The 72,089-nt window shown below is 39.4% G+C and overlaps 4 protein-coding genes across 6 annotated transcripts in view; 1 reads left to right on the forward strand and 3 right to left on the reverse strand.

The window, feature by feature from the left end:
• Window positions 1–4,811, reverse strand: part of LOC113434835 (alcohol dehydrogenase 1B-like) — a 12,636-nt gene extending 7,825 nt beyond the window's left edge. Inside the window, exons 1-4 of one of the 3 annotated variants that reach the window (XM_087935932.1) lie at window positions 4,785–4,811; window positions 3,656–3,738; window positions 2,515–2,616; window positions 430–568 (exon numbers count right to left, since the gene is read on the reverse strand). In XM_087935932.1, coding sequence (XP_087792058.1) covers window positions 430–568; window positions 2,515–2,616; window positions 3,656–3,673 — 259 coding nt within the window. In that variant the 5' untranslated portion in view covers window positions 3,674–3,738; window positions 4,785–4,811. Of the gene's footprint in view, window positions 1–429; window positions 569–2,514; window positions 2,617–3,655; window positions 4,078–4,784 lie in introns of those variants that run through there. The other 2 variants (XM_026698295.2, XM_087935933.1) reach the window with 2 other exon arrangements.
• Window positions 4,812–10,161: 5,350 nt separating this feature from the next.
• Window positions 10,162–24,595, reverse strand: LOC113434833 (alcohol dehydrogenase 1). Its single transcript, XM_026698293.2, has 9 exons — window positions 24,490–24,595; window positions 23,090–23,191; window positions 22,047–22,185; window positions 20,317–20,404; window positions 18,034–18,253; window positions 16,925–17,188; window positions 15,865–16,000; window positions 14,127–14,265; window positions 10,162–10,562 (listed from the first exon to the last, which is right to left on the reverse strand). Exons 1-9 carry the CDS (start codon window positions 24,505–24,507, stop codon window positions 10,538–10,540), a joined length of 1,131 nt encoding a protein of 376 aa, XP_026554078.1. The 5' UTR covers window positions 24,508–24,595; the 3' UTR covers window positions 10,162–10,537.
• A 22,187-nt stretch (window positions 24,596–46,782) lies between these two features.
• C6H4orf17 (chromosome 6 C4orf17 homolog) lies at window positions 46,783–56,276 on the forward strand. The gene is made up of 8 exons (XM_087936738.1): window positions 46,783–46,930; window positions 49,367–49,546; window positions 50,000–50,067; window positions 51,173–51,322; window positions 52,948–53,029; window positions 54,088–54,241; window positions 55,282–55,325; window positions 56,011–56,276. The coding sequence occupies exons 1-8, from the start codon at window positions 46,783–46,785 to the stop codon at window positions 56,169–56,171; spliced, it is 987 nt and encodes a 328-aa protein (XP_087792864.1). The 3' UTR covers window positions 56,172–56,276.
• A 4,859-nt stretch (window positions 56,277–61,135) lies between these two features.
• Window positions 61,136–72,089, reverse strand: part of TRMT10A (tRNA methyltransferase 10A) — a 12,041-nt gene continuing 1,087 nt past the window's right edge. Inside the window, exons 2-8 of the mRNA XM_026698292.2 lie at window positions 70,621–70,823; window positions 69,904–70,066; window positions 68,206–68,277; window positions 66,801–66,875; window positions 65,864–66,013; window positions 63,476–63,581; window positions 61,136–62,452 (exon numbers count right to left, since the gene is read on the reverse strand). Coding sequence (XP_026554077.1) covers window positions 62,274–62,452; window positions 63,476–63,581; window positions 65,864–66,013; window positions 66,801–66,875; window positions 68,206–68,277; window positions 69,904–70,066; window positions 70,621–70,820 — 945 coding nt within the window. The 5' untranslated portion in view covers window positions 70,821–70,823 and the 3' untranslated portion in view covers window positions 61,136–62,273. The remainder of the gene's footprint in view (window positions 62,453–63,475; window positions 63,582–65,863; window positions 66,014–66,800; window positions 66,876–68,205; window positions 68,278–69,903; window positions 70,067–70,620; window positions 70,824–72,089) is intronic.

A 72,089-nucleotide genomic window follows, 5' to 3' on the forward strand; every position in this document is an offset into this window, starting at 1 on the left:
TAAGTCAATCACTGCAGTTGTTAAGTTAGTAACACGGTTAAGTGAATCTGGCTTCCCCATTGACTTTGCTTGTCAGAAGACCACAAAAGGTGATTACATAGCAATAGCAATAACACTTAGACTTATATACTGCTTCACAGTGCTTTACAGCCCTCTCTAAGCAGTTTATAGAGTCAGCATATTGGCCCCAACAATCTAAGTCCTCACTTTACCCACCTCGGAAGGATAAAAGGTTGAGTCACCCTGGGGCCTGGTGAGATTGGAATAGGCAAATTGCAGTCAGCCAGCAGTCAGCAGAAGCAGCCTGTAGTACTACTCTCTAACCACTGTGCCTCCATGACTCATATGATCCTGGAACATGGCAACCGTCATAAATTACCTAACTGATTTTAATTTTACTGAGAAAGGTTTTGCACTGAATTTCCATACCTGGTTTCATACTGGTAATACCTTCCCCCACACTCTCAACCACGCCAACTGCTTCATGTCCAAGAATAATAGGTAAGTTTGCCTTTACTGCACCCGTTACAATGTGCACATCTGAACCACAGATTCCAGAAGCCAAAATCTACAACAAAGGTAGAAGATAACTCATTGGAGTACACAATTTTAGACTTAACTTATAATAATTTGATTTCTCTGTTAAACCCCTCAATTTTCAGGAAGAGCTATAAGTACAATGATTAAAATTGGTAACTTCCCATAGAAAAATGCAGTTAAAGTTTTTTTTTTAAAGAAACAAGTGTTGGAATTATTTAAATCAGGTTGTCAAATTCGATTTAATTGAGGGCCGCATCAGGGTTATGTTTGACCTTGGGGGGCCAAGGTGGGCACGGCCAGGGTGGGCACGGCCAGCATGACATCACTCGTGTCAGGGTGGCCTGAGTGCTCTGCCAGCTAAAACGGGCTCCCAAGCTCCATTTTCAGCTGCAATGGCCTCCTGCAACCCTCTGCCAGTGAAAATGGAGCTTACTGTATATTGCAGTGGTGGCTAACCTTTTGGGGCTCTTGTGTCAAAAATCGCATGCACACTTGCATGCATGCACTTGCGTGCCAGCACCCAGAAGACAATGCGCACTCCCCACGCCCCCTGCGCACGTGTGCACAATCCTCCCGCTGCCCCCTTATCTGCACTGTGCCTCCCAACTGATTTTCGGCCTCTTCTTTTAAGAAAATATAGCACCTATTTCCTTTGGAAGTAACACCGTTCACATAGCATTCTATATACAAAAGGGGTTCTAGAGTAGATCCTTCCTAACATGAAAATATGGGTCTGCAACTATAAAGGGACGCACCTCTTGCAAGCCCATTTCAACTGTTCAATTGCCCAACTTGTGACACATGTTGCTGCAGCAGCTAATCATACTTGTTTACCAGATAATTCTTTAGACTTTGAAGAGACCAACTCACCCATATTTATATTAACCCCACAGCAAAGCAAAGACATTCAGAGACAGGATGGTGAAATTGTTATGGTACTCTCATCTTCCCAATGAGAGGCAGATTTGTGTTACACAGCACAGCACTCGGATTGGTCGAGTGTGCAGCACTGATTGACCGTTACGAAGCAACCGCGATTGGCCGAGCTGATCGCGGGTGATTCGAATGGCTGTCATTGGCCACAGCACCTGTACCAGTTCAATATAAGCCGCCGCGCTCAAAGCCGGTGGCCAGAACTAACTTGAAATAAAAAGAGCTTTAAATCAGTCACTGCCTCGCGTCTCTTCTTGGGACTGATCGACTTAACAATTGTGATCCCATATGTTATGGTATCTGGTGGGTGAGACCAAATTGACAACTGCTTGTTATTTAGGTCTTCTCCAAACTTGAAACTGGTTCTATTGATTGCCAGGACTCCCTCATTCCCAAGAATGATTGTTTAGCAAGATTCTTTAAAAAAATTCCTAGATATTGCGGGATCACTACCACAAATTTCAAGTCGGCAAAGAGAGGGAATTGCTGCATCATCCAATCATTTTAAGTCTGTGGTGCAGATACAGTATGTTTAAAAATCTTGCATAAGCTTTGATCAAAGACCAAAGACTGTGGATTATGAATCTGGACATTTGTCATGTGTACAGACATACCAGATCCTAGATTTGATTGCAGTGAATGCAATCTAAAAGTGAGCAGAATTCTATTGGAAGAGCCATACAATGCATGGAAGTAAAAGTTACTATGAAGAGTACAAGTTTTGTTCTTTAATTAATCAAAACATATCATAGCTTTTGATCACGCTTAATGAGAAAAGCTTTGTTTGAACAATATTTAGTCTTTCTTCCAGGCAGTGTCCCCTGTGGGCTCTGATACCCATGTAGACTTCCTGAAGGACTGTGGTTCCAGGGTAATCCTTAAGGGATTCTGTCTGTCTCATTTTGATTCCAGGTCTTGTCCCTCATTCCCAAGAAAGAAGAAATCATTCTAGGTGGTACGCCTCAATATATCCCATTTGAGATTGTTGCACATAGATAAGAATAACTTGCATTAACGTCGATTTCGGTTTATTTCCTTTACCTTGATGCGAACTTCATGTGCTTTTGGTGGAGCTACTTCTATTTCCACAATACTAAATGGTTCTTTAGGCTTCCAGATTACTGCTGCCTTGCATTTGATTACCTAAGAAAATGGAAGCAAGAGATGGTTTATTCTAAGAGAAGACACTCATTAATTCGTTGATTAATTACGCATTTATAGGAAAGCCTACTCTTCTGGCATCCAAAATTCCTTCCTTCCTACTTGACTATTGAGCTCAGTTTTGACCAACCAGAACAACTAGACACAAGGACAGTTTCCCCCCCACCCTCGAATGCCATTACTCTGCTAAACAACTAACTCCCACAACACTATCAAATTACTTAGTAAGACTGTATTACTATTATTCTTCTCATCCTTCCTATTACCTATCTCTTCCCACTTATGACTATAACTGTGTTGCTTGTATCTTTGCAATTTATATTGTTTTATTTGTTTTCCTAGTATGTTTTGATTGCGTATTAGTAACCTATGTATGATTTAATTGCTTATAGTAACCTATGACTAGTAACCTAAGTGTTGTATCTTATGATTCTTGATGAATGTATTTTATTTTTTCTTTATGTACACTGAGAGCATATGCACCAAAGACAAATTCCTTGTGTGTCCAATCACACTTGGCCAATAAAGAATTCTATTCTATTCTCTGACAACCCCTTTCCCTAGAATCAGACATTCTACAGAATAATCCCTGTTAACATTTTATAATTCCTCAGCTTCTTTCCTGTTCCATGGGTTGGCAAGCCATTGAAATGTTTCTTGTTTAATTAATTAGAATGGGTTCGATCTACTTTAAAAGAAAAGCCAGGAATCAAAGCATTGGGCTTAAGTCCACCAAATGTAAATGGGAATGTGAGATTTGTATTTGTTGAGAAGACTCTCACCTCCAACGCTACCTCTGTGCTGTGGATGGAATGAACTTTTGGAATTAAGAATGGTTTTAAATGCAGTAAGAGTTTTTCAGAGTGTTACTGACAAGAAAAGTGCCAAGGGTGAATAGGGAATACAGGAAAACTTTGGGATCAGTCTCGGGCAATTTGCCAACCACAGCGGAAATAATTCTATACTGTGGTATAGCTCAGAAATGAATAATCACCATTAAAAGAAATAATAGTTTACTTACTTTCCCTGCAGTGCTCATGGTCCTTGATTCTGTAATACACTTCACCTCTTCTAGGCTATTCTACTTGGTGCAAAACAGTTTGCCTTCAAAATATGGATTGCAAAAAGCTTACTTCTTTTTTAGCTAACAATTGTACTTTCCCAGCTCCACCCCAAAAAACTTAACCACTCCTTTAATTTGACTAATTTAATCAGGGTGTTTTGTAATATCTAACAATTAGGCAACTAAGTTCATAGGTTACCAGGGATTTTTAGTTTTAATGTAGATATTATTAACAGGACAAGTAATGTATCAAGAGTTGTGTTACGTAAGTCCAAGAAACAGCAGTTTGCACAGGCACTTGTGAAAAATGCAAACACATTGGCAAGCTCAAGAAAAAGCACAGAAAAGCTCCATTTTCAGCTGCAATGGCCTCCTGCAGCGCTCTGCCAGCGAAAACGGAGCTCCATTTTTGCTGGCAGAGCACTGCAGGAGCTCAGTTTTCACTGGCACAGGCACTGTGGAATGGTTCTTTGCTGTTTCCAAGGTGGCCCTCGTGGGCCAGATCTAAGCACCCTACAGGCTGGATCTGACCCACGGGCCTTGAGTTTGACACCCCTGGTGTGGAGTGACAGTGACTGAGGGGATACAAAGCAAAGGGGGAAAAAATCTGCCTCTTTTATAATATTAGACCTCAGAGTCATTTGATGAAATTAAATCTTAGGAGTATCAAGACATAGTAAAGTAAATGCTACTTCCTATATAATTAAGCTCTGGAATGACTCCAGAAAAAGTGATGGCCATAAAATGGAAAACCTGAAAGCAATATTTATGCTTTATGGACCTACAAAAAGAGTTTAGACTTTGCATTGTTGTTTTATAGAGCAGAACACTTTTCTCAATACTTCTATTTGAATTCCAGTTGATGATGGACAAAGACCGCAGGGCACAATTGCCCTTGTGAGTTTCAGAGGGTATTCAGTAGTGGTGGGATTATAATTTTTTTACTACCAGTTCTGTGGGCGTAGCTTGGTGGGTATGGTGTGGCTTGGTGGGCGGGGCAGGGGAAGAGTACTATAAAAACTCTATTCCCTCCCCACTCCTGGGAGAAGATTATTGCAAAATTCCATACCTTCCCCATCCCACTAACCTGCTTTCCAGCTCCGTTCTCCTGTGTAGGGCAACAAAAGAAGACCAGCTAATCAGCTGGGACTCAAGAGGCAGAGAATAAATGGGGGTGGGGCCAGTCAGAGGTGGTATTTGCTGGTTCTCCAAACTACTCAAAATTTCCGCTATTGGTTCTCCAGAACTGGTCAGAACCTGCTGAATGCCACCTCTGGAATCCAATTTGGTTGGCTGCTGTGGCGATCAAAGGTTATACCTTTGAACCTTTGCTCTTAAATAATATGATAAAAGGTAGGAATTGTAAAGAGGTGTTTAAAAGCAAAGTTTGTATCCAATATATTGAAATGGCTTACATGGTTGCAGGATAAATGGCATCTGTAAAGAGGCCCTAAAATGCAATGTTCCTCTTTAATAAAGGAAAGGAGAGCGACATCACAATTGCAATTACATTCTAGTTTTCTTGTTTGTTTTATTTTTACAGATGCACCTATATCCCAAATGTTTCCAACCTCAGTTTAAAACCCTGGTCCCCTGCTTTAAGCCTCACCTATTTGCTATTAGAAAATCATCTCTAAGTTCCATGACTTTATTTTTACCTTAAATGGGGAATGGCTTTTCTTTTCTGCATGTTGACTCATTTTGTGAAAGTGGCAGAAAAGTTTCAATTTTAATTAGTTTTTTTGTTCTCTGATATTCCACAGCAAGAAAGATTTGCTGGATGACTGAGACAACAAAGGAAGAATCTTTAATACGTTGTTCATATTTCTGCAGCATCTCCTTTGTTTTCACTCTGGTTTAAATAGAAGACATAGATAGAAAGAAGCTCAGCTATTTTTGAGCCTTCACAGAGAACCCATTGAGAAATAAGGATTAAAGAGCAAGAAGCAGAATAAATGTTGTGTCATCCTATTAATATTTCAACGTTTCTGGAAATTAGATGAAATTAGACATTAACTGAAGACTTTTGACCACATTGTGTAACATATTGACTCTGGAGTAAAACTGATGATTAAGCCAGGCGAGCTGACATTGCTGGTAGGTTACTTATGAATTGTCTATCTAAATTCCAAGTGCAGTTGGTATATAATTATACATTTTTCTTCACTGTTCATCAAGTAAAGGAAAATCTATTTGGAAGACTTTGATAATAATATGCTATTTGGAAATGATCCACTGTCAATGTACCATATTTTTCATTTTGTGTAAGTTATCAGGGATGACACTTCTTTAAAGCAAAGATGAAGTCTTGCCTCACAAGTAACATGGAGTGGGTAGGAATATCTGCAACAGTCTGAAAGTAAATACTGATCTAAGTTCTTTTTCAATAGGCAACCAAGAAGCATTTGTGACTTATGAGAATCTTCAATGATTTCTTGCTGGTGAACCTCATACTTAGCATTACTAAAAGGGAAAGCATTCAGAAGGGAAATAGGATGTTTTGGGAGAAGAAGCATGAAGGAATTCCTAAGAACATACTCACGTGAGCATAGCTGGAACTGAATGGAAGTCATAATTCCAACCAGCATTTTCACCAAGACAAATTCCTTGTGTGTCCAATCACACTTGGCCAATAAAGAATTCTATTCTATTCTATTCAGCGGTGGATTCAAACATTTTTACTACCGGTTCTGTGGACGTGGCTTGCTGGGCATGGCATGGCTTGGTGGGTGTGGCTTGGTGGGCATGGCAGGGGAAGGATACTGTAAAATCTCCATTCCCTCCCCACTCCTGGGGGAAGCTTACTGCAAAATCCCATTCCCTCCCCAACCCACTAACCTGCTTTACAGCTCTGTTCTCCTGTGCAGGGCAACAAAAGAACACCCAGCCAATCAGCTGGGACTCGGGAGGCAGAGAATAGATGGGGGCGGAGCCAGTCAGAGGTGGTATTTGCCCGTTCTCCAAACTACTCAAAATTTCCACTACTGGTTCTCCAGAATTGGTCAGAACGTGCTGAATATCCCCTCTGATTCCAACCTGATGGTCAAGCGCTATTAGGAATTCTCATCATGATGATTTCAACAGCTACTGGGAATGTACTTCCCGAGATTCCCACACAGCCTGGCTGTGTTGAAAAAGCTACACTAGTTGAAAGCCTGGCTATAAAATTTCTTTTAAGAAAATCATAATGGATATCCCTTCTACAGAACTTATTTGTGCTAATCCAGAATTGGAACTGTGACTGCTCTGTGGCTCCTAGTCAGTTCAACTTCTTTCTTGCAGCTGAATTGAGCAAAAGCTCATTTCACATGGATGGGAATTACTGGTTCACCCTGACTTCCAGAGTTTGTTCTCTATCTGCAGGTAACTTGCAATGATCGGGCTTGTATTTTTGTTGCAAAAACAATTGTAGCAAGATAATGTCAAGAATAGGCAACTGTGGCCTAGAACCGATTTTGCTATCTGCCATTTACAATAGTCAGCTGAAAAAAGTCCTGGTTGATTCATGGGGAGTTCTGAGCACTGTTTTTTTAACATATTTTTTTATTGAATTAAGAAGGTAAAAACTAACATAAACTAATATGTAGGAAGGAAGAAAAAAGAAAGAAATAAATAAAAGAAAAAGGAAAAAAGTACAGGAAAAGGGAAAAAAATTAAGAAAAACAGAAAGGAAAGAAAATGACTTTTTAGTGCAGGAAAACCTAACAACAATTACTCATGAATGTTGTTATTACTTGATTGAGCTATTGCAATATACTTTCCTAATGCAGGAAAACCTAACAATGACTCATGCTGTTGTTATTACTTGGTTGGGCTATTGCAATATTCTCTACAATGGAGACGGCTTTGAAGATCACAGGGAAATTCTGGTCCAGAAGACGCGATCTGTGGGATAAATGGTGCCTGCTTTTGAGAGCAACAGCTGTGCTTTAAGCTCTGCATTGGCTTTCTAAAGTCTTCTGGCTGGATTCTAAAGTACTAGTTTTTACTTATAATGCCTTTTATGGCTTGACACTTTGCCAGCACCTGGACTGCACATTTTAACAGGAATCAGATCAACCAGTAAGGACATGTGAGGAGAAACAGTTATAGTCCATCACTTCCATGAAGTAAAAGGGGTCAAGCTAGGAGATACTACGTTTCAGGAGCAGCATTTGCTTTCCAAACAGTCTTCCAAAGGAAATTAAATTTCATTTAGGGAAATTTTAAAAACTGAGCTCCTTAAGTAGAGAGTTTACAGCTTAGAATAGGCCATCAATATATATCTGATTATAGGGACGTGGTGGCTCAGTGGCTAAGACGCTGAGCTGGTCAATCAGAAAGGTTGGCAGTTCAGCAGTTCGAATCCCTAGCACTGTGTAACAGAGTGAGCTCCCGTTACTTGTCCCAGCTTCTGCCAACCTAGCAGTTCCAAAGAATGTAGAAATGCAAGTAGGAAAATAGGGACCACTTTGGTGGGAAGGTAACAGCGTTCTGTTTAGTCATGCTGGCCACATGACCACGGAGACGTCTTTGGACAGCGTTGGCTCTTCGGCTTGGTAATGGACATGAGCACTGTCCCCTAAAACTGGAAATGACTAGCATGTATGTGCGAGGGGAACCTTTACCTTACTGTTATATATCTAATTCACTTTGTGCCTTTATGGGCTTTATAAAAAAATTTCAGTTTTACTAGGAAGATCAATCCATCCATCCATCCATTATCATCTCTTATGGACTGAGGACACACACTAGTTAACACAAGTAGTCCTTGACTTAATGACCACAACTGAGCCCAGAATTTCCATTGCTAAACAGGACAATTGTTAAGTGAACTTTGCTCCATTTTATGAACTTTGTTGCCATAGTTGTTAAGTGAATACTACAATTGTTAAGTGATTCATGTGATCATTAAGCAAATCTGGCTTCCTCCATTGACTTTGCTTCTTGGAAGCCGGGTGGGAAGGTTACACATGGTAATCACCATGGCTCCAGGACAATGCAACTGTTATAAATACATGCCAGTTGCCAAGGGCCTGAATTTAGATCACATGACTCCAGGAATCTGCAATGGTTGTAAATGTGAACACAGATCATGTCCCTTTTTTTTAGAGCTAGACTAGTGCAACTTTGAACAGTCATTAAACAAATGGTTGTAAGTTGAGGAATACCTGTATAGCAGTTAATTCCATTTGTCCCCAACCTAATTTATGTTGATATACTGTATATCCAGAAGACTTATAGCCAATACCAATGGAAATTTCAAAATTGACAGGCTACAAGTGTAGTTGGCTTTGGGTCTTTTTTGGGGGGTAATTTATTAGATTTTGATAGAAATATATATATCAGAGATCTTTCCTAACTAATAATTCTGGTGTGTCTTCCATTCCTCTGTGAACATTGTAAGTGGCCCCAAAGCATCTTATAAATCTACTATAAAATAGTTTTATCTTAACTCAATTATAATGAATTTTTGGAAAACATACTTAAATCTTACAAATAAAGCCTTCATAGAGTTCTAGATGTAGCTTAATTAGTTTATGCAAGCTCTGAACAGATTAAAGCTACTAAAAAAACTTGAATACAACAGTTGTTCCAATCAAACTCACACAAAGCTATCTACTATAGCTAGCTGGTACTGGTCTTATTTATACAAGACATTTGCACATCTATCCCTGTGTATACATGCAGAGTTTATCTAGAGACAATTACAGCGAACAGATTAACAGGTTAACAGAGGTGGAAGGGACCTTGTAGGTCTTCTAGTCCAACCTCCTGCCCAAGCAGAAGACCATACACCATTTCTGACAAATGGCAGTCCAGTCTCTTCTTGGAACCTTCCAGTGATGAAACTTCCACAACTTCCAAAGGCAAGCTGTTCCATTGGTTGATTGTTCTGTCAGCTTGACCCCCTCCTTTCTGTGGTAGCCCCTTAAATATTGGAAGACTGCTATTATGTCTACCCTGGTCCTTCTCTTCACTAGACTAGCCATGCCAAGTCTTTGCAACCATTCATCGTATGTTTTGGCCTCCAGTCCCCTAATCATCTTGGTTGCTCTTCTCTGCATTCTTTCTAGAGTCTCAACATCTTTTTTTATAGTGTGACGACCAAAATTGGATGCAGTATTCTAGGTGTGATCTTACTAAGGCTTTATAGAGTGGTATTAGTACCACACATGATCTTGATTAGATCCCTGTGTTAATGCAACTTAGGATTGGATTGGCTTTTTTGGCTGCTGCCACACACTATTAGTTCATATTTAATTGATTGTCCACTAAGACTCCAAGAACCGTCTCATAGTTACTGCTATTAAGCCTGGTTTCACTCAATCTAAGTGTAAGACTTTACTTTTCTCTACATTGCATTTCATTTTGTTAGATAAAATATACTCTTGAGCATCTCAGGGCTCTTTATTTGCAATTTTGGGGATCAAAATAATTAATTAATTGAAATACAAGATGAACAGCAGATGAATAAGTCAATATATTATTCAAAATTTCTTTATTTGAAAAAAACATCTACATAACAAGAAAATGTTAAAGATCTCAAACCATGTTTGTAGCATTTATTTATTTAGAGGACAGAGAAATCCATGATTAGAAAATAAGAAGGCAGTATTCCTACACTGGGAGACAGTAACCTAGTTAGCCAAATATGAATATATGTTTTAAACTTTGTGCTTATAACACTTCCCGCCACCCTAAAATGAGATTCTTCCACATCCATTTGGGCGGCATCCATGAAGATAAAGCAGAAGGACAAAATACTATCACATGTTGTTGTTATTATACAATCTGCAGACAGGGTACATCAGCAATTTCAGAAAATATTCTGTAATTGGTTTTCTTCACCTCAGCGACTTAAAATATTAAGACAGCCCGGATGCTGAAACAGAGAAATAAGATAAATATGAGTTTTGTTCTTAACATTAAAGAGTACTGCTAGCATTTCACGAACTCCAGTGATGATTCAACCTGTTCTAGGGAAGTTTCATTTGTGTATTTAATAGTAACTATATACAATCAGGGGTGGGCTGCTGGGAGTTCACAGGGGTTTGGGAGAGCCCCCTGCTAAGATTTTGTGTAGTTCAGAGAACCCCCAAATCCCACTCCTGGCTGGCCCAGCCCGGCCCACCCTGCCCTGCCCCTCTCAGGAGTCCCCACACTGCCCATTTTGGATGCAGGTAAGTTCAGGGCACATGTGGAGGCTCAGTGAAGGCGAAAAATGGGCCTGTTTCCTGGAAGTTTGGGAAGGCCAGAAATGGGCCTGTTTCCAGCTTCTAGAGAACCTCTGGAGCCCGGGGAGGCCATTTTCACCCTTCCAGAAGCTCAAGGAAAGCCTCCAGAGCCCAGGGTGGACAGAAACATCCCCCCTTGCCATGGTGCAGGAGGCTGACTAGGCCATGCCTACCATGCCTATGCCCACCTAGCAACCAGGCAAATAACCTGTTGCTAATATTTTTGAAGCTCACCCCTGTATACAATCATTCTGGGAATGAGATGGGCAGGTCCTTAGGTTCCATGGAAATTTCTCCAGATATTGCCAAGTATTTTCTGTTTTGAGTAATCTCAGAAGATTGGCATTTATCAGATTACACAATTTATTCACCTAGGCTTTGTTCATCCTTGCTTGACAGATATTATCCATGGGATTGGTGTTTCTTATCATTTCCTTCCGGGACATATTTTTTTAATGTCAAGATTAAATCTGAGATTCTATGTGCAAATCTCATCCCTGAATTTAGGTGTGTCCAGTGACTAATTACCTAATTGTTTCCTTTTACCATCCTCAACAGAACTTCCTCTCTTGCAAAGGGAGAGATTGTTGAAACAAACTATCGCTTTCCAAATTGTTTTACTATGCAGGGCAATGCTTCCCCTAAAAAGAGCTAAACCAAATGAACAAGCTCAGCGTTGTGACCTCAATTAGTTAATTAGCATCTTCCAGCAAATGTCTGTGGAAATTCTCAGTCATGCAGGTCATGGTTGCCTCAAAGATGTTTCCCCATCCCCAAAAGACAACTGGACTATGTTTTTTCTCTGAGGAAGATGAAGATGTTTCGCTTCTCATCTAAGAAGCACCATCATTTCTGACTACATAGTGGAGAGGATGGAAGGATTAGTTCTGTCCCTCAGAACTAATCATTTCAACCCCTTTCCTCAACATCTAGTCAGAAGCTTCTTAGATCAGAAGCGACACATATTCTTCTTCCTCAGAGAAAAAACATAGTCCCGTTGTCTTTTGAAAAAGCACATTTGAAACACCTTCCAGCAACTTGCCCTGGTGTCAGAAACTGGCAAGACCCTAATTAATGCCACCCTGAAGTCTTTCTTTTGCCAAGACATTCCTTTCAATAGATTAGCGGGCAATTGGGATAGGTAATTTCCATTACTAAGCAACGTGATCATAAAGTAAAACATCACGTGACTGCAACATTTAGTGATATCCACAGTTGCCACTGTGTCATTAAGCAAGATTTTCAGGTCATTAAATGAGAACCTCCTGGCAATTTCCTGCCAGCTTCCAATAACAAAAGTCAGTGGGGAAGCTGGCAAGAAATTACAAATCCCAGGTGGCTTCCAAGCAATTGGGCAGGCTGGTCAGTGTCTTTTGCAGGGTGAGGGACAATACACAAAGTGCATGAGTGGCTGGTACAGCAGTGGCTGCTGGCAAGTGCAGGAGACTTACCAAAGCAACTTGCTCTCACTGTCAAAAGTGGGAGTTAGTTGTCTGCACTAGAATTTAGACTTATATACAACTTCACAGTGCTTTACAGCCCTCTCTAAGAGGTTTCCAGAGTCAGCCAATTGTCCCCAACAATCTGGGACCTCATTTTACCCAGCTTGGAAGGATGGAGGGCTGAGTCAACCTTGAGCCTGGTGAGATTTGCCAAATTGCAGTCAGCTGGCAGGCAGCAGAAGTAGCCTGCAATACTGCCCTGCAATACTGTGGTGGGATTCAAATTCTTTTACTACCGGTTCTGTGGGCGTGGTTTGGTGGGCGTGGCAGGGGAAGGATACTTAAAATCTCCAGTCAGAGGTGGTATTTGCCGGTTCTCTGAACTGCTCAAATTTTCACCTACTGGTTCTCCAGAACTGGTCAGAACCTGCTGAATACCACCTCTGCACCACCATGGCTCAAACCACTAGATGGTTTGCTTAGGATGTTTTGAAGGGCTTTAGTGCTTAGCTTGTGTGCTAAGCTGATTCTATGTGTTTGTAATAGCCTGTTAGTGGTTTCTAATTTCCTAATTTCCTCTCAAACCTTTTGCTAGATCCTCAAACGCCTTGCTAGTTATCGTCAAACCAAGGTGAGGAATTCAGAGGTTGGGGAATTGGGGAAAGGAGACGTTTATCTCTTTTTCTCAGCTTCTGGAATCTTCCCCTGCCATTGTCTGTTGTGGGTTGTATCCTTCTGATGCTGCCTGTTCAGGGACAATTCTTAATCAACCTTTCTCAAGATTTATTACAATCCTGGCATCTGACCGAAACCTAGGAAACAGGGCCCCTTGTCAGTCAACAAGAATGCTGATTTACCACCAGCTTATCATATATTTCGGAGCCAAGGGTGCAGCACCACAAGGAAACAACAATTAATTAACAATTAATGACTGAATAACAGGCCATCAACACCCCAATTAACAATGAAATGCCACGCACAGCCAGGCACCATATAAATACAATATTTAGAACAGCCCGGTGCATACATTCTAGAGAGAGAATTTCCCGGAGGATGGGCTCCAGCACAAGCCTGAAAGCTTGGAAGAATAAACTTCTGCTTCCAGTCACCAACTCAAATTGGATCATTCAGTCCTGGCTAGAGGTGACATGATAGCAGTGTTTCAATACCCAAGGGACTGCCACAAAAGAAGAGGGAGTCAACCTATTCTCCAAAGCACCTGAAAGCAGGAAAAGAAGCAATGGATGGAAACTAATCAAGGAGAGGAGCAACCTAGAGCCAAGGAGGAATTTCCTGATAGTTAGAACAGTTAATCAGCAGAATGACTTGTCTCCAGAAGTTGGGAATGCTGTAACACTGGAGGTTTTTAAGAAGAGGTTGGATAATCATTTGTCTGAAATGGTATAGGTATAGATTCAAAGTCCCTTCCAACTCTGTTATTTTCTCCTTGTTCTTTAGTATCCATCCTACAGCAAGTATGAGTAATTGTAAATGACAGAAAGAATGACCTGGAGGAAGAGCTGTTGGCAAGGAAACTGTCAGATAAGGGAAACCAGAGTCCAGGCCACGAATGTAACACACATAAATGTTTTAGGGCAGGTGAGTTCCTGAGTCACGTGAAAATAAAAGGAAGGAAGCACGTTCAGACTTGCAAGATTCTGTCAGTATTCTCCTTCATGACTTTGATTTTCTATTCTGGTCCAGCATAAAAGGCCGATAGTAATAAATAGCAAAAGTAAGGCAAAGAAAGAAACAGAAGAGTATCATTACCTTTTTCCTGACCGAAGCAGATCAAACCCTTCATTGATTTTCTCAAAAGGTAATGTATGAGTGATCAATGGATCCAAAACGAATTTCTTTTGCATGAAATCTGAAACCAACTTGGGGACAGAATCTTTGCTCTTCCACCCTAGGAAAAAAAAAGATTGATCAGAATGCATTATTGAAAGAAGCCCAGTAAAAAATCTGAAAAGTTGGATGAAAGTTTAGTCTTTCTGCAGATTTATAAACTAATGCAAAATGGGATCCATGCTAGGTTGTAGTTTTTGTTGTCATGGAAAGAGGCTTCTACCTTGGAAAGGAAGATAGTAACCAAAGGGAGAAAATGAGAATAAAACTTTGCTTTACATTTCAATAATGTGATTGGCCTTAGACATCACACTTTTTACAGCCAGGAGTGCACTGTGGCTTGAGTGATGATGCAAAGTAGGTGGAATACTCCATAAACCTAGTTTCTCCCCCTGCTGCTTCCTACCTTGTTGTAATTGTATTAAGCCCTCTCAGAATTTATTCAATAGCTGTTTTAACTTCCTAATGTGTTATTGTATAATTGCTGCTTCTTTTTTGTATTTCTAGTTTCTAATTAGTAGAAAACATTTAGATAAAGGTAAAGGTTCCCCTTGCACATACGTGCAAGACGTCTCCAGCTCTGGGGGGCAGTGCTAATCTCCCTTACAAAGCTGAAGAGCTAATGTTGTCCAAAGACGTCTCCATGGTCATGGGGCTGGTATGACTAAACACTGAAGGTGCATGGAACGCTGTTACCTTCCCACCAAAATGGTCCCTATTTCTCTACTTGCATTTTTACATGCTTTCGAACTGCTAGGTTGGCAGAAGCTGGGACAAGTAATGGGAGCTCACTCCATTATGGGGTGCTAGGGATTCGAACCGCCGAACTGCCAACTTTTCTGATAGACAAGCTCAGCATCATAGCCACTGAGCCACCACATCCCTAGAAAACATTTACTATTTATTATCTTTGTGGACTTGGGGAGCCTAAATCATCATTCTTGGTGTCTGCACGTAGTCTACAAATGCTAGTCTGTTTAATCCTTGCTTATTCAGCCCATGTACTAAACCATTAAAAAACTTGAATCAGTAATGAAATGGATTATTTTAATAGCTTTGATATCTGACAATCTTTTGTATGTTTTTGTATTGAGTGACCAGTTCCATCCTGCTTCTTCTTTATGTTAGTTTTGCTAATCTGGTCAGGATTGGTTTGGAATTCAGTAACACGAAAGTCAAAGTGAATAAATATCTATAGTTCCCTGAATTTGAGTTATATGTTATTGTCTGGAAATATATCCACAGAAATCATTAATATCTCCAAATACACAATGAAAATAATTATGTCTTAGGGAGTCAAGCTATTCTCCAAATCACCTGAGGGCAGGACAAGAAGCAATGGGTGGAAATTAATCAAGGAGAGAAACAACCTAGAACTAAGGAGGGATTTCCTGACAGTTAGAACAATTAATCAATAGAACAACCTGCCTCCAGAAGTTTTAAATGCTCCAACACTGGAAGTTTAAAAAAAAGACATTGGATGACCATTTATCTGAAGTGGTGTAGGGTTTCCTGCTGAGGCAGGGGTTTGGACTAGAAGACCTCCAACGTCCCTTTCAACTCTGTTATTCTATTCTATTCTATCATGGAGGAATATTCTCATATAATAAATTGCATAATGAAAGATAATTTTTTTACATTTGTTGTTCACACTTTTTACCTCCAAAGACACATCCTTTCCAGGTGCGGCCAGTGAAAAGCATCAGTGGATTATAAGTGACCATAGCTGCATTTGGGGGCACCCCCACAACAACGCTGGTCCCCAAATTCTGATGGCAGGAAGCGAAGGCAGATATCTGAGAGCAAACAAACAAACCAAAGATACACACTTTATCTATTAATTTTTATTTTTACTTTTATATATTGTTCTTCAATGCCCTCCACTTTTTATATACTTTTTATACATCCACTTTTTATTTGGTATATTTATTTTATATCAAATAAAGGATAGAGAAATAACTTGTGGGCAATTAAACTCAAGTTTACTTCCTTTTTGTTTGTGGTACTTTGCATGTGAGAGCCAATTATGAGGAAGAGTTGTGATTTTGGGGGCCTTTTAGCCCACAGAGAAGGTAAATGACAAGGGACATGATTGAGGTGTATAAAATTATCCATGACATGTAGAAAATGGACAATAAACTTTTTACTCCTCAAAACATTACAACCAGAGAACATCCTAAGAAACTGAATCTTGGAGGAATCAAGATAGAGACAGATATTTTTTTTCTATACAACACATCATTCAACTTGTAATGCATTCCACCTAGTGCCAAACTGGTTGCTTTGGCCAGGTTCTGTCTGGAACACATACACAATGTTAGTTATAGGATGCCAGAACTAACAATTGATTGTTGCTATTTGTGGTGTACTATAGTTGGAATGCAGCGATATACCTTACTGAATTTTGATAGTATGTTCCTTCAGAAAATTCAAGGTAATACATATGATTGTCCCCCCCAACCTTCAATCTAACATTAACTTTACAATATCCCTTCATAATTTATTGGGATTGGCCCAAGTTCATTTATTTGATCTTGTAATCACTATGCAACATTAGAAAGAATGCTCTACCACAATTTACAGAAAGCATTACGGCTATGAGGCTTTAGATTACAACACCCAATCTCTGTCATAAGACATTTCACACCGAATATGACTACACAATAGGATATTTTGCCTCTGTGTTATCAGAATGATTTGTTATGACAATTTTCACCTACCATGGTTTCAATACGCCCAATCACTTCAAAAGAATAGTCTACTCCTTCACCCCCAGTCAAGTCAAAGAGCACTTCATTGATGGGCTTCTTGAAATCCAAGGGGTTGATACATTCTGTGGCTCCCATTTCTTTAGCCTTAGCAAATTTATCCTTGTTGATGTCAACTCCAATGATTCGGGAAGCTCCCGCTGCTTTACAGCCCATGACCACTGAGAGTCCAACTCCACCCAAGCCAAAGACAGCACAGATAGAACCAGGCTCTACCTAGAAAATCACAAGGTCAATACACATTGAACAGGTTTTTAAAAATTATCTTAACAAGACTTACGTAGGTAAAAATACTAGTTGAAAATACAAAAAGGAAAAAACAAAACAAAAGGAAAATAAATACAATAGAAATATAATAGAAAACTACAGTTTGATTTGGTTTTCAAAAGTTAGGTGATCTATTCAGGACAAATTACCCTGATGTGGAAAAAAATCGTAAGCAAAAAAAGCAAAAACATTTTGGAGTATGATTTATATTTTAGTACAAATTTTTGGGAAAATGGGAGATAAAAATGAAAGCAGAACTTTTCCTTTTGGGTTTAATGGAAAAAGAGCTAGAGAAAAAAATTTGGAACTTTTTTATTATATAGACAGCAGCAAAGACTATTGTATGTGCAAAATTGGAAGGACCCTTCGATTCCTACCATGGATGAATGGTTGAAGAAGTTGATGGAGTTGGCTAAAATGGCAAAACTGACCACTTTGACTAAAGAAACGAATATAAGTAGTTTTGGTATAGGGTTTCTTGCCTAGGCAGGGGATTGGACTAGAAGACCTCCAAGGTCCCTTCCAACTCTCTTATTCTATTCTAGGACAAAGGCCCCCTGAATCCAATCCCAAAAGTGGCACGCAAAGACGTCATCCACTGAAACATGCATGATTATAGCTGGACTTAAATAAAATCAATTCTTCTCAAAATCAATGCTCTAATCTAGGACTTAGATAGATAGAATACTTTGTTGGCCAAGTATGATTGGACACACAAGGAATTTGTCTTGGTATAAATACTCTCAGTATACATAAAAGAAAAGATACATTCGTCAAGAGTCAAGAATCATTACCTTAGCTGTCTGTATGGCTGCCCCATAACCGGTTGAAAACCCACAGCCAATCAGACACACTTTTTCCAGAGGGGCTGAAGGATCAATTTTGACCACTGAGTTCTCATGCACCACAGTGTACTCAGTGAAGGTGCTGGTGCTAATGAAATGGTGGATGCTCTTTCCTTTGCATGTGAATCGGCTGGTGCCATCAGGCATTAAGCCACTGCCTGAATTAAGGCTGTAAAAAAAAAACACATAAACACAGAGAAAAATTACAGCTGACAAAAGAGGGAGTTTGCTGAGACTGAAGGTCAAAGTCTGCCAGGTGTTAAATGTTCTTTGCATTTGGCATTTGGGGTTTTAACTGAGTGCATGTTGACAAGGGAGGGAGAGCATGAATGGCTCTGCTGAACATACTAGCCTAAAACCAGATTAAATAATTTATGGTCTAGTGCAGGGGTCTCTAACCCTGGCAATTTTAAGCCTGGAGGACTTCAACTCCCAGAATTCCCCAGCCAACTTTGGGAATTAAAAATTAAACTCCTTTCTCCTTTGCTGAGGAAGATCTGCCAGTAAACTGTCCTTTTTTATTGAAAAAAATATTTGGAGTTCCATGAACTTCCATTTAGAAAAGAATGAAAACAATACAATACAGTATTCCCAATTCCCAGTCCTTAGAGGCACCCCAGAGGGGTTATCATGGTCAGAAGGCATTAGTTAATAGGACAAGGAGTGGTCTCTCTTAGGATCTGCCCATGATGGCCCTTGTGACCAAGATTTCCTGAGCCACTAGTGACCCTGTTTCAAGGGCATAAAGTTCCTCAGCTTTAATAATCTCCAACAAGATGAATTAAAAAAACTCAGATACTCGATGTTGCTAAGGAGCTAAATGGTGAGTCTGCCATCAGAATCCCTACCATGTTTCCAAAGCCCAATCTAAGGTATAGATACTTGCCTGCAGCATAGCAGTAGCATTTAGACATATACTGGTTCACAGTGGTTTACAGCCCTCTCTAAGCAGTTTACAGAGTCAGCATATTGCACTCCTCTGAACAATCTGGGTTCTCATTTTACCCGCCTCGGAAGGATGGAAGGCTGAGTCAACCTGGTGAGATTTGAACTGCCAAATTGCAGTCAGCCAACAGTCAGCAGAAATAGCCTGCAGTACTTCACACTAACCACTGTGCCACTACGGCTCTTAATTTACCTCTAAGTAAAATTCTGCTGTCAGGTTCTCATGGAATACGATTAGAACCCCACCTTTAAGATTAATACATCCCTGAACCCCTGGAGGGCAGATATCAGAGAAGGGGATTAGGGGATACTCCCATTTTTGTCCAACCAGGTTTCATGATAGGTACCCAATGTTGTATACTAAATGCAGAGGTGCTATTCAGTGTTGAGGATGGCTGGCCCTACAGAACAGTAGTGGGAAGAATGTTGCTTTTTAGTGGGAAAGCCAAGTTCAGAGCTCAAAAAATTTAGTCAGCTGGTGCTCTTCAGCCTCTCCCCAGGAGATTAATTCTCCATGGCTCTAAGTGAAATTAGAGGAATGTTATGAAATAGATCAGAATTGCGAAAGTTAGTAGATGAGTTCTGACTTGGGGAGACTTGCAACACCCTTTTAAAACCTTTTGCCTGTTGTACATGCTGTTGTTGAAAAAGTTAATTTACACATACAGTATGTTAATTGCTTTGATTTCCTTTTGTATATTTGGTGTTGAACATGTTGAATAAGAGACAAAAGAAAGACAATTTGGGTAACATTCTAGAACAATTTGAGGATTGCCCTGGACTGATTCAGAAGCCACAGTTGATGTGCTCTTGAAAGTCATAAGGCCTCCCTTAAATCTCTACTAAAAGCAATTGAGCTATCATAGACTGTATGTCTTGTTCAAAGTTCAGTTAGAGCAATGGTCCCCAAACTTGGCAACTTTAAGCCTTGTGGAATTCTGGGAGTTGAAGTCCACAAGTCCTAAAGTTGCCAAGTTTGGAGACCCCTGAGTTAGAGGTAAATGAAAAATGTATCCATGTAACAAAGATTAAATCCAGAGTTTAGATTAGACCCACCAAAATTACTGAAGCCTGATGTAAATTAATAACTAAAGCTCCACTGATTATGATGAATCTTTCCAAGAAATTTGATCGGGAGCCATCCCAGAGACAAAATATTGGTTCCACTTAAAGTTAATTTGAACTGGATCCTTTAATGTGATTTCAATCATAATAATAATAATAAAAAGAATATATTAAAATACGGTTTTTGATAAAGAAAGAGGAAAAAAAGAAATTGTAGCTCACTCATTTGAAGTACACAAGTTGCCTTTGGGACTCTGACAAGCTCTGCATTTTCCACATTGTGGAGCAAAAAGTGGAATTACTTTATCTCCTAGAAACAAAAACAAATAGTTATAGCTAGCATGATTCAAACCCACTGCAAGCAAGTACAGAGTTATATAAATGAAACAAAATACTCCTGAATGGTGGTGGTGTTTTCAGTTGATTTGGGATCCATGTATAAAATAGTTTGAAAACAAGATTTTGATTGTCTATATTTTATGCATTCAGTAATATATCTCCTCTAGTTAAAAATGGATGCCAAGGATTAGGAGATAAATCAAATGCTCATTTATTTTAAAATAAATGCTAGGATAAGTGTGGATCCCATGTCTTATATTCACATCCACTGCTTTTTAAATTCAAATAAAGTTTCTGTCATTCCTGGAACTACTGCCTGATTCTGCTTAAAGTACAAAATGTCTTGTAGTTAGGACCTTCGAATGATTGATCCCAAAGATATATCTCCTTTGAATCAAGCTTGATTGCTAATGACTTCATAAAACATTCATGTAATTTTTCTTGACAATAGCACGTAATAGTTTGTCATTGTCTCAGTCCAGTATATTTTCCCCCAAGTTTAGCCTATAGCTGTGGCATTCCTTATGGCACCAGATTACTTTCTAAATTTATTACAGATACAGTCCTTTCATGTTATGTTAGTCCTTGCATTACTTCAGGCTCAGTAAGTACAGGTACTCCTTGACTTAAAACCATTCAATTAGTGACCGTTTGAAATTATGATGGCACTGAAAAAAAAGGGATTTATGGCTTTTTTTTCATACTTAACAACCATTGCAGCATCCCCGTGGTCACATAATCAAAATGTGGATGCTTGACAACTGGTTCATACTTATGATGGTTGCAGTGTGCCGGAGTCACGAGATCCCCTTTTGAGACCTTCGGACAAGCAAAGTCAGTGGGGAAGCCAGATTCACTTAGCAACCAGGTCACTAACTTATCAACTGCAGTGGTTCATTTAACAACTCTGCCAAGAAAGGTGGAGCAAAATCCACTTAACAACTGACTCACTTAGCAACAAAGTTTGGGCTGTAAGTTGAGGACCACCTGGGTAGCATGCTGCAAATCCTGTTGGTCAAGGAATTCTGGCTGACTGGGTTCAGGAAAAGAGCCTTCTCTGCCATGGCTCCACCCTTTGAAACATCTTTTAAAAAAGATGTTGGATAACCATTTGTCTGAAATGGTATAGGGTTTCCTGCCTAGGCAGGGGGTTGGATTTGAAGACTTCCAAGGTCTCTTCCAACTCTGTTAATCTATTTCTATTCTATCTTGCCCTGTCCCCAGGGTGAAATCTACTTCCTGACCATCTATAAAGGCCTGAAGGCCTGACTCTGCCAGTTGGCCTGGGGCCTCAATGGAGAAGTATCACACTTGTGGTGGTTAATGGATCCCACCTCCCCCAATAACTATCATCATATAGAAATCAAAAGGAATGCAGTCAATGCAAATGTATCTTATTTGATATAAAGACTAAAAGGAAAGCATGAAGCTCTTTTGTTTCATAAAACAGATTTATATAATAATTCTGGATACTATGTTAAAATTAGAATACATAGAATAGCAGAACAGGGTGTTCTATAAGAAGACAGTGCGAACATGCCAAGCGTGGTCTGGGCCAGATTTTAGTGTCCCTGTATAACTCATCCCTTCTTGGGCCCCAATTTTTCTCATACCCGATTTCACACAAGTCACTCCTTCACCAACACTCTCCACAACCCCAGCGGCTTCGTGGCCCAGCACCATTGGCAAAGGCATCGCAAAAGCGCCACTGATCACATGTTCATCTGAGCGGCAGACACCAGTGGCCAAAATCTAGAAAACAAAACAAAAAGCCATCTCATACCACATACTGAAAAGCTGAGATATTATGACTCATTGTGATGCTCGTTATTTTCTGGAAGATTTTCAGCACAGCTTGTTAAAGCTGTTTAATCCAAATATTTTATTTCTTCTTGAAGGACACTGTGCTTAATAGAATAAGGGAATTGGGAAATGACGATATGAAAAGAGATGATAAATCTTGAAATAAAAATCTTATAATGACCAACAAAACTTTGCTTGGCGCTGTTTTTATATTTGAAAATATTCATCTGGGAAAAAAACCCCAGTTAGAAGCCAATTAAACAAAACCAGCACCAGGTAGGTTTATATTCTATCAAAAATACACATTCTAAAATGTAGGCTTCCTCCAAATCCCCAAATTTTCATATGGGGGCTATGTGGTAACATTAAGGTAATAGGAAAACTGATAGATAACAAAGTTTTAGTTTACATTTTAGTTTCTCAAATTCATGTCAATTCAATTCATATTGCAATCACATAAAGTGAGTTTCTTAATTGACTGTTCTATATTTCAGCAAAAACACCACTGTCCTAATACGATCCTACTGGATTGGAAAACAATTTCTTGCACTTTTTAAAAGTTGCCATATTAAAATATCCCAAACATAGAAAAATGTCAAAAATGGAATAACTTTAAATACTAAAAAAATGAAACAGAATTCAAGAACTTGTTTATCTTGGTTGAAATCATGGTTGATCTAAGCTGACCATAACAAGCTCCGTTAGAAAATGATGTGTGGTACTGCTCATTGGTGGCATCCTTATTTTAACTATTGGTAATAATATCATTTGGATATATATCAAATGGGGGGGGGCGGGGGTGTGAAGCTAAAAAAATGGGATTAGAATCCATAGTGCTATTATTTTGGTTTACCTTAATGCGGACTTCATGTGCTTTTGGAGGTGCTACTTCAATCTCCTCAATGCTCAGGGGTTTATTCAGCTCCCAAGCAATAGCTGCTTTGCACTTTATTACCTGTAAAAAATATGTCCAGAGGCATTAAAGGAATGGCACTGTAACATTTGACCAAGCTTTTGGATTTCCTTCATTGCATTAATCACTGATATCAGAATTACAGTGCCTGCCCCCTTATAATTACTAGCCAAAATGGCCATTGAGATACATTAAAAAAAATGATTTGCCTGATGTCTTCCAATTTGGTAGATTAGAAGCCCACTTCTAAATTTAACTTGTATTTATCCATTCTTGATTGTATGCAGTCCTTTTTGTTGGTATTTATCCTTTCATACTGTATAGTTCAATTAAAATGATTATGGATTTCATTTTCATTTGAGCATTTATAATTGTTTAAACATTCTGCTTTGAAAGACCTATTTGTGTCTGTATTTTGTGTGTGTGTATGTGTGTTTGTCTATCTTCAAGTCAGCCTTGATTCCTGGTGAATACAGGTTCAAGTCCCTGCAGTTTTCTTGGCAAGGTTTTCAGAAATGGTTTGCCATTGCTTTCTTTCTAGGGCTGAGAGTGGCTGTCTGGTCCATGGTCACCTAGATGGTTTGTGCCTAAGATGGAACAAGAACTCCTGGTCTCTTGACTTCTAGCCTTAAGTACTACACATAAATGGCTCTCAAACGGCGCTATGATATTATTTTAATATGTAACTTCTCCATTTATGCATTTAGCAAGTCTCAACATGCAGTCATCTCTTCCTAGCCACTGATGAAAAAATACCGCACAAATATTTTGCAGCTGTATATAACTGGTACCTCTGTACTAATTGGACTTTTAAAACACATTACAGGAATCAAAAGTTAGCATTCTGAGGTGGATTCCTCTAACCCCAAGTCCATTAGGATAAGTTGACCACTGCAATAAAATCATTGCAAATGTTAGCTGGATCACTGCCCATTACTTTTGAACTTTCATCTTGAAAGGGTTTGGTTTTATTAGAATAAAATCAGATATATTTTTCTGCAGATAAAGTTTTATTGTAGTACCGCATTTGATTTAAATGTCACAATTCAGCGAGCCTTTTCTATCTCTTGCAATATGCAAAACATGTATTTTTCTTCTAATGATCAGTTAGCTCTTTTCCAGAATTCCATTTCAATCTATTATTCTGGTTTTAATACCAAAGTTATAACTAGGTACACCCAGATACTTTCTGTGTTTATTTTCTGTTGATAAACCACGTATATTATTGCAGTTGAAGAGACCACAAAAGCTAACAAGATAATATGCAATAAATAAAATAGTGTGAAACCATAATGAAAAACTTGTACTATGAAGGAATCAACACAAACATGTCCACTTACTTTGCCTGCAGTACTCATGTTGTTTTCTCTGTTTTGTATGCGGTTGTTCTCTGCCTTCTGGCTGTAAAAGATCAAGAATGCGCACAGTCTCTGAACTAATCAGGGAATGTTGGAGAGCTTGCTTTTCACTTATATAGTAAGCTTCAGCTGCATAGAGGGTGTAGCTTTTCAACCAAGCTCACTAATTTCCAAGGTCCACCCACCCCTGAGCTAAAAAAGGAAATACTCTTCAACATTCCTTCTCTTGGTCTCTATTCCAGCTCAGAAGCTGAGTTGCCTGAAAATATTTGAAAGACTTAATAAATGCCCAAATTTACAAATATTGAACTTGCTACTACCAAAGTCACCTCTCAATTTTGTTAGATTCATATCTTCCTTTCCTTCAGGTGCTCTGGCTAACTCTTACAATTTATCACACACACACACCCCTTCCCAGGGCTGACTAAAGAGAACAAGAGTGAGTCTCTTGTACAAAGTCAACCAGAAGCAATTCTAGATGATGATGGACTTTTATCTGTCAGTCTTCCCTGGTAAACCTGACAGAAAACAAGATCAGATGGGCTAGTACTCCTTATTATAAGGCTACCTGAACAGAATCTTGCAAATCTAAAGTAGAAATCTCTTGTGGTCCTCTTTACCTGAGAAATTTGTCCCTTCTGAGTCTCTTTTTCCACCTGTTATGCAGCTGCAGACTCTGTCCTCTCCTGTCTGATTGTTCCCTAGGCAGTATCTTTATGCCCCATTTTTCGAGATCTTTCTCACATACCGTTACCATCTGGGTCTTCTTAGATCAATCCTTTAATCACTAATCGTGACACTGCACAGATTAATCGTCATTTTCATCATCATGATCAGCAAGTTTGGTGGAGATGAGTAGGTTTTTTAATATGTATTTCATGTTTTATATTACTGTACATGTTGTAAAATGAGAGTTTCTCATCTTTTATGGATGGCATAGATGCCCTGTAAGTTACAGGAATTTATTATTATTATTATTATTATTATTATTATTATTATTATTATTATTCTAGATTGTGATAGTTACGTGGTTGCTAGGTAGATTAATAACTAGCTAGCTAGATAAGCTAGCTAGACAGAAAGATACACAACGAGAGACAGAATGAATGAATGAGTGTATGTATGTATGTATGTATACATGAGTGAGTGAATGAATGAATGAATGAATGAATGAATGAATGAATGAATGAATCTGAAACCTCAAACTGTTGATGCCAAAAAAGAAGAAACATGAAATAAGGTAACTTTTGCTGACCTATTTCGGTGAGTTAGAATAGAATAGAATAACCTCAGTGGTCTTCTTGTCCAACCCCCTGTCTAGGCAGGAAGCCCTACACCACTTCAGACAAATGGTTATCCAACATCTTTTTAAAAACTTCCAGTGTTGGAGCAATTACAACTTCAGGAGGCAAGTTGTTCCACTGCTTAATTGTTCTCACTGTCAGGAAATTTCTCCTTAGTTCTAGGTTGCTTCTCTCCTTGATTAATTTCCACCCGTTGCTTCTTGTCCTACCTGCAGGGTGTTTTGGAGAATAGCTTGACTCCCTCTTCTTTGGGGCAGCCCCTGAGATATTGGAACATTGCTATCATGTCACACGCACACAGACCCCCAGTCCTTCTTTTCATCAAACTAGACATACCCAATTCCAGCAACCATTCTTTATACTGCATGTCTTAGTTGAGGCTGTAAATCCTAGAAATCTCAATTAACACAGCTGAACAACTTTATAAAACACAATGATCATTTGCCTCCATTGTGGGAAAGAGATCAAATTTAAGATGTCTCATTTAAAAAAAACCATGTTATTTTGATTTTTCTGATTTAGAGTACACTCCACCCTGAGGATACTCCACTTGGCTACTTCTTACATATTTTTTTTCATACACACTAATGGAATAAGAATGTGCTGAAAGGAAAGGAGGAGATAGGTGAATAATCTGGAAGATGAGAGGAATGTTTAACCTGTAGCTAGAGATAAACTTTAGAAGCCAGCCAAACTGCTTTCCACAAGGGTTCCTGTAGTTTAGAAACAAAAGAGACCAGAGGAGGAAAGAAGGTGAAAGCTTATAATATTGTCCCGAAAGGGCATCAACATCTCAAACTGTAATTAAATCCAGGTGTATTAGAGGTATTTATTTGAATTTTGTAGGAGCATCTTTTCATGCAGACATAATAGGTTAACAGTTAATATTTATAAGAACAGCCATGAAAAATATACTGTATTCTGCCTTAAGGTGGGTTCTTACAGATGTTTCCTATGAAGGAGAGATGTGGTGGCTCAATGGCTAAGACGCTGAGCCTATCGATCAGAAAGTCGGCAGTTTGGCGGTTCGAATCCCTAGCACCACGTAACGGAGTGAGTTCCCATTACTTGTCCCAGCTTCTGCCAACCTAGCAGTTCGAAAGCATGTAAAAATGCAAGTAGAAAAATAGGGACCACTTTGGTGGGGAAGTAACAGTGTTCTGTGAGACTTCAGCATTTAGTCATGCCAGCCACATGACCACGGAGATGTCTTTGGACAGTGCTGGCTCATTGGCTTTGTAACAGAGATGAGCACCGCCCCCTAGAGCCGGGAAATGACTAACATATATGTGTGAGGGGAACCTTTACCTTTACCTTTATTAAGGAGACATGCCTATGATATGCTAACCTGCACATACAGAGCATTTGGACAATTGCTATCATTTAAAAAGAAGCACTTTACATTTTTGTCCTAATGGGCAAGTCTATAATCAAATGACTTGAGAAGATAGCAGCTTTTTTACTTTCTGACCAGGTGATCAAATGATGCTTTCAGACAGGTGTCTATTATCTTGTGAGAAAGAATTCATCAAAAGGTTCTTAATGACCTGACTCTTTGAACTTTTTCTTTGTTCATTGCCAAAATCACATGGATCTAGCAAGGGTAAGGTGAGAATTTTTAAAATAGTTTTTCTTTGACATCATGCCATCTATTGTTTGATAAGCATTTGAAACTAGAACTTCAGCTTAATATAGAGAGAGGGCAGTAACAGCTCTTTCTGAAAAGAATGATAGCTCAAACTTTGAAATAAGAACTTTGGCATCTTCTTCATGCTTCTTAATATTTATTTCTTCTAGCTTCCAAGACCTGAAATTTCACTATGAAGCAGGCAGGCAGAAGAATTTTAGAGACATGTGTTTTTCTAATCTTAGTTTTTGTCTGAATATTGGGAGCAAAGTTTCATGTAAGTATTAGGTACCTATGCTTAGATATACCATAAATGTTATTGAGTTGAAGGTTTTGCCTAGAAGACTATGCTGGGGTCAATCAAGATAACGAATGTTTCTGCAGCTCTATTTTGTGTGATCTGTTTGACTGTATTTTCCCTATGGGGTTGAATTGAATGCTAAATCTTTGCAGCAAAGAAACCTTTATTCAAGAGAAATTCCAGTGGTGCAAAACAGAAACCCATTTTATGCCACCTCTTTTCCATAGTCACCATCCACACACTATGTGACTTCTTGAGTCATTGTTCAAATGAGGTTGAGGGGCAGGCATTACATGGTTTTCTGAGACGGTCTGGACTAGAGGTCTCCAAACTATGCTGGCTGGAGAATTCTGGGAGTTGAAGTCCACAAGTCTTAAAGATGCCAAGTCTGGGGACCCCTGCTCTGGACGATAGGATAGCACTGTTGGAATGAATCTGACTAAACACATGCAAAACCCTATACTGGATGGAGAGGAATGGTTATGTAAGTCAACCCCTGAAATAAATTGAAACATGCCCTTAATTTTCTAGTAGGATATTTACATGAAGTTATGAAATGTCAGAGAGATAACACCTAAATAAGCTAATATTAACATGACATTGAGAATAGCACTTAAGGTGTATCCACTTGTTCAGCAAATGCCTCTTTACTAAATGATGTCAAAGTATAACCAAATAAATGATTAAACCTGAAATATCTCCCTCCCTCAGTAATGGAACTTTGGCAGCCGTACATCCAATATCAGTATCTAGATATTGCAGTAGACTTTTGCAAAGATTGTTCACTTTTTCCTTATTTGGACCAGCATTGATTGCTGGCCTACTTTGTGCCTTAAAATATATTGAGTTCTCTTTTTTTATATGATTCTTGCTGAAACTTTTTAAAAAAAGTTCTTCCTTTAAAAGTTTCCTTTAAAAAAAAGGAAGAAAGTAAAGAAATAGCAAAAAACGCAAGAAAAAATTGTATCAGAAGAGGAAGGAAAAAGAAAAAATATAGAAAGAAGTGGCTTCTGATATTCACATAATTTTAAATACAATTATATTTTAATCTCTGCAAAATTGCATTATAACACTCTTCTTTCCATAATATTTTTATATTATTGTTATATTAATTATTAAAGTTATAAATCACAAGTGCTTCTTTTTCTTTAATAGAAAAAGTCCATAAGAGGATTCTGGTCACTAATAAATGTAAATAGTGTTTACTTTAATCAAAGAATTTATTTTAATTTATCCATCTTAGCAAGTTCTGTCCGTTTCACCAACCATTCTTTAATAGTGAGTAACATTGAATCTTTCCATCTCTGTGCATATAAAAGGTCTTGAATTATCCAGTTGATTCTATATAACAGTTTGTTTAATATGGTGTTTTTAAGGTTAAAGTTGTGCATGATTGTGCAATCCTGAAAAAGACAGCTTCTTTAAAGATGAGCTACATTCACCCTCCCACATGCTGCAAAATACTTTTGGGGAATAAAATCTAAAGCAGAATATTACTCTTTACATGTTGAGATTTCAGTTCTTGGAATTTGGAGTCCTCTGCTTGGAATAATCTGGCATTTTAATAGATTCTCCTAATTACATCTGCAGACCATTTTATTTAATTCATTTTGAATGTGAATACTAGAACCGATACAAAAACATTTTTTGAGTTAACAGTCAAATAGAAAGCACTCATTTAAAAAAAGAACATGTTGTTAAAGGAGAGTCTGCATGCATTCAGAAAAATTGCAGGACTGTATTCTCCTACCAGTTTTGACCAGCTCAGTCCATGTTTCTCTGAGACTTGCTTCTAGTTCTGTAAATGTTCTGTAAACGTTTCTGTAAACATTGAGAGACCTGCCCTAGTAGACTTTAAGTTATCAAATATTGAGCTGTTTCAGCAAAACTTTGGGATGAGAATTAATGGCATCAGTTATTGCTTGAATTTATGTGTAGATTATTTAGATCTTTTTATTTGTTGATTAATACCAAATGCCATGGGTATTCATATTCTTTTATGGATACACTGTAAACTGCTGAACATCTTTTCAAATTTTAAATCCCCAAAAGAAAGGAGGGAGGAAGGAAAGAAGGAAGGAATCTTCAAAAAAAATGACTACTATATTGAATTGCAAACTTTAGAGAAATACAGATAAAAATGGGAATTTTTATTGTCGTAAAAATATCCCAATTAAAAAAACAAGAGACAGTAACACAGCAAAACAATTCTTACTCTAAGAATCAGAGGTTTATTTCATGAGCAATTTGGAACATGAATAGCCAACATATCAATACAATCTCACAATATTACTTACATCAACAACCCATTGCAATGAGGTCCGGAGACAATAGCTAGGTTCAGCAAGGACAGTCAGCGGCCATGATCTGAGATCCATCTCCTTCTTTTATACCTTTCTTCTGGCAGACTCTTAGTAAATGGAATTTTATTGGAATTACTTGTGTTCTCTGACACTGACCATCAGTTAACACATACTTACGCGTACATGTGAAATCTCCTACTTCCAGTTCCCTATTTCCCAACGTCTTCAATTTTCCTAATCCAAAATAGCTTCTGAAATGAAATTACTTTGCAAATGTATGTTATAATATTGCACTAGCACAGCAAATTGCAAATATTTTACCATTCTTAAAAAATCATTTTAGCTAACACTTTAATAATGTGTTTCTCATAAAACATGACCCACCACAAAAAGAAGGCCAAGCACTGTTTTGTGCACATACGGTAAAATTAAGCCCTGCTCCCCAAATTTGGCCCTATTATTTATTTATTTATTTATTTGATTTATATTGCCGCCTATTCGCCCATGGCGACTCATTTAAGCACATGCGCAGCCGGTTTCTCATGTCACTTGCATTGCGGACAATATGAGGTACTGAGGGGAGGGGGGAAAGGGCAGAGGAGGGGAACTTGCCCCACTTGCCCCATGCACCTCGCCTGGCCACTGGGCCACTTCTTTCACAGACGGAAAGAGCGAGTGATGCGCCTTGCACACCCTTGCCTACCTGTAACAGTCACTCCAGCTACCAGTAGCTGTCCACCCAAAAAAGCCTCCTGGAGGTTGCAAAAGGGGACAACTTGACCCAGGGCTACTATATAACCATCTGCAATACAGACTTTTTTTTTTTTTTTGCAAAAGATCTTCCTTGCTGCACTGGGCCATGTGGGTTGGGACAAACATAAACACTCAAAAATGTGCTTCAGGCAGCGTAGGGCGCTTCGCTCACCCACATACTCTTTGTCTGTAAAAGAACCGGCCTGGTGGCCAGTCTTGCCGGAGTGGACGAAGGCAGGCTTTTTCAGGAGGACAGCTACTGATAGTTGGAGTGACCATTACAGGTAGGCAAGGATGCACAAGATGTGCAGGTCACGTTGCTTGCTCTTTTCGGCCACGAAAGAAGTAGCCCGTTGGCTTGGCAAGGCATGGGGGGGAAGGGGAAAATTAATGCACCCCTCAAAAAGAAGGCCTAGTCGTTTTTTCAGGGGTCAAAATAATGTAAGACCCATTCATGTTGTCAGGATCCCAGCAGTTACCCCCATTTTGACATGAGTCTCGATTCAAAGTTCCAAAACTTCCAAAAGGGCAATATTTTATGAGTTGACATGTGTTTTATGAGAAACACGGGATATATCATTTCAGTTTGGGCCTACAATAAAACTGAGGCCTATATAATTGTAGCAATTTCAAAGTCCAGTTTTCTTCTTCTCACAGTATGCACACACCAAGACACACAAATATATATAGGATGATTCTTCCAACCTCCCTTTTTATGACCCTGGGATTGAGTTGGACGAGGAAAACAGAAAGTGTTTGTTTTCTTATCTTTCATCCTAATACATCTAAACGACTTCTACCTGGGGAGCAACATTCCTTTTTCTTTTCTTGTCTTCTGTTGAAAATCTGAAATGCTGGCCTCTGTCTGCCACTTTGCTCAACAAGCAATAAATTATGCAGTAAGTCAACTTGTAAATAAAATGTCTCTTCTCCTTTGCACTGTAGTTCAGAGAACTACTGGCAAATGTTACTTTTATTTCTTAAGCTACAGTAATAGCAATTTTTCTCCTGATCTTCTCATGTAATGATTTCTATTTGTTTTTTTCCCTTGTGTAAATGCTTTCATAACATGCAGCAGCCTGCAATATTGACACAATGACTTGGTTGCTTACATAATGCTTACTCAATGAACATATCTATATCTCTATAATGAAATGTAAAGGGCAAGCAGAAAACAAACATAAAAGAAAGGTTCTTGTTCTGACCAGTTGCAACATGATTTATTAGATCAGTTGCAGCTACAGGGGATTGAAGAAATACCAAGAAAAGGGCAATTGACTATCAGCTATTCAGTCTCTAATCTAGAGGTTAGATTTAGCTCTAGCTAAATCCATTGTTGCATTGGATTAAACTGAATCAACTCAGTGCTCATTGTAGATCAACGCTCAACTAATGTTAGTACAGAAACCAGCAGAAAAATATCTGGTTTAAGGATGTTTACTGCACAAGTCAAAAAGAGGGCTGTGAAAATATTTACAGACCCCTCACATCCTGGACATAAACTGTTTCAACTCCTTCTCTCAAAATGACGCTATAGAGTACTGCACACCAGAACAACTAGACACAAGAACGATTTTTCTGCGAAAGCCATCACTGCTAAACAAATAATTACCTCAACCCTGTTCAACTACTACAAAGTCTGCACTACTATTACTATTAATCTTCTCATCACTCCTTATCACCCATCCCCTCCCATTTGTGACTGTATGACTGTAACTTTGGCTCTTGTATCCTTACGATTTATATTGAATGTTTCCTAGTATGATTGATTGCTTATTGTACCCTATGACTATCATTAAGTTTTGTATCTTATGATTCTTGATTCCTGACGAATATATCTTTTCTTTTATGTATGCTGAGATTATTTACACCAAGACAAATTCCTTGTGTGTCCAATCACACTTGGCCAATAAAGTATTCATTCATTCTATCTATCTATCTATCTATCTATCTATCTATCTATCTATCTATCTATCTATCTATCTACCTATCCATTCTTTCACGCCTCGTTCTTCCTTGGACAGTGAAACGGAATAGAGGCTGGGGTGAGAGGGAGAGGAGGAGGGAGAAAAGGAAGTGGGGAACCTTCCAATAGTTGCATCAAAAGACTAACTAGTCTCTTGCTGTCAGTTCTCCAGTCCCACACTTTATGGCAGGGATTTTCAAACTTGACAGCTTTAAGACTTATGGACTTCAACTCCCAGAATTCCTCCTCCAGTCATGTTAGCCCAGGAATTCTGGGAGTTGAAATCCACAAGTCTTAAACTTGCCAAGTTTGAAGACCCTTGCTTTATTGCCTTGGAGTACTGGGGCAAGAGAAGCTGTCTTCCCTGTTTCTTCCTCCATGGAAGCAAAATACCTGTTCCCTCTTTTCTTCCTAAGGAGAAAAAGGAGTTGTATATAAGGAATAGTGGTTGTTCACTTCTCTGACTGCAGAGTGTGCCAGCTGAGGAACCTCTTTTTTTTTGCTTCCTTTCTTCTACCAGAAGGAAGGTAGAAAATAATCTTCAACCACTAGTCCCACTCAGCAAAATGGTGCCCCCCCCCAACCAGTGTTTTAATATCTTTAGCACCTGGTAGTGGGTGGGTGATTAATTATGCCCTGGAAAATGTGCCCAGTCAGCTTGCTGATCAGGTCCTGCTTTGCTTGGCCTGCCAGGGCTATGTGGAGAGTAGAGATATTGGCAGTAGCAGCTCCAGATCATCCTTTCTCCTGACAATAGTCCAAAACCAAAGTATCTCTCTGTGGCATAGGCAAACTGATGGCTAAAGAGTCTCTTCTCCTTGTAATACAGATACTTCTCTTATCATTCTTCCAAGCCCTGACTGCCTGTCCAGGAATCATATGCCAGGATTTGGGAGGTTTGGCAAGAAATGAAAAAGACAACTGCTTGCCTAGATGCTTCCTTGCCAGAAGGTGGTTGTTATGTCCTGAGGACTCAAGGAGTTCTCACTCAGGTCCACTCTCTTACGTGGGCATTATTCCCCCATTCCCATTGGTTGGCTCTCCCCAGCAGCCAGCTATAAAAGCAGGCTGCGGGGTCCAACCGGTTGCTGATTGTTGCGAGCCAGTTCCAGGCTTGGCAAGCACGGTCAGCCCTTTATTGTAAAATAAAGTATTGTTGCACTCATGCTCTGGTTCAGCCTCTCATTGCTCAAACAAAACACTGGCGACGAGGATGGGATGGCTACCAGAAGCACCTTGCAACCGCTGAGTCACTAGCCACCGATCTACAGCCCAGAGAGAGCGATCGGCTGGCGACAAGGGAAACGCTGATCCGCAGCCAGAGAGCGGTCAGCCAACAATACGAGCGATCAAAAAGAGCAAACGCTGATCCGCAGCCAGAGAAAGCGGTCTGATTCAAAGTTAGAAGCGTCTGTAGCCGCTTGTTAGCCCCGCTGCAGGGAAAGTGAAGCGCTGCGAGCCGCAGCCGCTCTGTATTTGGCGCGAAATTCAAACGGGTGTCATTTGAATTTCGGGCCAGTAGGAGACACAGCACAGCGCTGTAGGAAGTCACTAGCGCCCCACTTTTGGCGCGAATCAAGACACCTCCAACGGCTAGCAGCCAACGTGGTAACCCAGAGAGAGAAGAGAGGGTAGCAAAAAAACCTCTCCAGAGCTGATATCACTCACGAGCGCCCGTAGTCCCAGAGAGATTTTTCCGCAGGTTGCACAGCCGTTCCAGCACCATGAGTTCCAACCCAGTATTCCCGCGTTTAAACCAGACGAAGAGAAGTGGGAGTCGTATAAGAACCGCTTCAATCATTACATCGATGCGGTCGGTTTGGCGGATGCGGGAGAGCATCGGAAAAATCCTATTTCCTAATCTACGCGGAGCCACCGTTCACGATACCGCACGCAGCACTCGTGGCGCCGAGAGAATTGAAAAAGCGTTCCGTGGTCCGAGTTGCTTGAGGTCCTCACTAACCACTACGCTCCCAGGCCTTCACAAATCGCCAGGAGGTTCACGTTCCGTATGAGGAAGCAATCAAGTAAGGAGACCATCAATCAATATATGGCCGCCCTCAGAACAGCAGCCCTGCACTGCGGGTTTGGAACATACTTAGAGGACATGCTCCTCGATCAATTAGTTTGTGGGGTCAAGGATCTCAACCTACAGAGGCGCCTGCTAGCAAAAAAGACCTCAACCTCGCGCAAGTGGTCGAGGAGGCCCTAGCAGCCGAGCTAGCAACGAACTCAGCCACCGAAATTCAGGGCCCAAGTGCCAAGCCAGCATCGTTCCCAGTCCATTCCGAAGAGGTGGAAGCGGAGGAAACCCACAACGATGAAAACGACGTCCACCGCCTCGCCAACGACAGACGGTCGCAGGTAGGGGCCAAACAAGAATACACAGATCCACCCAAGCACATCACATTGTGCCTAGCCTGTGGGGATCGCATCAAAGGCCACCTGCAAGTTTAAAGGAGCCACTTGCAACAACTGCCATAAGAGGGGCACATTGCGAGAGTCTGCCAAGCCCCCAAAGCGCTGCACACAGACCCCCGTCCTCGCACGGCGGACCACAGAGGCAAGTATTAAACTGTCGCACGCACCGCCTTGCCAGGCGTACTTGCCACGCTGTTAGTAAAATTTCTCTCTCCGTTTCCCTAGAAGGTAAACCGTGCCACATGGAGGTTGACACAGGGTCAGCGCTCTCAATAATCTCGTGGAACACCTCAAGAGACTCCACCCCAGCCTATCTACTACCCGGCTTCAGAGATGCCAGTTCGGTCTGAAGGACTACCAGGGAAGGCCATTCCCGTGATCGGCAGAGGCAAGTTCTTTGTCAGTTTTAGAGCTTTTAAAGGCCACCTACCTCTAGTGGTAGTTAACGGCAATCTACCCACCTTATTGGGGCTCGATTGGTTTCCCCACCTCGGCCTAGGGTTAACAGGAGTCCATGCTGTCTCAACCTCAGACACTGACTCCTTATTCGCTGACTACGCAGATGTGTTCAGCGAGGAGCTGGGGTGTTATAATGGAACCCCATCTCATTCACCGTTGACCCCCAGGCAGTCCCAATCAGATTAAAACCACGTAGAGTTCCATTTGCTATTCGACCAAAACTAGACGCTGAATTGGATAAACTACTAAAACAAGGGGTCATTGAGCCAACAGATTTCGCCAAGTGGGAGACGCCCATCGTCACACCCTTAAAAAGATGGTAGCCTGAGAATTTGCTCGGACTACAAGACAACAATCAATAAATATTTACAAGTTAGCGCCTACCCTGTGCCCGTCATTCAGCACTTATTGCACACATTCGAGCCGGGCAGTATTTTTGCTAAATTGGACATGTCTCAAGCATATCAGCAGTTCCCGGTTGATAACCAAACAGCGGAACTTCAGACCATCGTCACTCACAGGGGTGCCTTCCGATGCAAGCGTCTCCAATTTGGCGTAAGTGTTGCCCCAGGTATTTTTCAATCCCTCATGGAGCGGATTTTACAGGGCCTCCCTGGTGTAGTACCCTACTTGACGACATCTTGGTCTCGGCCAGGGACAGACCCCAACTCTTCCAGAGAGTGCGAGCAATGTTAGAAAGGTTCAGACAGCATGGCCTCAAGTTAAAAAAAGAAAAATGCGCCATTGCCACTAGACAGGTGGACTTTCTGGGTTATAAAATTGACGCCTCTGGCATTCACCCCTGGAGTCCAAGGTTAGAGCAATCCACGAAGCTCCCACACCAACCTCCAAAACGGAGCTACAAGCTTTCCTAGGGCTGCTGAACTTTTATGCATCCTTCTTGCCCCATAAAGCCTCAGTAGCCGAACCCCACACAGATTACTAGACAAAAAGTCACCGTGGCATTGGGGGCACAAAGAAGACCAGGCGTTTAACGCCGTCAAATCACTACTTACGTCAGAGGCAGTACTCATCCAATTCGACCCCAACCTTCCTTTAGTACTGGCAGCAGATGCATCCCTTTTGGAATTGGGGCGGTCCTTAGTCACAGACTCCCCAATGGCGCCGAGGCCCCCATTGCCTTTTTCTCCAGGACGCTCTCGGCCACGGAGCGAAATTACAGCCAAATAGACAAGGAAGCCCTAGCAGCTGTTGCAGCCGTGAAAAAGTTTCACGAATTCCTTTTTGGCCATTTCTTCGAACTGGTCACCGACCATAAGCCCCTCCTGGGCCTACTGGCCGCGACAAACAGACACCTCAAGTCCTTTCCCCTAGAATGACAAGGTGGACACTTTTCCTAGCGGCCTACTCATACAAACTTATTCATCGCCCGGGCAAAACTCTATCCCACGCCGACGCTCTCAGTCGCTGCCCTTACCCGCTCCGGCTGAAGACCCAGCTCCTGTCAACGCCATTTTTGAAATCACCCAGTTGGACCTGCCCATCACCGCCCTTGACATCGCCGCTAAAACCAAGGCAGACCAAACGCTCGCCCAGGTGCTCGACTGGGTGAGGAGGGGTGGCCGGGAGGCAACGTTGATAACAAATTTGCACCCTTTAAGACTCGCATGCAGGAGCTGTCCAGTTTGCAGGGTTGTCTACTGTGGGGCACTCGAGTGGTCATTCCGACCTCGCTGCGTACCCGAGTCCTGGAGGCGTTGCACGAGGACACCCGGCATTGTGAGAATGAAGGCATTAGCACGCAGCTACGTGTGGTGGCCGGGTCTAGACGAGGACATTGTCAATTGGGTAAGTTCCTGCAGCATTTGCCAGGAATCCCGTCCTGCTCCCCCATCGCCACCCCTACCAGATGGGAGAGCGCCAACGCCCTTGGTCTAGAATCCATATCGATCTGGCAGGCCCGTGCATGGAAAGATGTTCTAGTGGTCGTGGACGCTTATTCCAAATGGATAGACGTGGCACAGCTATCCACGACCACCACACTAGCAATCACCAACGTGTTAACGCGCCTGTTCGTTACACATGGACTACCCGACTCCATTGTCTCCGATAATGGCCCACAGTTTGCATCAGTAGAATTCAGCCGTTTTGCTGCCAACCTGGGCATTCGCCACATTTTCACAGCCCCATTTCACCCTGCCAGTAATGGGTTGGCTGAAAGGGCCGTCAGGACCACCAAAGAGGCCCTCGCTAGGTTTGGCAGGGATGACTGGCACCACAAACTCGCACGGTTCCTGATGAGCCAGCACTCAACCCCTGTGCAGTCACCAATAAGTCCCCAGCGGAACTTCTGATGGGCGGTGCCTGAGGACTGTATTGGACAGATTGCACCCACAATACTGCCCTGACTCTCCCTCGCTTCTACGTCGGGGTTAGACATTTTTTGTTACAGGAACCGATATTCGCAAGGAATTTCGCTGGGGACCCACTTTGGATTCCAGGCGAGGTCATCGCCATCACCGGGCCGAGATCGTATAGAGTCAGGCTGGAGGATGGTCGCGTCTGGAGGAGACATATAGACCAGCTTAGAAGGCGCCTCAGCACCCTTGCCAACAAGAATCCAGAGTCTCCAGTCGAAGGGAACCGCCTCATCCGCCGCCCAGCCACATCGCACCCAGCGACCAGTCTGCACCAGCGGTCGTTCCGGTCAGCCCTAACTCGGACAACAGCGCCCAGAGAGTTGACTAGCCTGATCCAACCCACGAGGACTCGACCCCAGTAACCAACCCGGTGGTTCCGAGGATGCCCAGTCCAGAGAGTGTTGGCGACACTATGCCGGCTCGACCATCACAGACTGGTACCGAACAGACAGACAATGTTCCCGAGTTGCGCGTTCCGGCGCCAACACAACCCCCGTCTACCTCAAGGACTATGCATGTTCGCATCTGGGGGAAGGGTGTTATGTCCTGAGGACTCAAGGAGTTCTCACTCAGGTCCACTCTCTTACGTGGGCGTTATTCCCCCATTCCCATTGGTTGGCTCTCCCCAGCAGCCAGCTATAAAAGCAGGCTGTGGGGTCCAACCGGTTGCTGATTGCTGCGAGCCAGTTCCAGGCTTGGCAAGCACGGTCAGCCCTTTATTGTAAAATAAAGTATTGTTGCACTCATGCTCTGGTTCAGCCTCTCATTGCTCAAACAAAACAGTGGTGGCCCTGAAGATCAGTGACCAGTGAGAAGGAGAAGGCATGTCTGCAGCATCCTTGGGTCCACAAAAGCAAACTTTCGTAGGTACGAGGAGTCGTAGTCAAACCTCATGCAAGAAAGTAGAGCGAGAATGTAAGATTAAAGCAGGGGTTGGATTCTACCAATTCACACCTATTGCTAGAACAGGTTGTTAACATTCTAAGCAGTTCGGAGAACCGGTTGTTAGAAGAAATTACTGTAAGAAATACTGTAATTACTGTAATCCTGTAAGGAAGGCAGGAAGGAAACATTCTGGTGTTGCTTACAGAAACTTCCTCTCCATTATCTCTTATTACATTCTTGGCAGGATTAGACTTCCTGTCTCAGGAACATCTCTGGAGCTTTTTCCCTTCCTTTGCTGGTACTTTGCTTGTGTGGAGTGACTGTCTAAAGTTACAATGGCACTGAAAAAAGTGACTTATGACCATTTTTCACACTTATGACTATTGCAGCATCCCTACAGTCATGAGAGGCCAGGCGAGGAGAAATCCCACTCCTGTCTGGCCCCACCCCTCCTGTCCCCTCCCTCCCAGGAGTTCCCACGCAGCCTGTTTTGGACGCAGGTAAGTGCAGGGCACATATGGAGGCTTGGCGAAGGTGAAAAACGGGCCTCCCAGAAGTTTGAAAAGTTTGTTTCCGGCTTCCAGAGATCCTCCAGAGCCCAGGGAGGCCCATTTTCACCCTCCCAGAGGCTCAAGGAAAGCCTCGGAGCAAAGGTGGTATTCAGCAGGTTCTGACCACTTCTGAAGAACTAGTAGCAGAAATTTTGAGTAATTTGGAGAACCAGCAAATACCACCTCTGACTAGCTCCGCCCGCATCTATTCTCTGCCTCCTGAGTCCCAGCTGATCAGCTGGGTCTTCTTTTGTTGCCCTGCACAGGAGAACGGAGCTGGAAAGCAGGTTAGTGGGATGGGGAGAAAATGGAGATTTTGCAGTAACCTTCCCGCAGGAGTGGGGAGGGAATGGAGATTTTACAGAATCCTTCCCCTGCTATGCCCACCAAGCCACACCCAGAGAACCGGTAGTAAAAAAAGTTTAATCCCACCACTGCCTCGGAGCCTGGGGAGGGCAAAAACGCCTCTTCCCTGCCATGGTGCAGGAGGTTGACTAGGCCACACCCACCATGGCCACACCCACCCAGCAACTGGGCAGAGAATCCATTGCTAAAATTTTTGAAGCCCACCCATGAGCAAAACTAACTCCGGATATATTGCAGCCCACCAGGCAATGATAAAAGGTTAATGAGCTGAGAATGTTGCATTCAAAAGTCAGGGAAACTAAATCTATTTTGTTAGGCAAGAAACTATTCTCAGAGCTATCATTTGAAAACCTGTCAACCAAAACCTAGGTAGCGTTGTTAATAGATTAAGCATGCAACACACCTTTATCTTAAAATATATCGTGTTACCAGGGTAAATGCTTGAATAACTTGATCTGGGCATGGTTCATGTTTAATACCTGGTTATTGGTCCAGTTAGAAGCTAACATATCCATGGCAATATATTGGGGATATTTCATGCAGGATATAGAATATTGCGGCATTCTGATCTTGTAATAATAAGGTCTTTGAGTGTTGAATATGTAGAGTGTATGTGTTTGTTTATTTGGCCCACAGTATTATCTGTAAAACAAACTTGCTGGGTAGATAAAAGGAAATCCATGGACAAGTTAAATCAGATTTGCGTATGAGGACTTTGCTATGAGATTAAGTTTCTACTGGAATATATGACAGTATATATGATAATATACTGTATATCACTAACGTATTCCCTTTCATCAGCCGGGACCGAGTAAGTTTTTGACAGGAAAAACTGTGGAGAATTGCCAGAGAATTGATTTCAGTGTTCAATGAAAAATGCACTGTCACGGAGGCATAAAAATGAAGACCAGGTGATCTCTGGAATATTTGCAAAATGTGAAATTGTACCATCTAGTGGCACTCTAACTTACAGCACTGCCATGGGTTTCTCACACCAAGCAATGGGATTTTCTTTACCACTGCAAAGAGATGCTAAATGAACATTTCTTTGAATTTTAGATGAGGCAAGAAAAGATTTGTGATGTCTTCTGGGAATTCTCAAATAAGGAAAAACACAAAGATCAAAGATGGATTTCTGCCTGCTTTCCAGCCCTGGACCACATGCTGTCTATCTATAAACAGAATTGAAGTAATGGAAAGGATACTTAAAACAGTAGTTACACTGAATTATAACCATAAAGATATTTATTTAAATGATATATGTGACATCGTTGGTACATGAGGTCAGATAAATTGTCAAAAATGTGAAAAGAATTTGTTGGAAATGTAATGAAACTGAAATATTTTTTCATCTTTGGTGGACATTCAATAAAGCCAGAAAATATTGAGATCATGTATGTATTTTGATACAGAAGATTTTTAAAAATAAATGTACAACTGAAATTTGAGGCTATATAAGATCAGATGAAATATTGTGATCTGGTAGGATTTTGGCCAGGCTACAGGGTGGTAAAAGGTTGCTGATCCCTTACCTTAGTGTAAAATAATGGCTGTATTCTTACTACAAGCCAATGTTAGAGAGATTTATCCTTTGCTGGTGGCCTGTCATGTTGAATAGCTCCAGTATATGTTCAGTACACTCAGGGGTGGGATTCTACCAGTTTGGATCAGTTCTATAGAATTGGTTGTTATGATTCTGTGCAGTTCGGAGAACCGGCAAATTGTGCCCCTGGATGGCCCCGTCCCTCTCTGCCCACCCTCCCCTTCCCTCCCAGTCATCGCGCATGCATGACATCGCGCACATGCCCGACATTGCTGACTGCATTCTCCCCCGCCCAGTCATTCCTTAAGGAATTTCATTTTTTTCGCCTCCCAATGATCAGCTGTTCTTGCTATCTTACTGCTTCACCCAGGATGGCTTCCCTGAAGCCCAGGAGGCAAAAGGGAGCATGCAGGGCCATTTTTTTGCCTTTCTGGGCCCCAGGGAAGCTTCCTGGGAGCAAAAATCCCCCCCCCGCCAGTAGGCTTCCCTGAGGCCCAAGAGGCAAAAAAATGGGGGGGGGGGGGTTGCTGCAAAAACAAGAAGCCATGCCCATCCAGTCACATGGCCATGCCCACCTAGCCACGCCCACAGAACTGGTTGTTATAAAATTTGAATCCCACCCCTTAGTATTCTATATGAATCCTGCCAAGAATGGGCTAAACTATGTACAATTTGAAAAATGACTAAAAAGAAATGTTGTGGATCTTGCACAAGATTTCCAAAAGATCACCAAAGATGCTGCTGCTTTAAAAATCACATTAGCATTAAGGAGTGGTTTCCTTAAAGCAGCAACATATCTAGGTTCACAGAGAAGTGGGGATGAAAAGTGTGAAACTACTTTAATGAGTGAGAGATAATAATTTTTTTCTGAAGAATTCAGCCAACATGCTCAGCTCCCCTTATGGCTTAATTCACTAATCTGACTACAGTGTCTTGCATGGAACTAGCCTCATATGTAATTTTGATGTTCCAAATCTGCAGCGCATTTGCTAATTTATAGTTTAGCACAGTATATCTAAACAGGAGATTTATTTGAAAATATTTAATCTATTATCTGCATAAGAAAAGAACAATGTATTGTTCTGAAAGGGGTTCCAGGTCTCTCTTAAAAAAAAAAATCTCTCAGGACCTACAGTAGACTTGGGTCCTCAAACATTGCAGTACCATGACCCCAAGGTGAATTCATCCAGAGATCATATAATGAATTTATATGATTTCTAACCCCAGGTGTATCAGTCCTAAGAAAAGTGGCAGGTTTATATTTGGAAAAGCAGAATGAGGAATGAAGCCCAGAATAAATTTTGAGGGCCTTCCAGTTTTCTCTCTGCTAGTCTGGACAAGATTAAAAGAAAATTGTGATCCCTATCTAGGTTGCCGACAACTTCCTGGGGAATCCCAAGTTCCATATGAGTTCCATGGCAGTGAGTTTGAATAATTCTTAGTATGAGGCCATATAAAATTATCAATACTCATAATTTACCAAGTCAGGATTTCACCTGATGATGTGATTCTGTATGATCATCCTATCACCAACGTCACTCCTAATTTAGAAAAAGGGTTTGGCAGCTTTATTTTTGGTATCTATTTTATTGCTAAGTGAAGCTGATTAACTGAATAAATAATTGATGCTTCCAGGAGTAAGCCCTGGATTTTATCACATTTCTGCTTACAGTACAGTGTACAAGAAACCCTGGGGTTACTTATGTCTGTATATGGTAGCAAGATGTCATAAAAGAAGTGATGTGCACAGAATGCTGGGGTTAAAAAAATTCTTGGGTTCCAGTCCAAAGCTGCTATGTCTCTACTTGCTTTTTCCCCAGCTGTTCAGGGAAGCCAAGAACAAAGAAAGGTTGAAAAGTTTATCCAATTGCTTGAGGCAAGGGCTTAAATGTATTGCAAAAAATTGCTTTGCCTCTTCGGAGAAGAATAGTTCAAAATCAGAAAAGCAAACCGTTTGACTCCATTGAAGAAGTGCAAGCAGCAGTAGAATAAGAGAGACTTCAGAAGTCCCACATTCCACTAGATATATCAGAGGTATTTTGCTTATATTATATAATTTGGTAAGGACTCCTAATTTCCAATATTGCTTTAGCTTGACTAAGTACAGCGAAGATGGCTGCAGAGGTGGATTTAGACACAGTGGATTCCTCGGGTGGGAAGCTGTAGAGCAGGGGTATCAAACTCGCATCATCATGGTGTTGTCACATGATGTATCGTGACTCCCCCCCTTTGCTAAACTGGGCATGGGCGTGGCCAGCGTGTGAGGCATCCGGCCCACAGGCTGCAAATTTGACGTCGTTGCTGAAGAGGCTCTACTGGACAAGTACTATCAGAGCAAAAAAAATGTGTAAGGATTGAATTTGGGAAGAATAGCAATAGCACTTAGACTTATATACCGCTTAGTGCTTTACAGCCTTCTCTAAGCGGTTTGTCTGAAATGGTGTAGGGTCTCCCGCTTGGGCGGGGGGGGGTGGACTAGATGACCTACAAAGTCCCTTCCAACTCTGATTATTGGTTAAATCTGTTAAATCTGTTTACAGTGTCAGCCTATTGCCCCCAACAATCTGGGTCCTCATTTTACCCACCTCAGAAGGATGGAAGGCTGAGTCAACCTTGAGCCTGGTGGGGTTCGATCTGCCAAACTGTAGGCAGCTGGCTGCAGAAGTAGCATGCTGCCAAGATACATGACAAGTTTTTACAGAATAACAGAGCTGGAAAGGTCTTCTACCCCCATCCCTGCCTAAGTAGCAGACCCCATACCGTTCCAGACAAATGGATGTCCAGTCTCTTCTTAAAAGCCCCCAGTGATGGAGCACTTACAACTTCTAAAGGCAAGCCATTCTACAAGTTAATTGTTCTCACTGTTAGCAAATTTCTCCTTGGTTCCTAAGTCATGATGTCGGTGAAGTCTGTGATGAGGTGGAGAAAAGCATCCTTTAAACAGATTTAAATGCATGCAGGCCCAAAGCAAATCTAAGAATCTAAATCTATCTTTATTAAGTTTTTAAAAAGCAAGATAAAAACTAAAAAGGACCAATAGAATAAAAAAAAGTGGGGAGGGAGGAAAAAGTCAAAGCCAAAAGTGCAAAGAAAAAGAAAATATAATGATAAATGATTTCCAATTTTCTTTTGAATTTTCTTTTCTAAATAAGTTTTAAAAATGTAAATCAACATCTTAACTGTTACAGCACAACTTACATTATTTTCTTATAATCTATTTTTGCTAATCATCAAAACCTCATATAATGACAAATTTTCTTTTCGTGCAAAAGGTCAGTAGGATCCCTCCAGTCATTATTAAACTTAAGCAATATCTTTTCTTTAATTAAGGTTAGGGTTTGAGCTTCTCAACATATATATAACATATCTATATCTATATCTATATCATCTATATCTATATCTATCTATCTATCTATCTATATGTGGATCTTTGGTTATTCGGGTTTTCTCACGTAAAATTGGAAGTATCTAGGCGATGTTTCGATGAAGTCTCATTCATCATCTTCAGGCTTGTGTCTTCGGCTTTGTGCTTCTCAGAGTAACTCTTTACTCTTTACTCTGAGAAGCACAAAGCCAAAGACACAAGCCTGAAGATGATGAATGAGACTTCACCAAAACCTTGCCTAGATACTTCTAATTTTACGTGGGAGAAAACCCGAATAACCAAAGATACACACACACACACACACACACACACACACACACACACATATATATCATATATATATATTTGAGCTTCTCAACATATTCCATCATTTTCACCATCTATCCCTCCATTGTGGGTAAACTCCAACATTTCCACCTTGGTGCAGAATGTAATATTGCTGCAGTTATCATCCACAGGTAGTCCTTGACTTATGACTATAGTTAACTTCAACATTAATGCTGCTAAGTCAGACATTGGTTAAGTGATTTTTACTCCATTTTACAACCTTTCTTGCCATAGTTGGTAAGTGAATCATTGCTGGTGTTAAATTAGTGACATGGTTGTGAAGTGAATCTGGTTTCCCCATTAACTTTGCTTGTCAGAAGGTTGCAAAAACTGATCACATGACCCTGGGACACTGCAGCCATCGTAAATATGGACCATTTGACAAGCATCTGAATTTTGATCATGTGACCATGGGATAAGTCACTTTTTTTCAGTGCCATTGTAACTTTGAATGGCACTAAACAAACTGGTGCAAGTTGAGGACTATCTGTACCAAAATAAAACTCCATGGTTTATTTCCAACTGGGTCTCCAACCCCATATGATTTCAGAAGGATAGAATCAAGATCACATGAAGTGTTAATACCACTTTATAATGCCTTGGTAAAGCCACACTTGGAATACTGCTGCATCCAGTTTTGGTTGTCACGATGTAAAAAAGATGTTGAGAATCTAGAAAGAGAGCAACAAAGAGGATTAGGGGGCTGGAGGCTAAAACATATGAAGAACGGTTGCTGGAACTGGGTGTGTCTAGTTTAATGAAAAGAAGGATGGGGGTGGTGGTGATACAATAGCACTGTTCCAATATCTCAGGGGCTGCCCCAAAGAAGAGGGAGTCAAGCAATTCTCCAAAGCACCTGAGAACAGGACAAGAAGCAATGAGTGGAAACTAACCAAGGAGAGAAGCAACTTAGAACTAAGGAAAAATTTCCTGACAGAACAATTAATCAGTGGAAGACCTTGCCTCCAATGTTCCAACACTGGAAGTTTTAAAGAAGAGATTGGATAGCCATTTGTCTGAAATGCTATAGGGTCTCCTAGCTAAGCAGGAGGTTGGACTAGAAGACCACTGAGGTCCCTTCCAATTCTTGTTATTATATTCTTTTGAAATGTATATTAATCTTTAACATCTTCTTCATTAATATATGTAATTGAGTCCTTTAGGAAGCATACAAAATGAAAGCAGCATCAATTCCACAATATAAACCTCAATGATTGTTAAAACAATAATCCCATTTTTCTTTTAAAACGTGATATTGCATTCACCTAAACAGTTTAGTTTTCTTTAGTTCCAAGTCCACAAATAGTCCTAAAATAGCTTATTTAATTAATTTCCTACATTTAATAGTGCAGGGTTTTATTATTTATGTAATCCTTGTCAAAGCTATAAACAGAATTCTTGACCCTTACAAATTTTGCAGCGTATGTATGTCAATTCCATTTCAGGAAGGTGAAGTTTATAAACTCCCAGTTTATACTTACATAGTATTTGGGGGGGGGGGGGTCTTGGAAGGAGACTAACAGCATTCTTTATCAACTTCCATCTCATAATACTATGATACCTTGATGCATATGAATGTTTATATGCTTGATGTATATGACTCTCTGTTCCTCTCTATGTCCAGCATTAAAGATTCCTCCAGAAGATGTTGCAGCTACTCCTTGCCCCATGAATAACTGCATGGAAAAAAGCAGAGCCTTAAGATGAATATCAATTTCCGACAACAGCCTGAGCTTCAACTGAGCTACAAAGGAACTGCCACGCAAAGTTCAAATGAGCCCTTCCAAAGAGGAGGAACCTATTTTGCTTGTAGACACTCCCCACATCCCAAAAATGTATGTCACATTAAAGGTAAGGCTCCTTTGTGCCCCACACCCCATGTGGCTAATTGTACCATCACTCCATTCTTGTTTATGTTTTCTTCAATAGAAACATTGCCTGAGTTTATTCCTCAATTTGATTCGTTCATTTTATATGGCTACACATCTCATAATAAACTGACTGTGTGGCATATAACAATATTTTTTTATTTATTTGATTTGATTTGTCAATCACTTACAAGATAATAGGTATAAGTATATACATAGTTATGAATACATGAAATGGGTACATATAAGAAAAATAAAAGAAACAATAGGACAGGGACGGTAGGCACATTGGTGCGCTTATGCACACCCCCTACAGGCCTCTTAGGAAAGAGGTGAGGTCAATAGACAGTCTAAGGTTAAAGTTTTTGGGGTTTGGGGAAGAAACCACAGAGTCAGGTATCAAACTGACTATGTAAAAGACAATTTCTTTAAAAAAAATAAAAACTCGTAAGCCTAAAAACTCATGAGCCATGGTGGTGCAGTGGTTAGAGTGCAGTATTGCAAGTTACTTCTGCTGACTGCAATTTGGCAGTTTGAATCTCACCAGGCTGAAGGTGGACTCAGCCTTCCATCTTTCCAAGGTGGGTAAAATGAGGACCCAGATTGTTGGAGGCAATAGGCTGACTCTGCAAACTGCTTAGGGCTGCAAAGCGCTGTAAAGTGGTATATAAATCTAAAGCTATAGCTAAGAAAGCACAGCAGATGCTAATAACAATGGAGCTACATATTGTATTAAACTATGGTTTGTTTAAGCATGCTTTTTTATTAACTGTTCTGGGATCATCTTCACTTCAAGCCATAACCAATGATTTATAAATCATAACATGGAGGTTTATATAATTGGCTTTGATCCATAACTTGAGAAATATTCGACATTTTGGGTTCATTAGCAACAACTAACTCATGAACTCTGAAATGAAAACTAAGTTGTTTGATGCAGCAAATCACTATTCATCAGTTAACGGATTAATACATGGGTATTTCAGCCAATTAGAGTTCACTAAACCTTTTATGAGATTTTTGAGATTCATAAATATATATTCATAATGGAAAAGTATGTTGGATGCTGATGCTGATCATGATCAAATTAATCTCTGAAATGATTGATATCAGTGTTTTCCTACTGACTGAGTCAAATATGAAACTTAACAGAGTTAATTTTATTTTGGGATGAATTTACATCTGGAACAGCAGCATTTAATGTAGAAAGTATACCTCTGGGATGATTAACCTATGATGGTTCATTTATTCATACAAAATTATATATTATATGATTGTACAGTCATGCAAATAACACTTAGATATGAATTGGCTCCATGTGCTGCATAACTATGTGTACATGCCTGTTTAAAATCAAAATTCAACACAAAATTCCCTTTGTATATACTGTATATATATGAATATACATATATATTATATATGTTTGTATATATGTTTATACTGAGATCAACAACACAAAGCCCATGGCAACTGGCAGACCTCTTACCCTACTTAAGTTAAATTTAAAAAAAACAGTATGAATTGAAAATAGTTTTTACCGTAACTGCAGATTTGCAAAACAACTTTCCAAATTTGCCTTCATTGACACCTCTGAATCTCCTATATCTCTCAGAGGCATTGTAAGAAAATAAAAATGGATTAATAATTCTTTTGCCTTGTTTTTCTGTAGGCTTTTTTTTGTTTATTTTTGTTTTTCTCCAGGAAAACAGATTAATAAAATGAACTTGGCAGAGACAGGAAGGGGTGGCAGGGGGCAACCTCACTAGTTTGCATTCTAATAATTTAATATTTGTATTGTGACTATTAAGCATTCATGAAGGGTTTAGGACAATGTGCCATGGGCAATTCACCGTGGCCAATTCACTGTGGAACAACTCACCGCAGGACAACAATTATATAATATTGAAGAAATGATGGAATAGAATCATTAAAGAAAGGATGCAAAAAAAGAGGAATAAAGTGAAATGGGACTGACAAAAATTAAAACATTTTGAAATTATTTTAAATGATTACATTGAATTGTTGAATTGTCCCATAGCAAGTTGGCTGTGGCAAGTAGGCCCATCCTGTCCATACAACCATGACAGCAACCACAGCATATATATTAGAATAGAATAGAATAGAATAGAATAGAATAGAATAGAATAGAATAGAATAGAATAGAATAGAATAGAATTATTTGCTGGCCAAGTGTGATTGGACACACTAGGAATTTGTCTCAGAGTACATAAAAGAAAAGATACATTCGTCAAGAGTCAAGAATCATCAGGTACAACACTTAATAATAGTCATAGGGTACAATAAGCAATCAAATCATACTGTTCTTAAAATTCCTAATTTGCTCAGTGGCCCCAAAAGATTGCCTGTCCATTGTGCCAAACTCAATGTTAAAATATTAAAGGCTCATTTTCTTACTCAGGATTAAATGATGCACCAATCTGCTTCGTACGAGACCGAGGGTACAATGAAGGGCATTTCATCATGCCAGGCCCAACATACAGCCAGCCTTACAGGCATCTTGGAACTGCAGCAGATAAGATTTTTCCCAATAATACTTTGCCAGCATTGATAACAGAGGGAGTCGGAGTAACTCTTCCACGTGAGTAATGTGTATGACTGCAAAGTTGTTGAACTTTGAATCCTTCCGTACAAGATTAAAACCTGAGTTTTACCTATTTCACCTTAGATTTTGACATCTGTATTAAGTTTCTCCATGCTTTCAGTAGAAATTTGAATGGCTGAAGAGTATCTAGAGAAGATCTAGTTGGAATGAGGCCTCTGCCACTCCTTGTTGGTTTACAATTGTAGATCCTAAGGATATAAGAGGCAGAGTTGTGTTTCAACTAGTTTGTGTTGTGGTGAATAACAGCAGAAGACTGTGACTGGTTTGCAAAAAGGTGTATACACTAGCATATATGTGTTACTATCACTACAATATTGCACATTTGAATGTGGGCATCTATTTCCCTATCCCCAAATTAATAAAAAATTAATAAAAATATAACATATTGTTGAATTCTTCAACAGAAGTATAACTTTCATTATATTCCAGATCTTGCTAAAGATGAATTTGAAGAGATGAGAAATCAAGCAAGAAATACGCCTCTCTTAAGAAAAAGGGTGAGGAATCTTTTGCCTCCATTATAATCGCTCCCTGGGGAACTGTTTACCAGTAAATTGGTTTAATTATAATTAAACTAATCAGGACTTCTTGTCTTGGGTTACATACAATTATTAGTGCCTGATGATCAGGCCACCCAAATAGCCTAATTTCAGCAATGCTTCTATGCTATAGAAATGATTGGGGAAAGAAATGGTTTTTTTAAAAAAATTACATCGATATAGTAACTGTGATAGACCCAGTTTGGTGTAATGTTTAAGGGATCAGGCTAGAACTGGGGTGTCAAACTTGATTTCATTGAGGGCCGCATCAGGGTTATGTTTGACCTTGGGAGGGCTGGGGGGCATGGCCAGCTCACTGGCACTCGTGTCGGGGGGCTCGTGTGGTGGCCTGAGCTCCATTTTCATGGCAGAGGGCTGCAGGAAGTATATAATATATGAGCTCCATTTTCTCTGGCACTGCAGGCCAGTCCTTCACCCGCGGGCCTGATCTAAGCACCCCATGGGCCGAATCTGACCCATGGGCCTTGAGTTTGACATCCTTGGGCTAGAAACTCAGATACTGTGAGTTCTAATCTCATTTTAGGGATGAAACCAGATGGGTGACCTTTGGATAGTTAATCTCTCTCAGCTGTAGAAATCTTTCTAAGAAAACTGAAGGGAGTTGTCCAAGCAGTCACCAAGTGTTCACACTAACTCAAAAGCACAGAAGCACGCGCGCACACACATACATACACACACACACACACCAGTATCTGTGGAGATTGTATAATTATAGAAATGAGGGTTTACTTATAGACTTCTCTAGTAATTGGAGTGTTTAGTGGACTAATTTCACTAAGGAGCATAAAGGGAATTTCTTGGTCTCCAAAACAAACCTGTCAGAAGCTTTGAAGGTGAAGTAACATCTTCCCAGGATGGAAGACAGGAACAAGAAGGCCAAATTCTCCAGTTTGATTGATAAGGTCTGAACTCTGGTAAGATCTTGCCTCAGATGTTCCTCTTTTCCCAAACAATACCACACCAGAACAGAAGCATAGCAAATATTTTCTTTTTCCTTTCATCTATATTCGCTGTATCTCTTTGCATAATGCTTTATCATCAGGATGAACCTCTGATGAAATACTTAGGAGACCATCCACAAAGTAGGACTTCTCAGGACCTCCAACTTGTGCCTATTCAGAGAATGCATCATAAAGAAAACTTCAGGGAAAATATTAATTATACTCCAAGTTATCTGGATCGAGAAATAAAAGTAAGATACAATCAGTAAGTGGTTCTATATAATATAAGTTAAGTTAAAATATGATGGCCAAAGAGGAATGATGTTTAAAAGATAAGATTGAAGGACTATTCCTGTGAAACAGTGGATTATACAGAAATTTCCCTCTTAACATATCAGGTAGTATTTTGCAGTAACTTTATTTTTCTTTGAATTGCATTGTCACTACTTAATTGAAACTACTAGTAAAAATATGCAGATGGTTGATGAAATTATTGGGTATTGAATGTAGACAAATGTTTAAACTTCTTTAAAACCTATAAATTTTTCAGGACAGCTGTCCCCAACTCAATTCTGGCAGTCCCTAGTCACTGTCTTCGTTAAGTGAATCTATGCAGGTCATTAAGCAAGAACTTCACATGAACAGGACTACTGATTTCCTGCTGCCTTCCCCACTGTCTTTGATTGAGGGAAGCCAGCAAGGATAAGTGGCAATCCTTGATTGAGGGAACATTCCTACAGTCAGAAATCTGGGCCAGTTGTTAAGCGCTCAGATTACGATCATGTAATTGCCAGGGCATTGTGATGGCTGAAACGTCAAGGACCAGTTGTAAGTATCACTTGTTGAGCAATGTCATAAGTTCAGACAGTCATTGAAAGAATGGTTGTTAAACAAGAACCACCGTATTAATATTGTATTATTTAGTCAATAACACCCAATACTGGTGGGCTTTTTCTTCTTAGGCTACTAAATTTTGGTGGCAAAAATGTGGATGATTACTAAATGGCAAAAAAGGATCAAGATTACACCAGCTAGAAACAGGAACGGTGAGATCTAATGTCTATGGAGATTCTCAGTCATCCAGGTCGTGGTTGTCCCAAAGAGGCAACTGGATTTCCTTAGTTTTCTTTGAAGACAATTTGCTTCTCATCCAAGGAGTTTCTTCAGCTGTGCGAGACCTAATCCTTCCTTAGATACAAAACCAGCCACTCTCTTTCAGCCTTAGGAAGCAGGCAATGGCAAACTACTTCTGAAATTTTGCCAAGAAATGACGGGGTCTTATCCGGGAAATTGTAAAATTAAATTCTATTCTTATTTTTATGTATTTCTCTAAAACACCTACCTTTTTTATCAGTTTAAGTATCTGAAATCTTAGAAAATGAAAGTATTGCAAGCGTGATAGCACTTAGCAATAGCACTTAGACTTATACTTTACAGCCCTCTCTAACCAGTTTACAGAGTCAGCATATTGCCCGCCCAACAACCCGAGTCCTCATTTTACCCACCTAGGAAGGATGGAAGGCTGAATCAACCTTGAGCCTGGTGAGATTTGAACTGCCAAATTGCAAGCAGCCAGTAGTTAGCAGAAGTAGCCTGCAGCATTGCATTCTAACCACTGTGTCACTGTGATGTTAGGTGTTACACATTATGAAGGCTAAAATAATTTACATTGTACATACAGCATTTGTAAATAATTTGAACTCATGTCTGGCTCAGTAGAAACCCAGTCAGGGATAAAATCAACAGAGTTTTAAAAAGAAAAATATTGATACCTTTTTTGCAATACTGTCAAATTGAACTGGAACATTAAAAAGATAAATAGAGTTGTATATAAGACAGTCAAAACTACTACCTAATATGAGCATCTTGATTCTAGGTCCTAGAAAAACTCTGTGACATTTTACAGACAGATACCATTGGAGGGATTCAAAGGTGGCTATCCAAGGCAAGTGTGAAAGGTAAGAGAATACACTTTATAGTTGCACACAATGTGTTTTGTTTTGCTTATTGTATCAATTATCGAGTTTGTTTTAAGCGCACAATACACTTTGGAAAGTATTTGGAAAAAGTGCTTTTAAAGGCCTTGCTATTCCTTACAGCCACACACCAATTTTCAGGCTTTTACATGAACCTAAATATGATGCTACTGCTAACTGCTGCTTTAATGAGCTGGCTCATTACCATTAACATGACTGTTAAAACAACCGTTTCTTTTATTTTCAGTCTACTAAATGAGAAGAATCATCGTATCTTATTTCATTTAGAGAGAAAGATGATTATCACTCTTACATCTTTTTAAGTCGTATCAACTAGATATAGAAACAGATCTGATGTAAAATAGACAAACTACAAATTGAAGCACAATGATGTGCAGGTAGAAGAAGAGCCTGAAACATTGTTTCTAGGAAAATTCTCTAGATTACATCTGTCTGGAATACTCTCTAATTTTGAAAGAGAATGAAAGAGACGTCCTTCAGCTACAAAGGGAAACAGAGTTTGCCCCACTGGCTGTGGGTCTTAATCGATCCTTTTCATGCACCCACAACACTCTCAGTTGCAAAGCATACATGAGTGAAATGTAAATATGAGCAGATTGCTCACTGCTGAGCCAAAAAAGTAAGTTGCAAAGTTTATCTTTTAAAGTGTCCTCAGTGGCTAAGACACTGAGCTTGTTCATCAGAAAGGTCAGCGGTTCAGAAGTTCGAATCCCTAGCACTGCGTAACAGAGTAACTTGTCGTTACTTGTTACTCGTTACTTGTCCCAGCTTCTGCCAACCTAGCAGTTCGAAAGCATGTAAAAATGCAAGTAGAAAAATAGGGATCACTTTGGTGGGAAGGTAACAGCGTTCCGTGCACCTTCAACATTTAGTCATGCTGGCCACATGACCATGGAGATGTCTTCAGACAGCACTGGCTCTTCGTCTTTGTAACGGAGATGAGCACTGCCCCCTAGATCCGGAGACAACGAGCACATATGTGCGAGGGGAACCTTTACCTTATATCTTTTGTATTTCAGAGAAAGAGTTTGTATCCAATTTCATACGCTCTGATATGACCAGCCGTGACCTGTTGTATTATAAGCCAACGGCCCAAACTGAAAGTGAAGTTCCAAACATTCAGGCTTTGCTAAGAGGGCAAAAAGGAACACCTAATGAAGGTAGCCGTGCCAGGTAAACTTGCAAAAAGTGCACAAGGAATAGAGTTTACACCATGGAAGCACCTACTGTAACCTGTTTATCTGAATCTCTGTGGAGATACTCAATCATCCAGGTCAATGAAAAGGCCTTCAACCTACAATGGATTGATTTGGGTTGATAATATTTCAAGGAAAGTAATTTTGATGCCCTCAGTGGTATTACTGCAATCTTACAGTTCGACCTACTATGGGTAAATGTTTGTGCACCAAGAAGTGTGCACAAACAAAAAGAAAATATATTGAATGTGTATGATGCCACCTTGCTGCAATTCACATTCTGCCTCCTTTGATAATCTATCATGATGTCACATGCATCATGTGGAGGAGCTTGCAACGTGATGCTGTGTTTATCATTTTTGTATTCAAAAAGCAGCTGGAGCTGGATTGCCCATGAGTGTCAAGGTTCCAAGTAATACATCCCATTCAATAAAACTCTGAGGCAGGCACTGTAAATAGTATTTTGTTAGCAGTGTAGTAATGTTTTTATTTAGGATGTGCTTAATCAAGTTTAATACAACTATTTTTCAGGATGAGAGTTATATAATTTATAGTGCATGGGTCAACTCATCATGTAGATATTATCAACCCTAAATACCTACAATTGCTTTCAAGTGACTGTTGCTTCTCTATATATTTTAAATATAGCATTGTAATACTGTATTGTTAGTTTGGTGATATGTGAAGGGGCACCTTATTTATATTAGTAGGACACACTATTTGGGAATTTTCTGTAGGCATGGTAAGATGGTTTAAAAGGCACCAAAATCCAGTCTACTGGTAAAAACCAGTTTCTGAAATCAAATAGCAAATGGGAAATTATCAAGATGACAATCTCTTATCAGTGAATATCTAAGAGAAGACTACTTTAAACATTAAAAGAAAACAGATCTTTCTGCTCAACTCCCATCTATTTATTTATATTAATTTTTCCCCTAGAATCCCCTTTTATTAAAGTCACATTAAATTTAATGTTAGATTTGTACAGAATGGTTAAACAATCTTACTTCCACTTAGGACTTCAAGCCAAGGATCGTTAGCCAGTAAAGGTTCAAGACCAGGTTGGTATAAATGTTGGTCCTAAAAAATTACCGTAATTCATAAATATTTTAAACTTTGAATGCTGAGGAACACAAGAGCAGGCTGCTATTTAGAGTCTGCGTAATAATATATGTATAACTGCTTACGCGGTGCATTAATTAAGGCAGCTTTTTCATTAGACACAAAACAACACTATAGAGCACTGCACACCAGAACAACTAGACACAAGGGCAGTTTTTCCCCAAATGCCATCACTCTGCTAAACAAATAATTCCCTCAGCACTGTCCATTCCCTCAACAATGTCTGCACTACTATTACTGTTAATCTTCTCATCACTTCTTATCACCCATCCCCTCCCACTTGTGATTGTAGGACTGTAACTTTGTCGCTTTTATCCTTATGATTTATATTGACTGTTTCCTAGTATGATTTGATTGCTTATTGTACCCTATGACTATCATTAAGTGTTGTACTTTATGATTCTTTACTCTTGATGAATGTATCTTTTCTTTTATGTACACTGAGAACATTTGCACCAAGACAAATTCCTTGCGTGTCCAATCATACTTGGCCAATAAAGAGTTATTCTATTCTATTCTATTCTATTCTATTCTATTCTATTCTATTCTATTCTATTCTATTCTATACGTGCAGACAAGAAACCCCCAGTTCTTAAACTAACGTTTTCTGAAAATTTCTTTCAGATACAGAAAAAAGTAATTTATTTGCAAAGAGAGGGAAAATAGATGAAAACGAAGAGGATCTTCCCAACAGCTCTGCAAAACATTCGAGTGGCTGTCAATCTTTCTCCACCCAAAACAGCACCCATTTGTTATACCGCAAGTCTCGCCTTAGAAAAACTTAATTCAGGAGGAATTCTTCACACCTGTCCCTGTCCTGAGTCTCTGAAAACAAGTACGATATCTTCTTGGAAGGTAGCATGTGGTAAATCTCTGACAGTGGCCTCCTGATCTAAGCCCAAATCTTGAACATTAATACAGTGAACCAGTAATGAAAATTCTAAATACATTTTATTCGTCTTTGTAAGAGTTCACATCTGCTGTTTGAAGTTTGTAGAAGACTTAACTGACATTTCTATTATGTCAGAATACAAATGAAGTAATTCATTTACTTATAACTTTCAGGATTTAAAATGCACCTTTCACTGAGGATTAACTCCAAGACAGACACTAATCTGGATTTAACAACTTAAATTACCTTCTGTTTTGACCATTTAAAATTGATAATTTGGTTTTCTACTAAACCAAGAAAACTTTTGCTTCATCTAAAGATAACTTTTAACTTTTTAGATTTTATATTTTCAACAATAGTAAGTCAACAATTGCATGCTTATTCATTTCTCCTTTCCAGAATTCTATGGAAGAATATTGGTGCTATCTTAAAACTATCTTAATAGATGATAGGTTTCAATTTGCCCCTAATAGCATATCATCAATCCCAAAATGGAATATATAATGTGGCCTGAACATCTCTACTTTTTTTCTGGAGGGGCTGGGCGGATCTCAAGATTCTCCACATAATGATACATGGAATTTTGATGTATGCTGTGCACATCTTTAGGAGATGAAAAGTAGCTTAGGAGAGAGAATGAAAACAATAGCACTGTTTTTGGACACAAAGAATTTGAACAATCTTCTTACTAAATCAGATTGTACATAACACTGCAGAAGCTTCATACTCAAAAGGGATTATGGCTTCTGCAAAAGCGTTACCATGGGATCGGGAGAATAATTGTTACTTTCAAATTCTAGCTAAGCTCTTCATATCCCAAAGCATCATTGTCAATCCATATTTGTGTAAGAGGAGCATCAGTGCAATATTGGAATATAAAATAAGCTTTATGCAGCCAATAATAAAATCTTCAAACTGATTTTGACACATTGTCTTCAGCAGGGGTGGGATTCAAATTGCTTAACAACCAGTTCTGTGGGCGTGGCCTAATTTTTGGGTGTGGTGTCAATGTTTTCCTTTCCTTTCTGTTATGTACAGAAACATGCTTCTCTTTCACTGCTCTTTTCAAATTAGCCCTCCCCTGATTCCTACACCTGCATTTAATTCAGGTAAACCCAAAAGTCAATACTTCTTTCCTAAATTGTCAAAATGGAAAGTGCTCCAAAGGGATCATGGACCACTCAGGAGGGTGATATTAGCAAGTCATAAACATAATTATCTTGCTCTCATAAAAGGCGGGGACTTAACAAACTATTTAAGTAATGCATGATTAACTGCATAGCACCAAAAGGCAGATAAGTTACTCATTGAGACCAACAGTGATACAAGCAAAAATCAGTCTTCTTAGGAAAGGCTGCCTAATAAAAACATACCCAGGTCTTCTCTTATTATAAAATCATCCTGGACAGCTGTGGAACTTCCTCCCCTCCCTCTTTTGGGAAGATTTACAAACAACTTCCAGCCAGGTTTGCCCTGCAGCCTTGCCCATCCCCGCTGGCAGGTCCTGCCTGGGTTTGGCTTTACCTTGCCCAACTTTCCTCCTCCTGCAGCTGGTGGCAGAGGGAAAGGCCAGCCTCCTCAGTTCCAGCAATGCCCTGTGTGCCGAGTCCCGATCTGGGGCTCTCCATACCTGGGGTGGTGGTGGCGGGGGTGGCACTCCAGTCGTTTTCATCGGTGAGAGGGGCTGCAGAGTCTCTTGCGCTGATGGGAAGGCTCTTGCCGAGAAGGCAAGCGGCGGTGGTGCATCCTGAAACTTCCCAGCAGTGGGGAGTTTTCTTGGGTGGCTTCAGTAGTGGCAGCTGTTGTGGCAAAAGGTGGGGGGAAGGTGAGCAGCGGGGATGGCAGTGTGCCCTGGAACTGCGCTGATGATGGGGAATTTCCTTGGGCAGCTCAGCGGCAGCAGACCATACCAGGGCAGCAATGGCAGGGTGTTCCCCAGGGGGGGCATTCCGTCAGCTGGATCCAACCACAGCAGCCCCAGGGGGATGGCCCCCAACCAGGGGGGTGGCCCCCCCCATGGCCCCGTGGCAGCTTCTTCCTGGCCAGGGGGAGAAGGAATGTTCTCCTCCTCCCCCTGGCCAGAAAGAAGCTGTGGGGCCATGTCCGTGCTGGCTGGGGGGGAGGGAACATTCCCTTCTTCCACAGCCAGCATGGCCCTGGCCCCGTGGCTTCTTCCTGGCCAGAACATTCCCCTTTCCCCCCAGCCAGCAAAGACATGGCCCCGTGGCTTCTTCCTGGCCTGGGGGAGGAGACCATTCCCTCCTCTTCCAGCCAGCATGGACACAACCATTTGGTGGGGGAGCAGCTAGCTAGCTAGGTCATGGTGAAGCAAGCCAGGTAAGGGTGGGTGGCGAGACAGCACAGTGACCTAGGCCAGCCTAGGAGTTGACTCAACCGGGGCTTGCTTGTAGGCTCACTCACAGAGGGAGATCAGGGCTGCAGTGGAAGGCAGGCAGCAATGGCAGGCTAAGGCAGGTTAAGAATGGCAGGAGAGATGAGGATTGACTGGGCGAGGCAAGTGGGCAGGCAGGAAAGGGCGGGGCCAGCCAGTGGCACAATGTACCAGTTCTCCAAACTGTGCATACTCATAAGAACCGGTTCTATAGAACCAGTCCGAACCAGTAGAATCAGTCTTCAGGGGCTCCAGTAATTCAGAATGTGTGCATGTGCATATGCAGTCATGCATAATTTTGTATTTAGTCATGTTTATGTAGCATATTATTAGAGGTGGTGACCCTTTGAGAGCTTTATGCAACAAAATTTCGTTTTAATGTATGCCAATTACTGTACATTCAAAGTGACAATAAAGTTATTCTAAGTCTAGTCTAAAGTGGGAGACAGCAAGTTCTAGTCCCACCTTAGTCATGAAAGCCAGCTGGGTGACCTTGGAGCCAATCATCACTCTCAGCCCTGCACATCTCATTGGATTGTTGTTGTGGAAAAAATAGGATGATGATGTGTTGGATATGTTTGCTGCCTTATTTGTAAAAACAACAAAGGCAGGATACAAACGAACGTTTTGGGGATGCTTTGCTGCATAAGGGCCCAGCAGCCCACTATTATAAAATGCCCTATGAATTCATTGTACCAGAGAGTACTTCAAGATAATATGAGATCACGTGAAAAGACTGAAGCTCAATTAAAAGTGGACCTTACAAACATGACATTGATCCTAAATGTTCCAGTATATTCACAAAAAATAGCTAAGGGGAGAGAAAAGTCTGGAATGGAAAAGTCAAAACATCATACAACTGAAAAAAAAAATCTGCATGGAGGAATGGAAAAATTTAGTCCCAACTGATATCAAAGACTTCTGCCCCAAGTAACGCAGTGATTTATGAATTCTAGCCTAGAATGCATGAAGAAAATTAATGTCCGTGTCCTCCAGTTCCCCTTCCACCCAATATGCATGCACACCTGCTCCTTTGCTTACTTTAGTTCTCCACCAAAAGTAGCAGAACCAAAACAAGCTGCGAGATAGAAATGAGAGCTATACCCCATGTCTATTCTAGTGTGGTGGTTATGTTTCACTGTACTATAATAAAGTGCTGTGGGTCTCCTCCAAACTTTCTCCAGACATTAACAGCTGAGTCTGCAGTCTTCAGGATCCTGCATGTCTCAGTCTACTGAAAGAGTCAAATAGACTACTTTAAACAGTCATATATCCAAGTCAAACACTTCATAAAAAGTCTTCAAACAGCTATCAAATATTCCCAGGCATGTATTTATATAATTTATTCTAGGAAACTACTAAAAATGTCACTGGAGATTAGTTGGTGCAAAGGACAGCAACCTTTCACAGTATTGACAGAAATATGTAATAAAATTGATTCTGAAAGAGACAAATAATTATTCACAAGGTAGAAACAGAAAGTGTTTCTATAGTATTTAATCTATGACAACCATTAATGTCTATAAAGGTAAGTTTTAAACAGAAAACTACACAATACATGACACCTGAAAAGAGATAAAATTGAAAAATGGCTCGTTTTGCTAATTCTTTGGAGCACCAAAATAAATTTATTGGTAATAAACTTTCAGCACCAATTTTTTTTAGAAAAGATGTTCATTCTTGTTCTTCCAGAAAACATCCAGCTTGTGCTGTCCAAAATATTTGATATTTTCTATTTCCCACTTTATTAGCTTTAGAAATAACTCAAGACAGTGAACAAACCTAACATTTCTTCCTCCTCCTATTTTCCCACAACAGCCCTGTGACATGGTTTGAGAAAGAATGGCTGGTCCAAAGTCACTCAGTTGCCTTTTATGCCTAAAACAGGACTATCACTCATGGTTTTCCAATTTCTAGTTTTTTGAGATTGGAACCTATCCTGTATGATACAAAAATTGTGGTAACCTTCTGATAGTCAATTTAGATTTAAATAGCTTTTTCAAGATTTAAATAGTACATCCAAACACAAGTTTTGCATACCCTATTTCCATTCCACTTTCTTTCCTTCGTATTGCTTCTAGAGGAAAGCTATTTGGTTTTAGAATCTAGATTTGCTTATATATACCAAGCTGCATTTGAATTAAATGAATAAAATAAAAACACTGAAGGAATCCAGTATAATATGTAACATTTTTCTGCTAAAATCTATTATTCAAGCAGCACATTTAGTTTTATAAACCTTGTCATTTCACCAGTGAAATAACTAAAATATGTAGAACCAGTTCAACTACATGGGAGAATTAATTCAACAGATTAAACAACTTTGATCAACTTTGAATACTATTTACTGGCAATCTGTTTGTATGTGTGTGTATATATATAGAGAGAGCACATTTGTTATTTTAAATTTCACATAAGATAGAATAAGATGAGCAAAAAGGAATTCAAGTTTAAAAGCATAATTACACCATTCACACAATTTATTTGGTCAGCTTTTTCAAATGACCCCTACAACAAACTTAATTCTAATTAGTTTCTAAGTTTAATATTTGCTTAACTTCTTCAATCATATGAAAGTTTCTTAATTTGTCTAAAACATTTCAAGCTTTTGGAATATAACTGAATTTCATAGTGATTTTGAACTTCTGAAAACTAAGTAACTTTGAAGAAAGACTTTTTTTTTTCCATCATGCCATGTAACATTATAGCACATAGGAAATATGCCTTTTTGGATGTCCAACAATTTTAATATTGGCAATAAAGAATTGTAACTATTAAAAAACATCTTTCAGTGAAATTGGGGCAGAGCCCCTTCTTGTATTTATTTGCAGTAGTTCTTGTATTCACAACAGAAGCTGTTAAAGTCTAGCTGCTTCATATCTGAGCCTTGGGGGTGAAAGACATACAACGCTAACTCCTTACGCATAGACAATCTCAGTAGTGTAATGAAAAGCTGCTGTATCGGTTATGTTTCTGACAATGTGACCTCATTTTCATTCTTACTGCAGAAATCACTAAGTGTGCGTACTTTGTAAACTGTAGTTGGGTTGCATCAGCAAAGCTGAAATGTAAATTTCTGTCCTGTTTCTACAAGCACAGGAATCAAGAAGATTTAGATTAAAACAAAAAGCCTTAATGACATGCAAATTACTCTTCATCTTCCTAATCTACTATTCTAGTTGCAGTTGAATTTTGTCATGTCTTATCTTTACTAAGGAAAGATCTCATATATTACAAACATGAAGCAAAGAAAATTAGAAACAAGAAAATATACTTAACATGAGTTTCAGCCAAGTGAATGTTGACTGTATTACAATTAAAATTCTGCTGTGAAGTTCAGAATAAAAAACAAATAGACTCCAGCAAATTATTAAATAAAAGATTAAGGAGGAAAATAAATACTGGCATCTTTGGAAATCTAAACTCCTTCAACAATTCTTTTTGCATATTTAAATGCCATTAAATATTTTATGACTAAATATACAGCTTAAATTTGGTAATAAAAATCTAGTGCTTAAAACCAAGAGAGAAGGTATAGCATTTCATAAATTCCAAAGTTGGAAGCTTTCTTTCTCGTGTCATGAGTAGCATTTTCATTAACATTTAGCTCTTTTCAGAGACTTCATCTTGAATAATTCCTGACTCTTGCTGCTTGCACAGGGAGGCAACTGTCACCTCGGTTGCCTCATGCAGCAGTTTGGCCCCTTTTCGTTGGGGCAAGATAGTAAAAAAGGCTTCTTCCCAGTTCTTCTTTTCCAGATATGCCAAGATGATTTCAAATACTATGAGAAAAAAGGGAAATACTTAATAAGAACATTAAATAATAAAGGTAATAAAACTATTAGAAGCTTCTGCAGTAACCACAAAACAATCTTATTTTGTACATATTATTTAATTTATATATTGTTACTAATAATTATTAAATAGAAATGGAATCGGCATGCAATTGTTCTTAAGGGAGAAGTAACTATTTTTTTTATGTTTTTCTCCCTAAATTCTATAATATGACAAACAGATTAAATCATATATCTATAAAGAGAATTGATGTTTAAAAGCAAGATGGAAACATAGTTCTAAAAGGGATATACTGCAATTAATCTAGGTTGCAAATAAAAAAAAGATTCATCAAAATCAATTCCTTTTTTAAACATCTAACAACTTGTAGCTTGTGTGTTAGGGGGAATTGAGAAAACAGGTTACTCTGGAGATCTGTTTGCGTTATGATCACTATAGCTAATGGATAGCTGAGGACAGGGAAGCCCTTCCACTGAACTACTTCCATGAGTATGTAAATAAATATAAGATCACAACTGCTTCAAGCGTTTTCCTGATTTCTACTCTGTCAGCAAAATATCTATAGTATCAAAACTTTTTTCTGGTATGTTGTACTGCCTTTTTTCCTGGTTGGGGAATACTTCATAGCTTCCAGTTATCTTTACTGTGATTTGAATTGTTTACTAACAGTTGCACTAAACATGAAGGAGCAACTAGGAAAATATGTTCAGTCAGAACTCTACAGATTTGAAATGTGAATAAAATTCATTCATTTATTAAGTAACTCAGTAATAACACAGTGGATATTTAATCTATTACACTGATAATACACAAATATTAGATAACCATTCTCCATAATTTTGAGAACTAGACACTGTCTGCTGGAGAAATTAAGTGCTTGTCAAAATACTCAGTATCTAGCAAAAATCACAACTAGAAATGGTAATTGCTTCTGACATTATAAAGCATAAATAGCTCATTTACAAAATGTAGACTCAAAAATAAAGGAAAAAAATAAAATATTTTCTTACCATGATTGACTGCCAGAACTTTCCTGCTGTTCATTTTCACAAAGTTTCCTAGGGGGAGCTGTGCATGGCTTATACCTTGTTCTTTCGCTCTTTTGTATGTAATTCCCTGTAAGCAAAATAAAGAAAATGTCTATTTGTTATTAATTTACATTGCATTTGTCCTGAATTCACTTTACTTTTGCATAATAAAATATATGCATTACACATATAGCCTTACAACATGATTTAAAGATGTTTCATATCATAGAGCACTGATTTATAAAAGGTACCAATTATTAAGCTATTATATTTAACTTAAAATGCTGAGAACTTCACTTTTATCTTCATGGCTTATATACAAAGTTAGTCAATTAACTGATTATGTATTCACCAAAATAAAGTTTCTTTATTAACTGAACAAGTTATCAGAGCCAATATCGAGAGAAACAGCTCAAAAGATTAATTAAAATCCTGGCTTTTTTTCTTAAATTGTGCACAAATTTGTTGTGTTTGTCAAATCTACTCTATGCTGTCATCTCATTTCCCCAGAAATTGGACTCACATTTTCAATAATATTCCAAAAATGTGCATATTAACAAATAACAGCTGGTGAATCTAAAGAAATATTATCCCTAGACTGTGACTTGGAAGGCAGATCAGAAACCCATAAAAATTATACAAGCTTTTTAAAGAAACAGTAAGATGGTGACAAATGATAACAGACATACCAGCCATTCAACAGCTTGCTGTATTTACACGTTCTACAGATTTTCCTGTAAACTTATGCCTACGTATGCTATAAACAGTTTTATTAGACACTTTTATTAGACATTAAATTCCTTTGGCATTTATTTTTAATGCTAGCAATACAATAAGCATTATTAAAATAACAGAATGTGCACTGGATGAAATACTCATCGCACGAATGCACTGCTGATATCCTGTATTTGAGTTACAGAGCACAGATGCATTGTGACAATATGCTGTCTTACGGCAATAAAGATTTGTAGTGTGACAATATCTACAGAATTTTCACTTACTACATATGGAATGGTATGGATCCTCTTACTTGAGTGAATAGTTCCTGCTGGTGATCTTGGAGAGATCAGCACTTGAGCCCCTGAGAAGTCAGTGCAGGTGGCTCAGGGTTGTCTTTTTATGTACACTGAGAGCATATGCACCAAAAGCAAATTCCTTTTGTGTCCAATCACACTTGGCCAATAAAGAATTTTATTCTATTCAGAGGTCTCCTCCATATTATTTAAAGGTTTATGAAAACACTAGTGAGATTGTTCGGAAGTTTGGGCTAAGATATCACTAATATGCTCCTGACATGCCCACCCCAGCTTTAATTAAAGATGCCATAGAACTCCCGAGTGCCTGGCAATTGTGAGAATCTGGATGGGGAAAACGATCTCATTTTAAATCCCAACAAGCTGGAACTGCTGGTTTGTCAATAATTCTGGTAGGCACAGTGGATAGGACTATATTCCCTGAAGGACTTTGCTGTGACCTCAAGCTTTACCTCCAGGACAAAGGGGTGGAAACCATGGTCAGAAAGCCTTCACCCAACCCCATCAGACATGCCACTGTAATCCTACTTGAACAAAAATGCCCTTGATACATGGAACCCATGCTCTGATTTGGTTGGCCTACTGCAATGTGCCCCATATAAGGTAGTCTTTGAAAATGGTCAAGAAACTAGAGCTAGTAGATAATGTAGTGGCTCCTAACAGGTTTGGATAGCATCCATTTTGAACTCACACTGGTTATTTGTAGGTTTTCAGGCCAGGCCCAATTCAAAATGCTTTGGAATCTCTTTATAATTATTAATGCAGCTCCAGGATATATTGGGCATGTAAAAAAAACTGAGCCCATCTATTTTGCCTATAACTAAAAGAAGGCCTATCACTTATTAGGTGCACGGGACGTGTTCTAGACAACAGGCTTCCTTGATGGTAACCCCAAGTTTACGCTTCCCCAGAAGCACTAATGGCCCCAACTCTGCTGGCATATGGTGAATAAGTTAAAGTAGTTTAATTCTAATGAATAGTCAGCCCATAGATCAGTTTCAAAAACATCTATGAGATTTATTCACAGCTGTCAAATATATAATATATAAAAGTCCAACTTATCCAATTATGTTTTTTATTTTTACATTTGACTTTGTCTACCCTAACTATGGTGCAGAGTATAAATATAGAACAATACTGTATGTCCCAATGACTCTCACCATGATCAGTACTGAGGATGTTGTAAGCTGTAGTTCAACATGTGGACAGTCACAAATTCTCCAAACTGAATATAATACTACATTCATAAAAATCCCATTTAATTGTCCATTAATTTTAACTTTAGTTAATACGATTTTTTTCAAGTATGCATGCACAATACATATTAACCATCTACCTTGTGATGATTGTGATCAACCAAGCCTCCAATAACATAGGCTTTTGATTCATCTAATTCACTCAAGACATCTGGAGAATCTGAAGTAAGGTAAACAAGATCTTCCTTTTTCACCAACTCACTATAATGCTCTGATTTAATTTGAATATCCTTCAAGACACAAACACAAATCCAAATAAATTATCTGAAAACTAAAGATTTTTCACTAGTTTGAGTATATATTCTATGCCTGCATAAGAAAACTATGAAACTATCAGTAAAGGGTTAACAATGCAATGAAACAGTATTACAGTTTTATCATTTATCTGAAAAGATTAATATATATACTATATATAGAATATTGGAAAGATTATAGCTAAAAGGAAGAAGGCACTTACTTGTAAGTCATTCAGTCATCATAAAATATAGGTAATGTCTGACTTATGAACATAATTGAGCCCAAAATTTCTGTGGCTAAGCAAGACAGTGAAGTGCATTTTGCCACATTTTATTACCTATCTTGCCACTGCTGTTGTGAATCACTGCAGTTAAGTTAGTAACATGGTTGTTAAATGAATTTGATTTCATCACTGACGGTCTGTCAGGTTGTCTCAAAGGGTGATGACATGACCTTGGGGACATTGCAATCTCACAATACATGCCAGTTGCTAAGCATTTGAATTTTGATCATATGATCTTAGGGAAGCTGGAAATGGTCATAAATGTGAAAAACAGTCATAAGTCACTATTTTCAGTGCCATTGTAACTTCAAATGTTTACTAAATGAACTGTTGTAAATTGAGGACTACTTGTATCAATAATTTCGTTTTACTGAAGGCAAAATCCAGCAATCTGACAACTGATAATGTTGAGACAGTCCCTGTCAAATTCATGCATTTCTAAGAAATCGATTGTTTTTATTGTAATAATTAAAATTATATACTTAAATTGCTAGCACCTTCCAATTTATCCATCCTTTGTCTGTTTCATTCATGTTGTCCTTCAGCTGGCCTCCATGACTGGACAAGTAAAACTAGGGAATAAAAATGTATGCAACATTCATTGATAATTTTTAAGATTATACAATCAAATACTATTTTCCATTTCATATTTTACACATTTTAGCTTCACCTCAAGCAGGATAATAACTTAAGAGCTGGAAGTTCAAAGAAGTATTTTTGGTACACTGTAGGTGATTCTGATGTGTTACATAAAGACCCAAATAATGTGAGGCAAAAATTAGATAGACTATAGATGAAATAAAAAGTAAGGAACCATATAAACATTGTCAACAGGGAAGAGAATTGAAAAATTGATGTTATAGTAAATGTGCTATATCTGTAAGGGATCCCCAAGAAAGAGGACCTGAAAACCAGTGTGAATAGTAAAAACTTTATTAAACTTTATTACTCTGTTAAACTTAGCATACATGCAATGCTCGTGACAACAGATATGTATGCTGGGTTCTGCCATGGAACATCCCTACCAAGAATTAATTTATAAAGTTTTTTATAAGCATCATGGCATTCACTAAACTCACGTGCAATACAAGTTGTCAAGTACAACTTGGTGGGGGGAAAAAAACCAAGCTTCTCAGGGGAATGCCTTTTCCATGAAATCTGCAGCATATTTGTAGGAGGCGTCACATCATTTCTGTGCCTAGATATAGGCTATGCCTTGCTGCACAGTTGCTATATTAAAGTTCATACAGTGGTTAGATATGGTTTAGTGAATATGTGAAGATGTCTTGTCACAAAGAGGGAATGAATGAAGATGGAATCTAAAAACAAATATATGAAGGAAGAATGAATAGTTTGAAAGGAGAAGACTCAGAAAGTTGTGGCTGGATGTAGCTGACAAGGACCTCAGAGATATGTTTAAAGAACAAAAGGCAATGTCTGAGTTGGTGTAAGGATGTGGTGGAGGTTTGCAAGGATAACTTGCAAGCAGTAGAAAGATATGGAGAGATATATTGAATGGATTGCTAGCCAGATTTTATATTCCTTTTCTTATCTTAATGCATTAACATAGTTTCCTTAATAACTTCTTGCTCCTCTTCTATGTATGTGTGCATTGTTACCTAAGACATTTTGTAGCAGGAAAAAAAAACTCATGGCAACCAGTACTTTAAATTATCCACAGCATGTGTAAACTCACTATAGGTATGGCAACTATATTTAGACACATGTGGACATTTGTGACACATTTCTAGACCAATATCTAGAAATCTTTAAATTATTTTTATGTATGCTAAAAATGCAAGTATAAGCATTATGTTATGTTAAAATATCTTTCATATGTATTGCATAACATTAAGAAAGTCATCAGAAAAGAATATTTGGAGGTTACTTAGACTGACATACCTGAACAGGATGAAGTGCTTTACGATTTTCTGCATAACATCTCTGAATTTGCTTGTGAAGTTTCTTGACATCCTGTATATAATACAATTTGTTTTTATACTGTTCTTCAGAGAAAGCACCACAAAATGCTTTAACCAAGAGTTTCAGAGAGACGCTAAAGAGAAAGAAAGGAAGCTTTTAACCAACAGAAATTACTTCTAAAACATGCACCTGAAGAAAGCATACTAAAAGTATAGAGGTTTTCTGAGTTATCGCTCTTTCTTTTTACTAGCTCATCACTCTAAAAATCATCCAGATGAAGCCAACAACCTGATTAAAGAAGTCTGACCAAGTGTGTTATGGCTTCGAAATGATAATATTGATGCATAATTCTTTCTGGGACTTGTCTAATTTTAAATTCAATTTATTAGTAAAATGTAATAAAAGTATGCAAGTAAAAATGAAAATTAATATTTCTAAAATTAAACTATTTAAGCAATTTATAATTTACACCGATTTTTCTAAATCTATTGAGAATATTGGTAATGTTTGTCAAGTAACACTAACATATGAGAACCAGTTTGGTGACATGGTTAAGGAATCAGGCTAGAAAACAGAGACCATGGGTTCTAGCTGGGCAAGAGCAAGACATTTCCAAAAACCTTAAGGCAACTGCAGGGATTAATCCAGGTAATTGTGAAGAATCAGTGCTGACTTAAAGACATACACACAAAAACGTACCCTACGTTTTCTACTAAGTTAAACCTTACTTCTTTGACCCTGTTCATTCATTAATTCTACATTAACTTCTCAAGTTTTTAACATTTCCAAAAAATTATTTTGAATGACTTCAGTTCATATATTAATTTCCATTGCTAAGCAATGTGGTCACAAAGTGCAATGTCACATGACTGCATCTCTTAGAGACAGCAATCTTACAGGCCTTATTATCAGTGTTAAGCGAGGGTCATTGATCATTAAATAAGAACATCTCATTCTCATATTCTCACGATTGCAACAAGCCTCCCCTAAAGCCAGTGTAGAAGCTGGCAGGAAGTCTCAAGTCCCCAGGGGCTTTCAGGAAGGAGAGTGAGTATTACAGAGTGAGGCAAGTTGGAAGGGTACTGCAATAAAAGCTTATGGGATGGGGATGAGCTGCTGCTGCTGCAAAGTGCAGCTGGGGATGGGGTGCTGCTGCGAGGCATGAGTGTGCACGGCCTTGGGATAGGCTGATGTAGCAAGATGTGAGTGCAAGTTGGGTAGGGAGGAGAGCTTCTGTGATTGCGTGTAGGTTGGGAAGAGTGTGTTGCAAGGTGTGAACATGTGGCAGCTGAAGAGAGGTTGCTGGTGCAAAGCACAGTGCACATGCTGGTGCAAGGTCCAAGTACCTGAGGGTGGGGAGAGGGTGCTGCTGCAAGGTGCAAGTGTGGTTGGGTGAAGGGAGGGTTGAGGCCTGACCTCACACTGAAAAAGCATGAGCTCTGCAGCAGAGTTCCTTAGGGGGAAAAAGTGGTGGGAATAATTTACAAGCTTCCCTGCCATCTTAAAGCATCACTGTAATTTCAAACAGAAATTGCAATCATTAACTGTAGATTACCTATATCTTGGGAATTTTGGAGAACTACAAAATCTAAATGATTGCAATGAGTTGAAAATGACTTAATATAATCCATCCATCAAGACACTTAGAATTGCTTCTTAAATATCATCTCCATTTACCTTTAATTCCATTAAATTGTCAAAACTGCAGTCTATTATAAGCCGGAGTGCACTAGGAACAATATCCCTACGCATATGTTTCCTGACACTTCCTTCACCGTTTGATTCCAGCTGAGATTGGCGCTCCATTTTTCTTTTCAAGCGTTTTTCTTTACGTTTTTGTCTGAAATGGAAACAAATATTACTCAGTTGGTACAACGTTGGCTATTATCTGATTATTATATTCTTCCATATTGTTGTTTTAAAGATAGAGATAATTGTTGATTTATCTGCTAAAGCATGTGCTTTTAAATGCTGGATGCTGGAATATGACTCTCAAGCAGAATAGGTGTTTCAAAGATAATGAATAATGAGTCATAAAGAAACAAATCATGTTTGAAATGTAGAAAGGAGGGCCAGAAGAAAACAAAAAGATTTGTAGGTATTTATATATATCCTATTATTTCATTTGTCCAATAAGAGACCGCTTTACAGTGTGAAATCAGATAGGTCATAAGAGTTTCCTAGAAGTCTTTCATCAGGCAGGATGAGAGAGATTACACATTTGTTCACTCCTCTCCTGTATAAAGGAAGCAGAGAAAAGGCCACGATGACCTCATATAATCCTCAGGCTTAGTTCTGAACTTTTTCATGGAAGAAACTGGGGAGCAATAAAATGAATCAGCCCAAAAGTGCCTAATCAAAAAATACATCCTTTTTATAAGAAGCAAATCATACTTGCGTAAGATTCTTTGTTCTTCCCATTGTTTCTGCTTTATTAGTTTCTTTCGCTGTCTTTTTGACATAGTTTCAATGTTCTCCATCTTTTCCACCGGCAATTCTGTAATTTCTACCTTATCAATGTTGCACTTCACTTTTTCCTCTGTATCAGTAACATTGGTTGTTTTAAAGTTTTCTGGTGGCATTCCTGAAGACATGAGCTTCAAAGAAAAAAAGAAATTGATTTTTAGAAAACTTAATTCAAACAGAATATATATTATTTAAAAACTGTGCCTTAAATATATTTTAAAAATTCTTGTCTAAGGCAATTGAATATAAGGATTTCTGCCTAATATACAAATTATGAAGGACAAAAAAAATCCTTATTTCATAATTTGTATTAAAATGCATAAACACATAAAATGCTAATGAGCAAGAACCAGTACAAATTCAAGACATTTGTGATTGAAATAAACAAATAAATGGCCCAAGGTGGACATAATATTTTGGGGATTGTAATAAAACAGGAATATTCACAGATATTAGTTACCCTGATATATCATACATTCTATTTTGCAACCATATAATAGCCATTGTATTATTTTCAGTTTAAAAATTATCTGGATTACATCTCCATTTTATTACATTTATTAGAGAAATCACAAACCATTTGATGAAATATCAGCAAAGAAAATAACAGCGAAGAGTTTATATGGCTGCAACATATAGCCTTGACACTTTATAATAAACTCATTGAAATGAAAAAATCCCCAAATCTTTAAAAAAAAACCAACCCAAATCTGTACAAAGCCTTAGAAAAAGGTACTTAGCAACATTGAAAAATGCAACAGAATTACCTCTCTTGGATGGCTACACAAGCACGCCAACAACCAGGGGCAGCTTTCAAAGATGGTATGCAAAGCTATGCTGCATTCTGCAGAGAACCTCTTTTAAATGCTTTGTGTCAAACTGACAATAATAGCATATAAAATGCCCATAGTTTATTTCATTGCTTTAAGGGAATATATTTTCTTGAAACAATTTAAATTGCAAGAAACCATGACTTTCAATTTGTCCAGCAGTGTCTGAGAGTCAGTCTTGTAGGTCTAACATAAGCATCATGCTCCACCCTTCTACGTTGGGAGGGGGAGGGAAAGGGAGGAAGAGAGAGAATGGTAAAATGTGATAAAGTATCAGTTACGTCATTTAAAAAAAAGCAATGGCAGCCTAAGGATGTTCATAATTTTATCCTTTTTTAATTAGGAAGTCTGGGTCTTCTAATATATTGAAGAGATGAAGTTGGAAGGGCAAGATGCTTTAAGTCCCTTTGTTTCCTTTTCAAATTATGAGTGTTACCCATTGAACTCTGGAAGTTTCAACACTTCTTAATGGTCAAAGTCAGGATGCCTGATGCCTTGTAGGATCCATAGAAATTAATTTGAGTTGTGAATGCCATAAGACATGCCCAGGCTCCACTCCTGTGTGGG

Source organism: Pseudonaja textilis, chromosome 6 (assembly GCF_049901715.1).
Source record: "Pseudonaja textilis isolate UNSWEBS1 chromosome 6, rPseTex1.2, whole genome shotgun sequence".
NCBI classification, from domain to species: domain Eukaryota; kingdom Metazoa; phylum Chordata; class Lepidosauria; order Squamata; family Elapidae; genus Pseudonaja; species Pseudonaja textilis.

What these genes read in the sequence shown, in the direction of transcription:
- C6H4orf17 (XM_087936738.1), top strand. Translation starts at nt 46,783, where the DNA reads ATGAATATCAATTTCCGACAACAGCCTGAGCTTCAACTGAGCTACAAA. An exon ending in ATCTGGATCGAGAAATAAAA is followed by an intron (nt 51,323 to 52,947) that starts GTAAGATACAAT and finishes TCTTGATTCTAG; the next exon opens with GTCCTAGAAAAACTCTGTGA. An exon ending in CAGTAAAGGTTCAAGACCAG is followed by an intron (nt 55,326 to 56,010) that starts GTTGGTATAAAT and finishes AATTTCTTTCAG; the next exon opens with ATACAGAAAAAAGTAATTTA.
- LOC113434833 (XM_026698293.2), bottom strand. An exon ending in GAAAGGATGTGTCTTTGGAG is followed by an intron (nt 14,266 to 15,864) that starts GTAAAAAGTGTG and finishes TTTTTTTCCTAG; the next exon opens with GGTGGAAGAGCAAAGATTCT. An exon ending in CTGCTTCGGTCAGGAAAAAG is followed by an intron (nt 10,563 to 14,126) that starts GTAATGATACTC and finishes TCTCTGTTTCAG; the next exon opens with CATCCGGGCTGTCTTAATAT.